The 72089-nt window shown below is 41.2% G+C and overlaps 2 protein-coding genes across 2 annotated transcripts; one reads left to right on the top strand and one right to left on the bottom strand.

Annotated features, from left to right (window-relative positions):
- Window positions 1-2096: 2096 nt before the first annotated feature.
- Window positions 2097-10468, bottom strand: LOC147632252 (exosome complex component RRP41 homolog). The gene is made up of 8 exons (XM_086807839.1): window positions 10447-10468; window positions 9246-9306; window positions 8793-8831; window positions 8621-8688; window positions 8411-8489; window positions 8271-8297; window positions 6747-6829; window positions 2097-2262 (listed from the first exon to the last, which is right to left on the bottom strand). The coding sequence occupies exons 2-8, from the start codon at window positions 9297-9299 to the stop codon at window positions 2097-2099; spliced, it is 516 nt and encodes a 171-aa protein (XP_086663965.1). The 5' UTR covers window positions 9300-9306; window positions 10447-10468.
- Window positions 10469-16178: 5710 nt separating this feature from the next.
- Window positions 16179-55495, top strand: LOC147632251 (pyruvate dehydrogenase E1 component subunit alpha-1, mitochondrial-like). The gene is made up of 8 exons (XM_086807060.1): window positions 16179-16582; window positions 16665-16820; window positions 16900-17112; window positions 23589-23663; window positions 23770-23850; window positions 24274-24345; window positions 54778-54924; window positions 55075-55495. The coding sequence occupies exons 1-8, from the start codon at window positions 16310-16312 to the stop codon at window positions 55267-55269; spliced, it is 1212 nt and encodes a 403-aa protein (XP_086663186.1). The 5' UTR covers window positions 16179-16309; the 3' UTR covers window positions 55270-55495.
- Window positions 55496-72089: the final 16594 nt, after the last annotated feature.

The following is a 72089-nucleotide window of genomic DNA, read 5'->3' as shown; positions in this document are numbered from 1 at the left end:
TTGTACCTGCTGCCCCAACCATTGTACCTGCTGTACCAACCATTGTACTTGTTGTACCGGCTGAATAGAGAGTTGTACTTGCTGTACTAGCTCTATTGCATGAAGACCCGTGGTTTTTGGGGAAGAAATAGTACCCACACAGAGGTATATGGTTTATATTTTTGGCTCAGCATTTCTACAACCATGTAACAGCTGAATTTTATGGTTGCCTTGTGTTGGGCTGTGTTATGGCATTTTTATATGGATAATCCCGCACTTGTACATGATAATATTTGGGTAATAAAATACTCAAGGGGGCGGTCGGCCCATTCCGGCCTCTATGCGGTGTCACATGTGCAAGCTCCATTTTCAGCATTTGTGGATGTTTTGTCCAGCTTTTATGTTTTATGCAAAGTGATAATGGATGTGTTAACGTTGTGGCCATGTTTTAATGTTTTAATATGCATTGATGGTATCAACAAGTGTGTCAAAGGCCCTAGTCCCCAGGGCACCACGAGTTTCACTCAAGTACATCCCAAGCCCTCTTTGAGACCTGATATGCAGAATAATACATCTCTTGACTGCAAAGCACCACACTGGCAAACAAAATGCTCCTCTGTCTCTACCCCCGTCTGGCATAATCTGCAAAGGCGCTCTGCTCGAGGGATGCGTGCTACTCTCCCAGTCTCGATCTCTAGTTGGTGTGATGAGACCCTTAGTCGTCCAATGGCTACTCTGGCTCCATGTGATAAGTGGACCTCCAAGTATCGTGGTCGTTGGATGAAGCCGTCTGTGGAGGTGCTCAAGAAGTGGTCTCTGTAGTAGAGCATCTTCGTCGGGAGTGGCTGACTGGGGGAGAGAGCCAAGTCTCCTGTATGTGGCCCTGCAAATGTCATGTCTCATGACTCTGTTCCTCTCTGTTTGAGAGAGGCATCTATGTGGTGCAGTTAGGTCATACTGTAAGGGTGGTAATCTGTCAATATCAATCCTGTGTGATGATATCCACTGTACCACCTGGGAGTACCATGACCAGGTATGTCCCTCCTCAGCAAGCTGTCTGGATGCCTCAAAAGCAGCCCGAGATACCCGATTTAGTGGGAGCTCCCGCATCGTGTGTATAAAAGATATAGTCTGGAACATGGCCTCTACTAACATAGGTGGTACAACAAACTCCGCTCGAAGGATATCATGTGGTACTGAAGGTTTGCTGCGGATCATCCGTGAGAGCATCAAAATCTGAGGGCGCTCTATCTGTGTCCATGAGGATGTAGCCAAACCTGGTGCCCATACTGCTGCTGCATACATCAATGCTGGAGTAACTAGTGTATCAAATAGCCACCCCTTAGTACGGGGCTCCTGGAAGTGTGCCTGGTGACACTGGCGTTCCAAAATTGCTAGTGCTGCATACCCTCGTGTCACTCTGTCTATGGCTGCCTGTGCCATAGAGAATCTCCCTGATGAGCTGGTAAATGTGACCCCAAGGTATACATATGAGCCCACCACCTCTACCTGTCCCCGGGCTAGTGTAAGGATAGTCTGGCATCTGATTGCTGCTGATGTATGAAAGACCATAACCTTGGTTTTCCCAAGGTTCACTGTGAGTCCTCGCTCCGCACATAAAGTATCCAAGGCCTGTAGATGCCTTTGTAGCCCTGTCCGAGTATTCGACACAAGAATGATATCATCAGCATATAATAGAATGTGTACAGTCGTACCTGAGATGTCAATCCCAGAGCCTCCTCCGTGTATGATGTAGTCTGCTACCTCGTCGATGTATAAGCCAAAGAGTGTCGGGGAGGGAGGGCAGCCTGCTTCACACCAATGGTGTTGGCAATCATATTTGATAGTCCCCCTGGGCATCTAACTCGTCCAAACACTTGCTCATATAATCTGTAAATCCCCCACATCATGGGGGTATGCCCAGTGTCTGTAGGCGGTGGAAGAGGTGCTCTCTCGGGACTGTGTCGAAGGCTTTGCGGAAGTCCACAAAACAGCAATAGAGTCTCTGTCTCCGTGCCCGAGTTTGGTCAATCAGGTATCTCAGGGTGAAAATGTGATCAATAGTAGAGAAGGCTCGCCAAAAACCTGCCTGACCAGGGGCACGAAGCCCCTCCCTCTCAGCGTGTGTTCAATTCTGCCTCCAGGATAGCCCCATAGAGTTTGGCCAAGGTATGACCAATCATGATAGTCTTGTAATTACCGGGGTCCAACATGTCCCCAGCTTTGTGGATCGGTACAATAGTGTGCATCGTCCACTCAGCCGGGAAACCTTCTACCAGAGCCCTGTTAAAGAGGTAAGTAATAAAAGGAGAGAGTGTGTCAGGAGAGAGTATGTCAGCCCTTCTCCCCTTTTGCAAAACGTTCTTGTGTTAAGGACATCTCATAATTCCCCCCCCCCCCCCCCCCTCCATTTGCGTGGACTTTAGTAAGAGGTTTTTGCCTTAAGAGAGGGTTCATGCGCTGTAGTCTTTTGCTCATACGGTGAGCAAACGATCTCAGAATTGAGATCCGACTAGAGCGTTTCGACCGCAACAGCAAGCCCTACAAGACGACATCCAAGATGGCCCCTTCCCAGAAACGTCAAAATATTGCCTCGGGAGGAGCGCGCAACAACGAGATTAGAGAAGATGCTCCCAATGCGGCTCCAACCCTCCCTTTACAAGCTCCTCAAGGAAATGGTAGCCAGGTTAGCTTGGTTATCTTTTAAAGAAGCGTTTTTTTTAAAATATTAGTGTTAATAAATGTGTATCTTTTCCTTTTAAAATAATGACATAAAATTGTATGAAGCTATGAATTGAGTGATGTTGTATTCAATGAATTGTATTGAAATTGTTATCTTTAAAGAGTACAAGTTTTTCCTGGCTTTGACGCTAACTCCATTCCGTGCTTGTGTAGCTGGGCGTCGTCGTTAGCAAAGCCCGGGAATGGCCCAAGGTATCCCTCATACCATTGGGAGAATAAGGTTCGCCGATTGAGGCAAGAGATTATGATGTTGTCTAGTTCTGAGGGCCCATGCTAGTGTGGTGAATAAGCCCACCCTAGTGTGCAGACATTCGTCTGAGGGGCGGGAGGATCGAGTGATGGAGCCTGAGAGGGCGACAGGCCGGCTTGAGTCCTCGCCAGCGGCCGACGATGAGGTGTACGATCCCGTAGGGTTTTGCCTAGCATGTAGAGGCTGGAAGGCCGAATTCTAGATCATTGACAATATAAAGGAAAAGAATAAGAGAGCTGGTTTGGCTTGTATGAAATTGATTCATGTATAAACTTTTTTATAAATCTTGTCTTTGGCATTATTGTACTATGGAAAAAGGCTGTTTTGACAAACCTTGTGAAAAAGGGCCTTAATTAAGGAACATGTTTATTTATGTCAAACAGTGTGGTAGGATTAATTAGAAAACAAATTGACGCGTGAGTAGGGCGGAGAGTGGGAGGATGGAATGCCCCGACGGCACCATTCTACGGACGGGTGGACTCGATTAGTCAAGTAGCTTTCCAACAGATTAAGTGAAAGCCCTACGCTAGATAAATAGGTTCTTGGGCAACTCTATTCTAGAAGACTAGGCTTGCGGCTGTGCCTTGCATGGATGAGGAAAAAAGCGTTGCCTCTAGAAATCAAGTCTAGTAGTTGCCCAATTTATGATCAATTACCCTATTCTAGAAGACTAGGCTTGCGGCTATGCCTTGCATGGATGAGGAAAAAAACGTTGCCTCTAGAAATCAAGTCTAGTAGTTGCCCAATTTATAATCAATTACTCTATGGGTGATTTGATTTTTAGAAGATCACGCTCCCTCTGCGGGATAGGACTAGGTCTTACCTATGAATCGTATCCTTGAATCTCTACATGGTCAAGGTGTCAATAAATATTGCACGGTTTCGCCTCATCGGAGATGCTAAACTCTGGTGGAAACAGTGGTGCCGTGACAAGGGAGTCACCGAGCATTCTCAAACGTGAGAAGACATCAAGCAGGCCGTGAAGGAAAGATATCTTTCCCCATCCCATGAATCCATAAAGATGAATGAGTTTTTTAGTCTTAGGCAGTGCAGCTTAACTCTTGAGGACTACTTCCCAGCAAGTGGCTCGTTTCTGCCAAGGGTTAAATGAACCCTTAGATTCCCGCCTTGAAGCAATGAGGCCAAGCACATTACAGGATGCTCTCATACGAGCAAAGCCCCTTGTGAAAGAAATGAGGACTGACAAACCTAAGCATCAAAAGAGATCTTACCCCGAGGCAAATCCTAAAGATCAACCCTACAAGAAACCCCAACAGAATTTTCCCTACTACAACAGAGGGCGACAAGGCAACTCTTTTGTCCCCCGCTCGTATGCTGCTTCTTCCAGAGAAGGCCCTCTGTGTTTTGAGTGCAATGAGCCGGGACACTTTAGGGCCAATTGTCCTAAGATGGCAACATCATTTCCCCAAGGTGACAGAGGAAATCAAGGCCGTGGAATCCCTATCCACCAAGGTGCAAGAGGCGGTGGACGTGGCAGAGGCCGCGGAGGAGCAGTTGCTAGGACCGCCTGTATTATAAGTGAAGAACCGACCTTGGAAATGGCTGAAGAAGAGCGTGCCACCGTCCATGCGGCAGTAGAACACCAAGGTCCGAATAAACAATTTGGTGTAGTCTAAACCCCAACCACTCATCACGGTAAGCCATTTCAGCTTTTGATTGATTGTGGCAGTACCCATTCATTTCTTTCTCCTAGGTGTTTGCAAAAATTAAACTTGGGTCAAAAAACAGCTAGAAGAATGACTGTAGAGTTAGCCAGTGGGAAAGAAGTAATATCTCGCCACTCTATAGGAAACCTTGATTTTGAGCTGGGTAATGAGCGAACTCATGGCCACTTTAGAGTCTTGCCATTAGGAATTTATGATGGAATCCTTGGGATGGATTGGTTAATTGCAAACAAAGCTAGCATTCATTGTAACCAAGAGAGTATCACTTTTAAAAATGAGCATGGCCAAGTAATATCCGTTCAGGGGATAATAGAAAAACCTAAATCTAGGGTAGTCAAGGCAAAACATCTTCTCAAGGGAACACGTAAGGGTCAGCAAGTTTTCTTAGTCAAGCTCAACAAAACCATTGGACCTAGTAAGGAGACAGAACCCTCTTGGCTCCAAGAATTCTCTGACATCTTCCCTGACGCGCTTACAGGGCTATCGCCTCCTGGAGAAGTCGATCATGAAATCGAGGTGATCCCTGGGACTCAACCCGTCTCAAAAACGCCCTATAAAATGTCCCTTCCTGAAGCCATTGAACTTAAAGAGCAACTTTCCCAACTCATTGAGCAAGGATTCGTACGCCCCAGTAGCTCTCCTTGGGGGGCACCTGTTCTTTTCCAAAAAAAGAAGGACGGAACTCTCCGTCTTTGCATAGATTATCGAGGGCTGAATCAAGTCACTATCAAGAATAAGTATCCTATCCCTCGCATCGACGAACTTCTTGACAGGCTTAAACTCATATTAGCTGGAGTAGAAAGTAATGGAATGGTGGAGAAATTTGGCATGGTGCTTGCTGGACCTCCGTAATACCTAACAGGTCAAGTCTTATATCAGTCGTATGGAGCACCAACGCATGAGGAAGGGGCTAAAAGAACCGGTCAATGACTTGACGTGGGCTTTAGACTTTTGTGGTCAGTTACAAGCTGGAATTTGCCCCCCAAGAGATAATGTCTCCATAATTTGAGGCAATGAACAACTGCTAAGAGCTCCAAATCATGGGTGGCATAATTTGCTTCATATTGCTTCAGCTTGCGGGAAGTATAAGCGACTGGTCTTCCTTCTTGGCCTAAGACACCACCAAGTGCTAGACTACTGGCATCAGTAACCACTTCATTTCTTTCTCCTAGGTGTTTGCAAAAATTAAACATGGGTCAAAAAACAGCTAGAAGAATGACTGTAGAGTTAGCCAGTGGGAAAGAAGTAATATCTCGCCACTCTATAGGAAACCTTGATTTTGAGCTGGGTAATGAGCGAACTCATGGCCACTTTAGAGTCTTGCCATTAGGAATTTATGATGAAATTAGTAGAAGAAGGGAAATTCAGAGAAAGAGAAGAATCTAATCAAGGGATACTCCACTCATGAAGGAAGCCTCTACTTCAATCTCACAGGCTATGTATTCCTAAGGATCTTGCTTTAAAGAAACTAATCCTCCATGAAGCTCATGATAGTCTTGCCGCAAGACACCCACGCTATGCAAACACATTAAATGCCGTAAGAAGGAGCTTTCATTGGGCAGGCTTGAAAAATGATGTCCTTTAGTACTTGAAGCAATGTCTCTCATGCCAAAGGATCAAAGCTGAAAGGGTCAAGATGTCTGGGAAACTTCAAGCCTTGGATATTCCCCAAATGAAGTGGGAGTGCATTAGTATGGATTTTGTCACAAGTCTCCCCACTGTTCAAGGAGGATATGACTCCATTCTGGTAGTAGTGGACTTACTTACCAAAGTAGCTCACCTTATACCAGCAAAGAAGACCTTCCAAAAGACCGAACTCGGCCTATGAGACAAATCGGTGTACCTGTATGGGATATCCTCTGTCATCCCAACAAAATGAAATGAAAAAGAACTAAAAAGCTGAATCTAGGTGTGCAATAAGTACAGTGAGTGTAGGGGAGGGGATGGAGCTCTACTACTAGGAGAATGCAAAGCTATATGCATGGAGTATACAATCATGATATGCAACCTAGCTAGCTCCATCCTGTACCATACTGGGGGTATAAAATGGTATACATCAATGAAGGGGAGAACTTAGCCTCCTACTGTACCTGCTGTACCTTGACTGTGTACCAGCTGTACTGATGTAGCCACCTACTGTATCTATGAGTACATGCAAAAACCCTAATGGTACCTGCAAGTACAGGCTGAAACCCTAACTGTACCTGCAAGTACCTGCTGAATATCTACAGTACCAAATGTACCTGCTCTGAACCGGCACCAAATTTACCTATTTGAGTACCTGCTATTGACACCGCATACCAGTACCTATTCATGTACTCGTAGCTGTTCACATACCTGTACCTATTTGTGTACTCGTACCAGGGAAGCTTGAGCCACGGTCTCTGCCATTGTGTGAGCCAGGCTCTAGTACGAGAGCGCCTGTTTGTGCATGGTCTTGAAACAACAGTTTCGTGTTCACTTCCCTCCAAGTGTATGAGACTGGTGGCCAGGCTATTTAGACTCATTCGACGAGTCTAGCATCGACAAACTACTCCGACACACTTTTGTTTGGGTAACTTGTCTTCATACTTGCACTGCATTGCATTATCTGGCTGGCAAGCCCTTGGAACTTTGTACAAATTTAAATATTCCAATAATATGCTTCAGTATTGAAGAGGGGGGGGGAGGAGTCAGCCCATTCACGGCCCCACTGGTGGTGTACTGTGCAGTGCTTGTCTCTTTTGCAAATTATCTTGTGCAATGATGTATCATTCAATTGTTGTGTGCAATGCGACTTTTACATATTAAGTGTGACATGTGTATTGTTCACAAGACAATGCCCAAGAACGTGTAGTTACAGGAAGCTTATCCCCCTGCTTAAACCACCAATGCCCTTAATATTTTTAGAACTGGAGTTTTGTTTGGAATGCAGGCAGACTCAAAGTTGCATCGGAAGCATGCACCCTGCCCAGGGATTCAGAACTCAACTTTCAAATCCCACAGTGGGACAGTTGACTAGCAAGCAACTGAATCCTTCGACACCAACTATCCACTCCTTGACCTATCTAGCTCCTCAGAAATGTCCCTAACCTTGCCAACACTAGGAACAATTTCCTCCTTTTTTGCCATCCTCCAATTCTGGCCACATGTCTCTGACCATTAGAAAGCTTTCAATGGGCTACGCAAATAACTTTTCAATGCATGGCCTTTGAACACAGGAGCATTACAAAACCAGCCAATCTAGTTTTGAAATTCCTTCTCTGCTAACTATATGAATCACCAAAAAAATTTACTGTGAACATAAGAAAGGCCTCAGGAATATCGAGGCAGAGAGATGGTATACCCTAACAGAAAACATACAAGAAAATCTCATCTTTATGGCCTTTCCAAGATGCCGTCTGGAATATATTTAAGCTTGAGCCTTGGACCCATCCCAGCTGCTGTCACCCCCTCTCAACACTCTCCACAGCTCTCTGAATCAAAGTTGAACATAGTGCCTATTTTATTAACGTTCAAATATTGACAGCAAAGCTTTGGCCAGAATATAGACAATGGTAATCAATTAGACACATGTAACCCAAGCAGAAAACATAATTGGCATAATATCTTTTGAAGAGTAAGAAACATGTTACCTCCAGTACGTGCACAAAAATATCTATCTGTATTAGACCCAAAAAACAACATCAGGTTTTTCTTCTTTCAACAAACAAGATATTAATCAAATGTAAATGTGTTTTGTTGATTACTATGCATCGGTGAAAGAGAAGTTTACCTGAGTATGAGGCATGAGATTTGTCAGGATAGCAGCCTCCATACTTTGCCGTATTACGAGTGAGATCTCTACTGAGCGTCTACAAGACATACAGTCAATTAGAACTTCACAAACATTGGTAAGTTCCTCTGTTGCTGAACATCTTCCAAAAGCTATTTCCAGTATGGTTAAGCAAGAAAGAAGTCCTGCACACATGACCTGCTGCAGTACCTGTCACCTTTTTGCTTCCTTCTACGGTCACCTGTGCTGAAGTTTGCCATGCTATATTCACATCTCACCTGTACATGATTCAGGAATCAATCAATTAGTTCTTCATGAAAAGAGGATTACACCTTTGATAAAAGAAACCAATGAGAAGGAGATTTTGAAAAAGATGCAATACCAAAGCTTGATCATGAAGCTGCTGACTCCGAATTTGTACCTATTCAAATTCAAAACCTATAGGGTTGGAATTGGGGTCTTAAAATCAATTCTTTTTGTACTCTCTCGAATTTAAGTCGTCTACTCTTGCATTTGTGTTCCCCTCTAGCCTATGTACAACATGAGCAAACAGAAAATGCGATACTGTAACTGTGCCTTACAGACATACGGGCTTTAGAGAGAGAAACCCCCCATTGTGTGTTAAAGTTGTAAACTCATTCTCACAAGTCTTTGCTGCACAACCCTAGTGCAAACAATATAAGCAAGCATTTCTTTCTTGTTTCAGATTTTGAAGGTATGTGAGCAAAAGCTTAATAAACAAAAAGAAGACGACCATGGGTATCAACTCAATATAACCATTCATCCATGGCCATAAATGCAAAAATGTCATTCAGCAAAACACAGTAAATCATACCTCATGAGGTCCATAAACTGCTGCTATCACTTTCGTATTGCCCATCTCAAACATGGCAGACCTATTGTCAAATTCACTTCTTGTTACTTCAAATGGACAACTATCGAAGATTAATAGTAAATTGTTCTCGTTATATCTAAATTTCTAATGCATGAATAATTCCTTGATCGTTGTTACAAATGATAGCATATAGAAGCAATGCAGTCAACAAGTCCCTCAACACTCCACAAATTCCCACTACTTGCTTCCTATTTTGATGATAGGTTCGACAAAACCATCAGGCAGAATATGAATATATGTCAAAAAGCGCATGAGCTTTAAGTCATATATGATATGTGGTATTCACACACTCAAATGCAAGAAGCAAATAATCAAGACAAATGGGCTTTCTATGTGGATGACGCCACCTCCCAAATGAGAACATGAAAGCATCAACGTGTGTCAAAATGGACATGTGACGGCACAATTGGTCAGCAAGAGCAGTTTCCCCTTAAACATACCTTAGATATATGGGTGGAGGGGGTGTGATCTTTTTAACAAAGGCACAGCAATGTCCAAACAAGGCTTGTAAGAGTTACACTAGGGAGTTCATATCCTAAATTATTCTTGAGCTTCACTCTTCAATAATTGACTGAAAGAAAGGGAAAGGCACATGGGATGGGTTGGGGGAGGGGGGATGGGGGGACTTGGGACTTGGCTTGTCTACGTGGCATCCACGTGCGGGATGCCGCGTAGACATGGCTCTTGTGTCACTTGTAACTTCTCTTATCTATACTTTGTTTTTTAGCAATTAATGTTTTCTATTAGATTCGATGTTAAGCTTTTTATCAGTAAGAATGTTCTTGTTCGTTAGCTCAATCCCCCCACCTTTTGTTATATCTGTCCCATGTTCTAAAAACAAAGTACCGCAAATTCGTTGTCAACAACGGTCATCAACTCTTCAATGGGGTTTATTCACAGCTTCTAATGTAAAGAGCTAGCACAAGATTGGAAATCATGCAAGCATTGCAGAAACTCTAAGTAGTAAATGTGGTTACTCTTTTCCTTCAAACAGATGTTAAAATCAACACAGGATAAACCTCTAGTACAACTCAATGGCATACAAATTCACAAGATCATTGATGCACACAAAGTAAACAGAGAAAGAGCACACAAAGTAAATAGAGAAAGAGCACACAAAGTAAACACAGAAAGAGCACACCCGTCTGCTTTGTCTACCACACCCAATTCGGCACGTAGTTGTCGCATATGTGAACAAGATCCAGAACATCAAAAAAAGTAAACAAACAATACAACCCCCTCCTTTGAAGTCAGTTATTTCTAAACCATGTCTTAAATACTGAGGCAAACTTAACACACTTTACCTCTCTCTCTCTCTCTCTCTCTCCTAGAGGATCGAGATATGCCATGACAGCTGAAGAGAGTAGTAGAGGGGAGGAGGAGGACACAGGGCCATTGGGAGAGTCACCATATGTAGCCCTTTCAGATGAGATCATACACTACGAGAGTCACCATATGCAGCCCTTTCAGATGAGATCATACACTACTCCAACCTGGGGGAAGTCCTCCTTATGGGGGACTTCAATGCACGGACACAAAGGTGACATTTATGATTTCGAGCATCCCGAGGTGATGCACACACTAGAGGTGGAGGACACGGGAGCTTGCAGGGTGTCAGAGGACATGGGGCTGGATAACATGGTCATCACTTACTTAAGCTAGGAGAGCGACACCATCTCATTATTTATAATGGGATGAGACAACGCGAGGATTCAGGAGCACTGACATGCTCTCCACGATCAGGGGGGTAGCACAGTGGACTACATCATGGGGTCCATAGAGACCACACAGGCAGTGACATCTTTCACCATCCCCCCTGTCCTATTGGTGCAGATCACACGTACCTCTTCCTGTCACTGACGAGCTCCACACGAGCACCCACATAGCCCACACAGGCATCGCATACAACTTTCTACCTCACCCATGACTTGGCAGACATATATGAGCATCATGTATACGCTAGACAGGCGAGCCGACAGATGAGGACCCTCACACGCCGTAAGAGGCGTGCATATGAGGAGGCACAATATTGGGATATATACCACCTACTCATCATGAGCAAAGATGCAGCCACACTGCATGGCGCAGGATGAGAGAGCCTTGCCCTCGTACCCCGATTGAGGATCCCCACACATGGCACACATATGCAAAGAGCCTCTACCATATCCCTCAACAGCCGCCCATACCACAGCCACAAGAGTCCCGCCCTACCACCTCTACTTTCTTTACTGCCTCAATGGTAGAGAGAACTATCCGCCGGTTACAGCATGGGAGATCGGCTGACCACACAGGTATACAAAGTGAGCATCTTATTTATGCAGTTGACACACTGGGACCCTTTGTTGCTCACCTCTTTAATAGGGCACTAATGGAGGGCCTACCAACTGAGTGGAGTATGCACACCATCGTGCCTCTCCACAAAGCGGGAGACATGCTAGACCCCAGCAACTACAGAACTATCATGATTGGTCATACATTGGCCAAACTTTATGGCGTAGTGCTCGAGGCAGAGTTGAGCTCATATGCAGAGAAGGAGGGACTGCGATCGAGCACCAAGGCAATATTATTTAAATTTTTAAACATACTATTTTTGAACCTTATAATTTACAAGCTTAAAATAATTATTCTAAGGATTCAAAAGTTTATTTAATTAATAAGCATTCAAAAAAATGTTTTCGGTGCTTATGAATGACACTTTAAAAATATAAGGCACCAAAATGTTTTTATGCATTAATTAATTAAAGCATCTTGCATTTGTTTTATAATTTGAAGTTTTTAACCTTTGAAAATTATACCTTTAAAAAATGCAAGAAAAGGCAATTGTGGATTATGTATATTTGTGTTTCGCATGCGTTTTTATACCTTTTTAAAAAATGCAAGAAAAGGCAATTGTGGATTATGGAGATTTCTCATGCCTCCTGTCCCACATGTCGGCTTTCTCTCTCTCCCCCTCAACAACTCTCTCTCTCTCTCTCTCTCTCTCTCTCTCTCTCTCTCTCTCTCCCTACAAGAGGGGCTTGCATTTAGGGCATGCAAATTCTATTTCTTTTCTCTCTCTCTCTCTCTCTCTCTCTCTCTCTCTCTGTGCTTCGCGCCAGAGCAAATAAGGCTAAGACATCCTTCTGATTCCAAAGGCTAGATGTTTATCAGAATCACAATGAGAGAGAGAGAGAGAGAGAGAGAGAGAGAGAGAGAGATGTTGGATAAATGTAATCCCAACTCCTTAGTCCAAATTAATATGTGGTTGATAGGCTAGTGGTCAGTGGTGGTTGGTGTGTAAAGCCTACAAATGGTTGGTGCATGTTGTTCATGCAACTCATGCAACTAAAAATAGGGTAGAGGAGTCTCGTCTCTAAATAAGGTACAAGTCGTGATCAAGTGATTATATGTAAGTTTGGTTCATGTCTAATCACAACAATTAGTGTCTTCTTGTGTTAATCTCATATCAATTTTCTGCATATGCCAATTTTTGTCCCTCATATTCATGATGTCTTGTACAATCTTTGATCCACCTTGAGTACGTTTTGATCAATCTTCATAGCTTAGTTATCATATCCAACATTGAGTATGTTTTGTACAATCTTTGATCCACCTTGAGTATGTTTTGATCAATCTTCATAGCTTAGTTATCATATCCAACATTGAGTATGTTTTGTACAATCTTTGATCCACCTTGAGTATGTTTTGATCAATCTTCATAGCTTAGTTATCATATCCAACATTGAGTATGTCTTGTACAATCTTTGATCCACCTTGAGTATATTTTGATCAATCTTCATAGCTTAGTTATCATATCCAACATTTGGTATCAGAGCTTGACTCAATTAGGTTTAGTTGATTAGCAAAAACCCTAATTAATTTCTTAATCACCATAGCCAGTTTTTCTCAGTATTAACCATATGCTGTAGTTTGATTCCATGTGTGCACTTGAGTTGATCATACCCCAAGATTTTGATATAGGCTCTTAGCTTAGCTCCTACGCATGCTACAACTCCAAGCTCATGGCCTAATTTTGACGGAGCTAGACGAATTTGTAATCGCTACCAGTGCAGGCCGATTTCTGTTCAGCGCAGCCATTCGTCGCCGTCCGTACGAATTGCGCCAATTCCTCTGAGGTGTTGCAAGTCTATCAAGTGAAGATTGAGCATATCAAATCTTGTGATATTTGGTGCACTGTAGCTGCTGTACGAAGCTAATTTCCAGTCGCCCCTTTTCTGCAATTTTTGCTCCTCCATGGTGATACCAATTTGATTTATATTGATGATATTTTTACTATTTGGGCTTAAATCATCTATGTGAGCAAGTATCAACATTAACCATCATATTTCATCATCATGAGTTCTAAATTTCCCGACAAATTTAACGGAATTGGGTTCCATACCTGGCAAATCAAGGTGAAGGGCTACCTCATGAAGAAAAATCTGTGGAGTATGGTCAAGCCACTTACTGAAGATGAAGCTAGTATTTCTGCTGCAGCTACAAGAGCTACAACGGCTGCACTTCAAGCAAAAGATGAACAAGCACTTGGTATTATCATTACTGCTTTAGAAGATAATTTTATTCATTATATTGATGATGTTGAGTCAGCTATGGAAGCTTGGGAATTATTAGAATGTACTTTTGGTGCAAAGGCAAAGCATTCCAAGATCAGTTTGAAGATGCACCTCTTTGATCTAACCATGGAGAGTAATGAAAATTTAGAAGCTTTGATTAACAGGTTAAAGAGCTTAATGACACAGTTGGTTTATGTTAAATCTCCTGTTCCTGAAGAAGATGCTATTGCTATCCTGCTTAAAAGCTTACCTTCAAGCTTTAGACAAATTGTGACGGTACTTAAAGAGAAGGAGCCAGTCCCTTCTTTGGAAAGTATCATAAATTCTTTGCAGGAAGAAGACAAGAAGATTACAAAGGATGTGATAGATCCTTATGCATATACTATTACTCTACGACATCGACAAAGAAGAAGTGTACTATTTGTGGTCGTACAAATCATCTTACTAAGGATTGTTTCTCCAAACATCCTTGTGAGTATTGTGGAAAGACGAATCATCCATCCTCAAAGTGCTACCAAAAAGATCAAAAGCAAGCAAAGGCACATGTGGTTGAAGAAGTCAACCAACAGGAAGAAACAAATCTTTGTTCTAGTCTTAGTATAAAAGATGTAGATGAGGAGTATGCTTTTTAGATTATGTCATGTATGTGGTTGAGTCAAGACTTATGTTGTTCCAACTTGATGAGTTGTAGAGGAGAGTACACTACCCTATGTTGTTGTTAAGGGGGGACTCTTACTCATTGTGTCAAGGAGGTTTGTTAGACTTGATTCATGTTTTGTAAGAAGTTGGTCTTAAGGGGGGATTGTTGGATAAATGTAATCCCAACTCCTTAGTCCAAATTAATATGTGGTTGATAGGCTAGTGGTCAGTGGTTGGTGTGTAAAGCCTACAAATGGTTGGTGCATGTTGTTCATGCAACTCATGCAACTAAAAATAGGGTAGAGGAGTCTCTAAATAAGGTACAAGTCGTGATCAAGTGATTATGTAAGTTTGGTTCATGTCTAATCACAGTTAGTGTCTTCTTGTGTTAATCTCATATCAATTTTCTGCATATACCAAATTTTGTCCCTCATATTCATGATGTCTTGTACAATCTTTGATCCACCTTGAGTATGTTTTGATCAATCTTCATAGCTTAGTTATCATATCCAACAAGAGAGAGAGAGAGAGAGAGAGAGAGAGAGAGAGAGAGAGAGAGAGAGAGAGAGCATGCGACTAGGTTGGACTGGTCACTCAAGAGGACTCAGTAGGGAAGCGACAGGAGAAAATCGGGTTAGGACTCATCAGTGGTGGAGGTGGAGGAGGAGGAGGAGGAGGAGGAGGAGAACGAGGAAGATGGGTGGTGATCGTATTAGGCTAGAGGCAGGCATTAGGGGATCTCAGTGGTGGAGGGGGTGAGAAGCCACGTGTAAAGGTGGGCTTCAAAACTATAGGGTTCTGCCCTCGTTATCAATAATTTAATAAATAGATATTTTAGTAAATTATTGATAACTAAATTGATAATTACTACTTACTTTCAACTTATTGTTGAACCTTATCAATAATTTTAGTAAATTATTGATAACTAAATTGATAATTACTACTTACTTTCAACTTATTGTTGAACCTTATCATAGATTTTAAAGTTGATTAAAGTTTAAACGATGTTCATTGTTGAAGTAAAAAGTTGATTAAAGTTTAAACGATACTCAATTGCCATCTTCAAAGAGTGAGGCATCCAAACTAATTGTTGATTGAGAAAAACCCTATCAATCTTGGAGGATGAACCAAAATATTGCAGGCTAAAGTAGGTGTGACCAAGATCAGACCCCCAATCCTCCATGGTCCGCCCATCCCTCAATCAATCCCATTTTTTCTCTCAATTCTTCCCATCTCCTTTTCTCTTGACCCATCAAAATGGTGCTCCCCCCAACAATATTGAAGTCCCCCAAGAGGACACAATGGCCCTGAATGTTCAAGTTGGCAATCCATTCCCACATTCCACTTCTAACCTTGTGATTGAGAGCTCCATAAACATTTACTACCCACATCCTTTCCCCATTAACTTGAATCTCAACCACTAAAATCCTGCCATTTGGATGGTTAGCAACTATATTAGGGTTTAGATTTTTCTTCATAATAGTCATCAAATTTTTTCTACCTTCATTGTGAAAGGCCATTTATAAAATAATACCTTACATCTCCATAGCAGGTCAAATTGTATACGGAAGGGCTTGAAACCTTAAAAAATAAACACACACGTGCCATTTTTTGGCCAAATCAAAACGCTCCCAGGCTGCCACGTTGCCGCCAACAAGTGTCACCACTCACCAGCTTGTAGCTCTAAAGAGCGGGCTGCAGTGTTGCATGCAAATCTGTGTTACAAGGGACGCAGGCTTTGCGGACGTGTTGCGTGAGCGGGGAGACAGATAGCGAGGAGGAGGAGGATTGATTCTTGTTCTTCTCGGAACCATGAGCTGGAAGCCTTCCACGGTTAGGCTATTGCAGCTGCAGAGAGCAGGCCTACTGCGCCGGGCGTCTCAACAGAGCGTGAGGGTATTCGCATCATCATCAGCTCAGAAAAGACGCGAACACGATGGTGCCTCTGTGCAGATACAAGTGCCCTTCTCGCTGCACCAGCTTTCGGAGGGCCCCCCTTCGCAATCGGTAACAAATAAGGAAGAGTTGCTGCACATGTACACCGACATGGTCACCATCCGACGAATGGAGATCAGCGCAGATCTGGTGTGTGCCCCTCCTTTCCCCCAACTGTGCACGAAGCGAGAGAGCTTTCCTTTCTGATGTTTTTTAGCTTTGATTTGCGCAGTTGTTTAAGTCCCAGCAGGTCAGGGGATTTTGCCACTTGTACGATGGACAAGAGGCAGTGGCAGTAGGGTTGAAGGCTGCCCTCTCTACGGAAGATGCAGTGATAACAGCTTACAGAGATCATGGGATATTTCTGGCGAGAGGAGGCACTGTCTTTGTATGTCTTTCCCAACGAGTTCACCATTTTGATCACATCATATCCAATATCTTGTTATATATGTGTTAGTAATTTGCAGGAGGTGTTTTCTGAACTTATGGGCAAGGCCACCGGTTGTGCCGGTGGAAAAGGCGGCTCCATGCACCTTTACAAAAAGGAGAACAATTTCTTTGGTGGCTGGGGCATTGTAGGTACAACACCACCTCTCGGGGCAGGACTTGCTTTAGCTCTGAAATACGCCAAAAAGGAAAGTGTGGCCGTTGCAATCTATGGAGACGGGGCAGATAATCAGGCAAGTCAGTCTTCTCTGATGTGCTGTGATGAAGTGTACGACTTCTTTACAGGATTTTTGATATAATGACCCCTCGAGCGAGAGCTATGACTCCTACTTTGGAATTAATTAATACTTAGTTTACCACGTCTTGGCTTAGCATGATGTCAGAGTCTCATAATTATCTGCATGGACCACAGCTTTGAGTTAGTCCATCCTTACCTCCAAAAAGGAAGTGTGAAGCATAGTCATAGGAAACAGTTGTTTCAGTCCCTAGAAACGTGTTTCTCCGTTTCAGGACCCCATCTGTTTCCATGTACATTTGTCGTTTCCCAAGTGATATTGTCACAGGAAACGGCCATTTCCACCCCTAAAAACTCATTTCCCTGTTTCGATTCCTCGAACGTTTCCGTTCCTGTTTCTGGTCTCTAGTGACTATGGTGTGAAGGGCTCCAGATTTGTAGACCTCCATTCCCGCATAGACGTGGAACTTTCTTAAAGCACTCCTACTAGCCATGTAGGGTGTGGCTGAGGCTGTGCCAAATGGCATGAACAGACTGTGCTAGAGGAGTGGATTCCCCTCTATGGTCTCTTAGCAACAAGTAACATCAAATTTGCCAAGCTTTAGGGCTAGTGTCATCTTCCAACATGAGTCTTGTGGAGTAGATATTAATCATATAACCCCCCCTTTCCCTCTCTCTACATCCCCTCTCCCATGCGTGAGCCCCACTGCACCTTGCCATCCCCTTTGTAACCTCCCCTCATCTCCACGTTGCCTTGTCTACCTTCCGCTCCTCAGGCTTCTTTTTTGCCCCAGCCCCCTGCTCCATGTTGCTTCTACTGCCCATACTAGCGCTGCCAGTGAGCTTCTCGTCCTCTGTTGCTCTGCCCGTAAAAAAGAAACACCCCCTCCCCCGGAAAATCTGACAATGTAAACCTTACCTCTCTCCCACTACGGTGAAAAGCCAGGGCTAGTCCTCAGTTATGGAGAGGTACCATGATAATGCGAATGTGCAACATTATCCTCAAGGGTGCAATCATCCTGTAACTGTAATGCAGCATCCTCCTGTGAGGGATCCAGATCATGTGCTTGCAAGGCCTCATCCTCCAAAGAAGGATCAACATCTTGTGAGGCAAGAGTTGCATAGGGGTTAGGGTCCTCCACAGGGGGTGTGGGTGAAGGGGCAGGTACGGGGGTCCGAGGGTGCCTGCCATCCCTAACCACAACCCAACGCTGTGTGGTCTGCTGTGGCAAAGGAGCAGCTGGAGTCTCGGCATGTGCAGAAGGCCTTTGATGGGCAGGACCACGCCGCTTCCTAGCATGGCCCCTCGACCTGGGACAATCTCTAGCAATGTGACCCTGTCGACGACAAATCCGACACTGGTCAGGTCTGCCTTGATGGATTTGTGAATCTGCCAAGCCATGTATAAGGAATGATAAAGCCTTGCTATTTGTGGTTTCCCACTTAGCAACTCCCGCATGGATCCTTGCCACCATTGGGCTTTCTCATTGTACCACTGACGACTCCCCATGTCTATATCTATTAGTGACGTTTGCATTTTTATAGACCATGTGTGGTACGTTATCGAATTTATTATGTTCATCAAATTATCCACCACTTAATGCCATCAGAAAAAATAGAATCAAAATAAGGGAAATCCTTTATATGACAGGATTTTACAAATAGCTTTTGATCACACACTAGCTCAAATCTTTGCTCAAACTTAAATTTTTTTTTACATGTCTATTCCAAAGCATCCCTCACCATAGAGATGCATATTGAATAAAAGAAACTTACTTAGATCCATTGCCCTTGCATAGTGGTAGTAGTAAGGTTTGGTTTTCTTCTTCTTGACGATCTTCTTCCTAAGCATTTTTGGAATATAAGGTTTTTCCGGGATGTATAAGGTATTTGATGATTCTTGTGTGCTTTCCGAGTTAAGCATGATGCCTTATTTGCAACACACTACACCACAAAACCTTAATTAGAGCACCCAAAAGTTAGCTTAGGAAATAACCTGCACAATAACTTTATAACCTTAGCTGAGGGATAGTTTAGGAATAGGATTCCAATAGTCATAGGTGTCATTCTAATTCTCAAAGCCTATTAGGGGCTCTCTTGTTCTGCGCAGGTGAAGCGTGTGATATTTATGCGGGAGTGGGACCATGGCAGCTTCTTTTCCTCTAGTACCATAGGTCTTACATGGCATCATGATGCTCCTTAGTGGTTGAAATCACCTTGGGGTGATCCTATTCTTTTCCGGCTTATAGCTGTGATTGTTGTATGTTTTTCTCATACTTAATAGAAGTCTCTTTCTGAAAAAAGAAAATGAGAGAGAGGGGAAAGAGCAGATAGACTTATGGGCTTTATAGGCAAGAGAGGCCTCACTGGACTACCTTTGAAGTGGCCACACCTCTCACATAAGTGGGGAGGGCACACACTTGTGTCCATGCCCACATTCATTAAAAAGGGGTACCTGAATTCTCACCTCACAGATTGGAGTTCCAAACTCTCTAATGAACTGCCCACACACAGTTTAATAAAGTGTGAATCAAAGAGACTTATAACTTGTCCACTCACACTTTAATGAAGTGTGAACTTGCAAAACAGAAATATAAGCCATAACTATTGTATGCGTAAACATAGAGTTTAGAGGTTCACTAACCACCTCTATCTACAGCCCACAAGCAAGGTCAAAATACACAGATTCATGTGCACAATTCACGGGTCCCCAGTACCATCTTGTAGATAATAATGAAAATAGTTTTCTAGGCACGCACATGTATGCAATGCACCATTACCATGCACAAATCCGTGCATAAATCTAGTAAAATCCGCGTGTACAGACAAAGGTCACGTAGGCCCACTAGAAGACTCCGCCATCCAAGATCTAGGCAAGGGCCCTTGTGTATGGCTGGTATGAGCTAATGTCGATGCGGCAATATTGGCATGGGTGACTGCTGTTGTGGATGCTTGTGCCGTGAATACATCAGTGATGGATATTTGGGCAACGTCTTGTATGGACTGGCCATGTCTCTCAGCATGTCCTCTCAATACTCTGTCCCTATGTCATCTAGGCTCTATTAGGTACATCCCGAAACATCTCTTCTCCTCATACTGAATCACTCGTGCCAGTGGCCCAAACCCTTACCATATGAGGCTCTCATGGGGTGTTCTTTGGTCTCCCTCTCAAGCAACAGTCACATCATTCAGTCATGTTATTCACTCTCTCTCTCTCTCTCTCTCTCTCACACACACACACACACACACACACACACACACACACACCTGTGCGCTCGCCTGTTGAGATGACTTGTGCGCTCGCTGAGAAGTGCGCCTGCTGGGATGACCTGTGCGCCTCTGCTCTATGCGCACCCACCTGCATGCCTTTGCCCGCCTCTGTGCGCACCTCTGTAGGCTGCCTCGCTGCCCTGTGCATAGGCCACCTCCGTGCTCTGCTCTGCACGCCTCTGCGCGCCTCTGTAGGGCCCTTTTCCCATCGCTGTCCTTTTCCCACCTACCCTTGCTCAGGCTCCCAAGGCAGCAACTAGTAGGGGAGAACATGTCTCAACCCCTGGAGGGGAACATGATGGTGAGACAACCTTTCACACCCCCACAAAGGCACCAAATGCCTACGGTAGAAGACTGAGGTAAGGAATCATGTCCCCTAACTCACGAAGGATTACGAAGATGGCCCGACGAGATGAGGCCCTTTATGAGGAGATACAGCTTCACATAAGGATAGAGATGAACACCATGCGACAGGAGCTTGAAAAGGAATGGACCGAGCAGATGCATGCCCAAAGGAAAGTGATATACGAAACGCTGAAGGAAGAGATATATGTCCAATTGAAGGGAGAAATGCAAGCCCAAGTACGGGTTGAGATGGAATTAGCCCAAGCCTTGATGCTTACGGAAATGAAAAAAGAGATGCAGAAATGGAAGGATGACATGCTCTGAGAGATTGGCACAACAGCTGCATTGTACGAAGGCACTTTGAAGACATGTATGGCTGACCGTGAAAAAGACATCACAGAAATGCTGCTACTTTCCCCCAGCCCACTCTAGGTTTGCACCATCAGGAGAGTCGCCCCATATACCACTATATGATGATATCATGAGGTTTTCCAGCAAGGGAGACATATTACTATTGGGAGACTTTAATGCACGTACAGGCACAGAGCAGACAGAGCTATATGATACTCAAGAGGCTATGTACCGGGAGAACACGGCAGAGGATGTAGGGTTGCAGAGATCAGCACAGGATGAGGGGGAGATTACAGATTATGGTAGGCATTTTCTCACACTCGGGAGTGCACATGGGTTGGTCATATACAATGGCTTATCGAGATGGCAAGGACCAGATGCTCTCACACACTGGAACTCTAAAGGGGGAGCGAGCACAACGGACTACTTGATGGGATCTCCTTCATTGATACCTGATGTGCGAGGTTTCACAATTTCCAGTAGGCCCATTGGCATAGCAGCCGATCATGCATACCTGAGTTTCACACTAGTAGGTAGATCCCCGAGAGATTGGCCAGCCACTCATCTACCTAGGTACCCGAGATATCAGTTTACACGTGAGATAGTTGGGGTTTACCGAGATGCAGTATCTAATGGCTTGTTCGCTTTAGACCCGCATAGCCCTCTGGACGAGATCACGAGAGGATTGGCAAGTGTACTACATGCATCCGCCTCATATGCATTTCCCTGCATTATGATCCCTTCCACCCACCCCCGCAGCACTGCTCCACAGAACAGTTGGTATGATGATGAGTGTCGTGAGACACGAGCACAGCTATAGCGTGAGATTGCCATTGGGTCTCACATGCATAGACAGGCCAGGATGCTCTTTCGGCGCCTTGTGCGGAGGACGAAACGAGCCTATCTGGCTAAGCTAGAGGAGGAGATCTACCAACTCTTTCTGGGGAAGGACAGCAAGAGGGCATGGAAGATGTTTTAGGAGAGATAGCCTGGTACTCTGATTACTGCACATGAGGCATGGCATACTTATACTAGAGAGCTATATGATGCATCAGGATAGCCCCCCACCCCCGCTCCACTGGGAGCTAGACCGGCTAGCAGCACCTTTTTTACTATGCGGATGGTGCTAGATGCAATAGACAGGTTATAGAATGGAAAGGCACAGGATCATGATAGGCTAGTTGGAGAGCACTTCTCATATGCACGAGACACTTTGGCTCCGCTCATCGTACATGTGTTTAAATGTGCCATTTGTGAGGATTTCTCGACAAGCTGGACAGAGCATATCATTGTACCACTCTTTAAGAGTGGGGACCCCATGGTACCAGGCAACTAGGTACTCCCGATTGGCATTGACCTCATCCATACAGTTGGCAGAGGATGGAGATACTCATTGCTGGTATGCTCAGATGGGATCATGGTTTGACCTACATGGTTTGCGGATAGAGGCACTAAGTCCATTTTTGGACCTCACCCGCTCACAGCAAAACCGCGTGATCAGGATGGATATCATCAGAGTGGACACAGAGAGCACATGGACTAGCCCCCTTGAGCCCTTAGGCACGAAAATGGCTCATTACAAGAGCCATTTTCTGCACCTCTCACCGGATGATTTTATCACCCGCCCAGCGTACATGGATTTACACCTATCACATGGGATACGTTGTGCCATTGGATAGATCCGGACCTCATCACACCAGCTGTGGATTGGGACAGGGCGATATGTGCATCAAATCTTGGATGACCGCATTTGTCAGCTATGCTACCAGGAGGTAGAGATAGAGGAACACTACATTTACCGATGTACAGTCTATTATGGGATCCGAGGGAGATATCACCGCCTCTTCCGAGAGGGTTTTGGGCTGTTACGCAGGGTCATGGCGTTTGAGGATCAGAGATTCCTGGGATTGTTTCTACTTGAGCTCAGGAGACGCAGAGAGACCCTCTTGGCAGACAGGAGGCCGAGCCATGATGTACCTAGACAGAGGACCTTAACAGATTTCTTCGGCACCAGCACCAGCACCAGCACCAGCACCCCAGCCCACACACCTCCTGATACCTCCTCCATTGGGCCATCAGGGCACCGACCATGCTCCCAGGGAGTCACCACAGATAGAGCAGTTATCTTATGTCGTGCTCGTCGGCCACGCCCACCAGGATCCCGACCACGGCATCCTCACCATCGCCAGATCAGAGCCATTATTGCTCGGCATCGGGCCAAAACTGAGAGTACATCTGAAGTTGGTGTCTCATCAAAGAGAACAACTAAATGAGACTAAAAAGTACAATAAACTGATTGTCTTACAGTTATAAAAACAGAATTGTAAGACTCCGAGATGATATTGAGTAGAAAATACTGGAAAATGTATATCAGGTAGATCCATGTATGCTGATCAGTTGAAGTGTTGCCCTCTGGTTGAGGTACTTCATGCAAGATGTCAACTTGTTGTGCTTTAGCTCTTTGATCAGTTTTTAAAAAAATAATCTGGATGTCATGTGTGGTGGCAGGGTCAAGTATATGAGGCAAAGAATATGGCAGCCTTGTGGGATCTTCCATTGATCCTGTTGATAGAGAACAATCATGTATTTGCCTTTATTTCTTCTACCTTTCCCAGCTTCCTTCAATCATGAAAAAAGGAAGAGCTTATTTTTTTCATCTCAAATCTACCATTTATATTTGGATTGACAGTTTGGGATGGGAACAGCAGAATGGAGAGCATCAAAAAAGACGAGTTACTTTGACAGAGTATCTTACCTTCCAGGCGTGAAGGTATTTCTGATTTACAATGTTTATTTGCAATGTGTACTGAAACATGGATATACAGAGTGATGGAACTGGGTAGAGAGGGTTGCAGCTGTAGGTTATATTTTGCCGTGCAGCAGCAAAGATCCTTCCTCGCTAAATAGATGATGGGGAGCATGCTATGCTATCTTTTCTCTTTCTCTAGGTAGAGATCCTGCTAATTAGATGACAATGCTACTCCTATACAAGCTCAACCCACCAGGAGCAGAGAAAGGCCATGGTTCGCCCGGAGGTGACAGAGGACCTTGGTCTCCATCGACTGAGGGGGGATTTAAACCTGAGACCCCCTCTCAAGAGTTTAAATACTAACAAATCGCCTACGAAGCTGCGGACCACACTATACTATCTTTGCAACTGATTGATTGGATTTTTTTGGTGTGTTGTGCACAGGCTGATGGCATGGATGTCTTTGCGGTGAAGGAGGGTTTGCTCTTTTGCAAGGAACACTGTCTATCAGGAAAGGTAGGCTACATATAAACTTCCAGACAGGATGATTCTTTGAATATAAATACAATGTTATTGCAACTTTAAAGGTTTGAGAATATATATTGCATTTGATTGTCTCTGTGTAGCACCGTTGAGTAATGTTAATGTTGGCTTTCAAGAGATTGCTTCTCTTTAAAGTAAAAAAATAAAGTTTTCTACTGTTAGCATGTTTGTGATTGTATTCGTAGATAAATACAGTTATGTACTCTCACTCTATTCAATTGTTAATCTTGTTGCCTGATAAGTTTGGACCTTTAAAATGGAAGCTTTTTGGATTTGGACATGGTAGTTCCCAGGCTTTAGGTCCAGGAGCATATTTATACTATAGAAATGTATAAGTGGGGTGTACACATGATACTTTGTACATACAGGATCTTTCACACTCAGAACCAAAGCAAAAATTGGTGCGCACACACCAATTCGAGCTGCAAGCTCCCCTGCTAGCATGAGCACCTCTCGTGTCCGTGTCATGCTATCCCCCACCCTCGTATGCACACTAGCAGAATTCCCCGCTTATGCACGTCTGCTGCCTGCGGATGCTTTGTGCTGCTTCACCCCCCACTTCCTCCCCCATAGCCTTTTCCCCCCTGATCACAGTATCCTTTCGAGGCAAGAGTTTCCATTTTATGAAATTTGGCATGTGCCTCGGTTTGTGGTGGAGGAGATCCTGCTAGGATGCTTCCCAAGCAGCCGCTTTGCTCACTGTGTGATTGTACTTCTCTTGAAAATCAGTGAGAGCTTTGGTGACCTCACGTGTTGTGGTGAGGGCGGCGTTACACTCCTTTGCAAATTGGTTATCCGCACGGACCGCTTGGCCTCTCTGGCGTTAGCATGCTTGAGCTCATCTAGGAGTTGGTCTCATTGGGCTTCATGTGCTTGGGCTGCCGCAACCTTGGTGGTCTTTAGGGCTTAGTATTGAAGGCGGAGGGCATCCATGTCCTTGTGAGTGTGGGCTAGCTCCTCCTGGGAGGCTTCGGCTGCACACCCACGGTACACTGGGAGCGTCCCCGTCTAGTGTACTGGCACGTCATAGCAGACAAACACATGAAAACAAGTCATTCGAAAACAATTTTATGCATGCAAACATAAATGTATGTGCACATGTAATGGACGAAATCTCCCTTTCATGAAACTTGTACAAGGATTTCTTGTCGGGCACAAAACTGGCGCGACAAAAATGTGAAGTCCTGGTTTTCCTATGGAGTGACAGTCCCATAGGCAAAACACACATCCTGGCACGGGCCTTCCTATGGAGTGACAATACCATAGACAAGGTCAGCACAAATATTAGTCCTACCATGGAGTGACAATCCCATGGATAAGACGCAATCCTGGTCATACACGAGTGGCAGCAAATGGGCTCCTTTCCATATGGCACAATACTAGTTACACACGGGTGGCACAAAACTGGTTCCCGTCCATGTGAACATGGTACAAATCTAGCTGCTCTATGGAGTGATAGTCCCATAGAAGTGGCTCCAATAATGGAGATGGACCAAATGGTGACATCCCCCTCGGCTTCTAAACAGTTGACCTCAACTGAAAAGCCTCAAGATATGCCTGCAAAAGCTACGAGTGATCAGTAAAATAATCATCTACCCACTTTGCATCAATGGGTAAGTAGTTCTTAAATTTCACAAGGTATATCTTGGAAAGCTTCCCATGTGGTAGCTTTCTCTCCTTGTGAATTACAATCTCCTCTGGCTGGAGGATCTCCTCAAGCTCATCAATCTCGAGCGGATCTTATGTGATAGGCTCTTTCGGATTTGGCCCCACATACTTCCGCAAAAGATTCACAAGAAAAGCATTGTGAATCTTCCAATGGCTGGGTAAAGCAAGCCTGTAGGACACTTCATTGACCTTTTCAATCACTGTGAAGGGTCCATAATATCGAGTAGAAAGCTTTGGATATGATCCCTCTCATCCTGGCCTCTTCCGAAGCCTAGCTTTCTCAAATTTTAGCAATACCCAATCACCTTCCTTGACTTGCATGTCCCTTCTATGCTTGTCGGCAGCCCTCTTATGCTTGTCTTGTGACCTTGCAATGGCTGTCCGCATCTGAGCAAAGGCTACATCCAAGTCACATACATACTCATCGGCTGTAAAAATCTCATCCTTTGTACGAAGGATGGGTGGCAAGACCACTCTGCCATAAATAATCTCAAACGGGGCCTTTCCCGTAGAGGCATGTAATGTGTTATTGTAGGCGAACTCTACAAGTGGAAGATACTTCTCCCAGGCACTCTTTTGATCTACCACATAACAAATTCAACACAGCAGAATTTGCAACCTCACTTTGACCATCTGTTTGGGGGTGATAAGTAGATGAGAATTCAAGCTTAGTGCCCATGTTATCAAATAAAGCCCTCCAAAAGAGGCTTGTAGTCCTGGGATCTCTATCCCTAACAATGGACTTAGGCATACCATGATGCTTGAATATGTGAGCAAGGAAAAGCTTCACCATATGATCAACTTTAATGGTTTTCTTGATGAGCAAAAAGTGAGCTTGCTTGCCAAACCTATCAACTATGGTCCAAATAGCATCATTCCCATGCTGGGATCTAGGTAATTTCATAGTAATGCTTTCCCATGGCTGCGAGACGGAATAGGAAAAAGCTGAAGCAAACCTGGAGGCTTGTGCCTATCAAATTTCACCTTTTGGCAAGTAATACATGTGCGTACTGTACTTGATTGAACACAATGCTAATCAATACCCGTAAATACACTAAGATTTGATGGACGCATGCTCAATACAAGAAGTAATTTGCTGAATTGACAAGAGACACACAATGAGCTGGAACGGCCGGCCCCTCCCTCAAATAAAGTATATTGATCTTGAGAGAATCAAGTACAAGTACATAGTGTCATGGGCATTTCTGACCATATTTCCATACCAATGCATATGAATACAGTATTGCAAACAAGTGGTTGTCGATGTAGACTTGCAACTCACACTACCCTCTTAAGTGCCCATGTTCCCTACCATCTGCTCTCTATTGTTCCACCAACACATGGTAGCAACAATCCGCAAGAGAGTACATAGGACAAGAGAACACTACACAGGGTATGTGATCTTGTAATCCGGTTCCTCCCTCCTGCTACTTGCTTCCATATTTAACCAATTGCAAGTAGAGTCGATGACATCGGAAGTCTTTGCGATGAAGTCCTTGGAGTGATGAGATCTTCGATTTGTCGCATTTCTTCACGACAAAGTCTTCAAGAGGATGAAGGAAACGCTGGGAAAGCTTCCCCTATGGTTCAACTTGAGAAAGGAGGGCTGAAATTAGGGTTTTCAGCAAAAAGACCAGAAATTACAGGAGTAAAGAGTTGTTTTGCTGAATTTCAGTCATTGGGAGCGTGTAGGAGAGTGATTAGCACCTGGAAACACTCTTAGAAGCTTGGGAAACACCTTAGCAAGCTTGGATATGGAATTGGGAAGGAGAAAGTGCAGAAAATACAGCCCAAATGCCCTCATGAAGGAGGCGCCTATCTCTAGAGAGAGGAGTGAGGTGGTGAGTTGTCCAGTGTAGGTGGTAGGCAGGTGCTTTGTGGAGCAAGCTAGAGTGGACACATGGCTGGTTACTCCCTTTGTACAAAGGGGATAAGGTCTGGGCGGTGGACATTGGGTTTTGTCCACCTCGAGACATCAGTGTGTGTGAACACTGGGCTGGTCATAATTTATAAGTGAGTTTTGGTTGCCCAAAACTTAATGAAGTGTGTACACACTCATTTATAAATTAGTGTTAACTCCTAAGGCTAGGTTTATGACCAATACTTACCACCTGTCACATGCCACATAACCATGTTAGTAAACAGTTCACACGCACGGTTCGCGGGCGGGCGTCTTCTTACCCGAAACTACACATTGGTCGAGCAAGCATGAAAACAGCATGCAATTTCAATTGCAAACAAGCACATAAAGATGCTATGCAATGTAGCATTGGTATGGACAATCCCCGTTCACGAGACTATACCAAAATAGATGTGCTCCAGGCAAGTACAAGAAGTACCAGACCCAATGGAACACCAATCCACCAGGCATTTCCGAGCATGTACACAGAGGCACAAGTCCCAACAGAAACCCAAGTCCACAGTATCACATGAGTGGCATCAATCCCCGGCATATACAATTGGGTGGCCAAATGGTGACATCTCCCCTCCCTCTTCCGGCTTCTAAACAGTTGTTCGCAACTAAAAAGCATCGAAATATGTCTGAAGCACATGCGGGCAATCTCTGAAGAACCCTTTATCTACCCATTTAGCATCAATGGGAAGATAGTTCTTAAACTTCACAAGGTAATGCTCGACAACTGTGCCTGCAGGCAAGCTTGCGTTCCTTGTGATAAACAATCTACTCTGGCTGCAAGATCTCCTAAAGCTCATCCACTTCTCTGGTGGATCCTCAATGACCGTTTCATTGGGTTCCGGCCCTACATACTTGCGAAGGAGCCTCACATGAAAACCATTGTGTATGTGCCAATGACTAGGTAATGCCAATCTGAAAGCCACTTCATTGATCTTCTCGATCACTCGAAAAGGCCCATAGTACCTGGTTGCAAGCTTAGGATATGCACTCTCTTTGCAAAGCCTCTTTGCAAGTCTTGCTTTCTCAAGTTTCAACAAATAACCAATCATTCTCTTTAACATCCAATTGCCTTCTATGCTTGTCGGCATCCTTTTTATGCTTGTCTTGTGACCTTGCAATGGCTATCCGCACCTGAGCAAAAGCAATATCCAAGTTTCTTACATACTCATCAGCTGCAAATACCTCATCCTTTGTGCGAAGGCTGGGTGGCAAAACCACCTTACCATAAACAATCTCAAACGGGGCGTTTCCTGTAGATGCATGCATTGTGTTGTTGTATGCAAATTCCACAAGCGGTGTGAGATCCCTGCCCTCTCTACGCATTGAAATGTTGGGTACTGGCAGCGGAAGTAGCAACCTCGCGCGTAGGGCAGAGCCTCCCACTCGGGGCCTCGTCCACAAATGTCCGGACAAGAGACTAATCCCTCGGTTCTTCAAAAACCGAACCTGGAAAAAACTTCTCTCGCCCAGAAAGCATAGGCGATTCCTCCTTTGTATTCTGATCGAATCCGTGGGTCACATGGCCGGATCAAAGGAGGAACTTGCACTTGATTCATAGAGACCAATGCTTTTTTCCCCATCAAAAGAGGCACAGCCGTTGATTCTTTTACCATAGAACAAGGATTACCCTGTGACTTACTTCAACTATCGTAACTTGAATAGAATTGAATTTTATTATAGGAATCCATCGATCTAGCCTAATCCCATCCAATCCCATGGGTTAGCCAACCGCCTAACCACTGTATTGATAAGATCCATTATAAAAAATTGGTTATGTTTTGTCCCGGGTACCAGGGAAAAGAGTTCCCAGCCCCCTACCTGGCTCTCATGCAAAATTTAAATAGACACACCACTTACACACCCAATAGGAAATTGTCTTTTCTCTGATTCAACTATTTCCAAAACAACATTGCAATAAAACCACAGTGTTTCCATCATAATTCTCAGTATTCTATTTCCAAGTCCCATTTCCAACTTTTCTACTTTCTAACCATAAAATCCAAATTTCAGTCATTCCTTCCTCAGCGTACCTATGGCATCATCGGCAACCAGAACGCTCACCACCTGCTCACTCAGGGGCCTTTTCAATAGTTCCTAGCCCATAGTACCTAGGAGTATAATCACATAAAATCCATATGGACTCTCCGTTGAAGATCAGCCAAATCAATCAATAAGATCCATGTAAAAGAGCCGTGAACTCATCCGTTGAAGACCAGCAAGGCCAATAACCCAGATCCATGCCCGTGTTCAGAAAACAACTCCAACTCATTTTTCTTTCTCGTCGCACGTGTGGGTATCCTGGGTGACCTAGAGTCCGAGCACCGTATGGTCAACACCCTCTAGGCTCCTTTGTTGCAGGTCACCTAGCGCTTCACTCATAGGCCGCTTCCTTGGTCCCTCATTCACCGTACCGGAAGCTCACCATTTTAATTGAACCGAGTTTGGTTAAGACCTTGGCCGATCTTGCCACACGAGACGTCCTTTGACTCTCTGTCAGCTGTTGCAACATTTTCCACGTAGGTCCCCACAACCTCATTCCATAAGATAGTCAAAATGCTTCTCCCAGTATTCTTGACATAAAACAATCCTTAAAAAATAGGTTTCACATACAAATACAGTTTCCAAACAAAATTCCTATCTTTCCATATCATTTCATATCATTACTTCACATCATTGCTCATCATTTTCATCATCACTTATTCTTCGACATTATTCCACATTCATTCACATCATCCCACATCGTTCCCACATTCATTCACATCATCCCACATCGTTCCTACATTCATTCACATCATTCCACATTATTTCTACATTTCATCATCCCACATCATTCCTACATTCATTCACATCGTCCCACATTATTCCCACATTCATTCACATTATCCCACATCGTTCCCACATTCATTCACATCGTTCCACATCATCCCACATCGTTCCCACATTCATTCACATCGTCCCACATCGTTCCCACATTCATTCACATCATTCCACATCGTTTCGACATTCATTCACATCATCCCACATCTTTCCCACATTCATTCATATCATCCCACATCATTTCTACATTCATTCACATCATCCCACATCGTTCCCACATTCATTCACATCTTTCCACACATCATTCCCACACATCACCCATATCATTCCACACATCAATTAGATTTCTACAAACAAGATGGTCTCTTTTTGCTTTAAGCGAATTAGGTTTGATTATTAACTTTCCTTGATCTAGTTATCAGAATCTTTGCTACACCATCAACCAGGTTAAAAGTACAGTTACTCTACTTTTCATACTGACAGAACTTTCTAAGTTTCGGCCATTACTTGGTTCAGTTAAATGCAACTTTTTCTCGACTCAATTCCATTAAATCTAAGTTTCTGTTCACTTTTGGATCCTTGATCCTTTCAAGTATTCCAGATTCCTTTTTCAGGGAATCTAGGAATAATTCTGTCACAAGTAATTACATTCATTCACTAAGCATGTTTCTGATCTTTTTCTGATTAAAAATTATCCATGTTTTCTCTCGATGCATTCTTATGAATATTTTCACATTCTTTCTCAAATTTCTCAAAATAAAATATGCTCAATATTCTTCTTTTTGAATAAAAGATTTACGCATACGATCTCATGGGATTTACAAAATCAATTATATCCATATTTTCTCTTTCAGCATAAACACGAATTCATTTTTCTCTAAATGAATCATTTTCATAATTCTCATAAATTGAATGAATCTAGAAAATTTGTGCATAACCTTCTTTATTTTTCTGACAAATGAATAATGCTCAAAACTCCGTTAGTATAAAATCTATTTTGCACAAATTCATTCTCTAATGATATAATTTTTTCCATAGCTTTCTCACATTTTCTATGAAATGATAATGCTCAAAATTTCACTTTTAATATAAAAATTATTTATGCATAAATTTTATTTTCTAATGATAAAAATTTTACTATAACTTAACTATATTTTCTATGAAATGAGAATGCTTAAAATTTCACTTTTAGCATAAAAATTAATTATGCATAAAATTCATTTTCTAATACTCAAATTTTTGCCATAGTTTCCTCGCATTTTCTATGAAATAAGAATTCCCAAAATTCTACTTTTAATATATAAATTAGTTTATGCATAACCTTCATTTTCTAATGATAACATTTTGCCATAGTTTCTCCGCATTTTCCATGAAATGAGAATGCTTAAAATTACACTTTTAGAATAAAATTTATTATGTAAAAACCTTCATTTTCTATAGATAAAATTTTGCCATTACTTTCTCGCATTTTCTATGAATTGAAAATGTTTAAAGTCTCACTTTTAACATAAGAATTAGTTTATGCATAAACCTAAGCTTAAACATAAACATTAATTAATCATGAATCAAGAAAAACATGGTTTTAAGAGGAAACCCATAAAATAAAATGCTTCCTAAGCATGAGGGAGGTTGGGAAGAAGATTACCATTCAAGAAGAGAGAAAAACACCATTGTTTTAGGCTTACCCTTGGTTTTTGGCTTGATTCTTTAGGGAGATGTGAAGCTCTCAAAGAAGAAGCTTGGTCACCAAGAAGAAGAGGGTAATCTCCAAGAGAAGAAGAGGATTAGTGAAGCTCCAAAGCTTCACAATGGAGAGGCAAGATAGAGAGATAATGGAAATACACTATTTATAGGTGAGGGAGGCCACCAACCAAGTCCAACTGGGATCTAGAGGCTTCTAGCTTCAGTTTGATCCAATTTGGACAAGTTTTGGACTAGTTAAACTCATTTTTTGATCCAGTTTGATGAGAGAGAAAATATCCAGCTACTTTACGATTTTTTTGAATAAAAAAATGTCCCTTTGATGTGATTTCTAGGCGCCTCCTTCATGAGTTCCACTCTCCCCTCCTGAGGTGTCAAAAATTCATTTTTTAACTAATAAATTTTTATTTTTTTACTATTAAGTCCTGTACTAGTCAACTCTTCGTCTTATGTGAGAATTTACTCCTTTTTGGGAGATTTTCTTTTATTCTTGCATTTTTCTTATTCCAACACTTGGATTAACTCTATTGGCCCTTTAGAACACTCTTTGGACCTTAATCCATAATTTTCTGAAAATGTGGGGATGGTTGGTGTAAGAATCCCACGTATACATCTCTAAATATTTGAAACAAATTGTTCCATCTATGCCTATACTCTTTCAGGGGAATTCATCTTAAATAAAAGAGATAACTTTATATCTAAATATATCTCAAAACTGTATTATCTCTCTCTAGAATATTTTCTCTCTCTAGGCCTTTGCCCCCCTCTTCTGCACCCGCCTCTCTATCAGCAGCAATTTTACGTGGATTCAAGTCGGCCGCCCATTTTTTTTTTTGATTGGCTTTATGGCTTCTTTTGTCCATAGCCAATCTTTCATCACCCCCATTGGCCGGAAGAATCATCAATTTTTCACAAGACGAGCTCACCTCTCTTCAGCACGACATTGACCTTGAGGTCCAGACTACCCTTGTTGCGAGAGTTTATGGTTTCCACCCTTCTCGTTCACAGGCCCGTGAATGGCTTCTAGCAGCTCTCCCTTCGGAGCTAATTGTGCACTTTCAGTACTCGTTTACTTGGTCGAGGCTTCTTCCAGGTAGACTTTCATTCTTCAGAAGCTACTTCTCAGGCTTTGGCTAGCAGCCCCTTTTCTCTTGGTCCTAGAAAGATTTTCTTCTTTCAATACCAGGTGGGCTTTGATCCAGTGGTGGAGGATCAGCGCCTTACCCCGGTCTCATTATGGTTCCCTGCTCTTCCTCGGTCCTATTGGAAGCTTTTAGCTTCCATAGGGGCATCCTTTGGCCAAGTTTTAGAGGTACCAATTCTCCCGAGCTCTCCTGCCTCAGCTTCCGCGGCCGTTACCGCCACTCTTGATGGTGTACCCCGGGTCCTTGTGCTTGTTCCTGATCCATCGATTACTGATGATCATGTTATGCTTCAGAGACCTGACGGATCTCATTTCCGCCAGAGGATGGAGATTGCAGGCAGACCTGACCAGTGTTGGATTTGTCGTCGACAGGGTCACATCGCTAGAGATTGTCCCAGATCGAGGGGCCATGCTAGGAGGCGGCGTGTTCCTGCCCATCAGAGGCCTTCTGCAAATGCCGAGACTCCAGCTGCTCCTTTGCCACAGCAGACCACACAGTGTTGGGTTGTGGTTAGGGATGGCAGGCACCCTCGGACCCCCGTACGTGCCCCTTCACCCACACTCCTTGTGGAGCACTCTAACCCCTATGCAGCTCTTGCCTCATAGGATGTTGATCCTTTTTTGGAGGATGAGGCCTTGCAGGCACATGATCTGGATCCCTCATAGGAGGATGCTGCATTACAGTTACAGGATGATTGCACCCTTGAGGATAATGTTGCACATTCGCATTGTCATGGTACCTCTCCAGTTCTGAGGACTAGCCTTGGCTTTTCCCCGGAGTGGGAGAGAGAGGTAAGGTTTACATTGTCAGATTTTCCCTCCCTTACCTATGCGAGACGTACTTCCGCATCTAAAGGGGGTCCTTCGTCTACCACGAGATCTGGTCGTTCCTACTCTGAGTCTTTATGAGGATTGTCTCTTGGAACATTCAGGGTCTTGGGGGTTTTTTTCTGCGTCGACGGGAAAAAACTGTAAAAACCCAGCTTCATTGTGCAGTCCTCACAGGTGGACCTATGGATATATTGCTCTTGCAAGAGCATAAACTGGATGCAAGTTAGTGTGGGAGATCAGGCAAGCTTCTCTTAGGACACACCTTTTGGTCACCGGCTGTTGCTACCAAGGGTGGTGTTTGTATCTCTGTTTCAGCTTTGATCTTGCCTTGCATCATTGGACATGGTGTCATTTTGCCTGCGAGAGCGCAGTGGATCCTTCTTATGCAGGGTACTACACGCATTGGTATTCTCAACCTCTATGCTCCTAACCATAGAGGTGAGAGGATTGCCTTTTGGAAATCTCTCACTACATTGATGCCTCTTGCTGACCATTATGGGATTTTAACATGGTTGAGATGCCAACGGATAAAAGAGGTGGACATGAGGGCTTGGTGCATCCTCTTGAAAGAGCGTCTTGGGAGAGGTTTATACTCTCCATTCATGGTAGAGATTGTTGGCATGAGGATGACTTTTTGAGGAGTCCATCCACTCTTCTTTATTCATGGTCTAACAGGAGAAGAGATGTAGGATGTATCTATGCACGGTTAGACAGATTTTATGTGGATGATTGGGTGCTTGACAGAGGTGGACATACTTTGATTGCTACAGGCACCTCCAAATCGGATCATTGCTGCCCAGTGGTTTTATGTATTAGAGATCCGAATTGCCATGGATCAGCACCCCATGTACGCATCCCTGATCATTTGTTTTCAGATGCAGAACTATCGCGTCGTATGCTTGATATTTGGAGATCTCATGACTTCTTACAGGCCTCTTAAAGCTTGGCCTCTGCTCTCTGTGATATTAGTGACTTTTATCACACATGTGCCCTGTCTAAGAGGAAAGAGGCCTTGGACTTAGAAAGGGCTATTAGACGTAGATTGGCTGCCTTGCAGAAAGAGCACGAGAAACATCCTCATGCTCAATGGGTTGTAGATTCTTTATGTACTATTAGAGCAGAACTTCATCACTCTCTTGAGCAGCGTGCGAAGTATCGTTTCCATGCCGAAGTCCATTGTGGGGGATAGAGATCCCAGGACTACAAGTCTCTTTTGGCGGGCCTTATTTGATAATATGGGCACCAAATTGGACTTCTCATCAGCTTATCACCCTCAAACGGATGGGCAAAGTGAGGCTGCAAATTCAGCCGTGTTGGATCTCTTGAAATGTTATGTGGCGGATCAGAAGTCTTCTTGGGAGAAGTACTTACCGCTTGTGGAATTTGCATACAACAACACGGTGCATGCATCTACGGGAAAGGCCCCGTTTGAGATTGTTTATGGTAAGGTGGTTTTGCCACCCATCCTTCGCACAAAGGATGAGATATTTGCAGCTGATGAGTATGTAAGAGACTTGGATATTGCTTTTGCTCAGGTGCGGACAGCCATTGCAAGGTCACAAGACAAGCATAAAAAGGCTGCCGACAAGCATAGAAGGCAATTGGATGTTAAAGAGAATGATTGGGTATTGCTGAAATTTGAGAAAGCAAGACTTGCAAAGAGGCCTGGCAAAGAGGGTGCATATCCTAAGCTTGCAACCAGGTACTATGGACCTTTTGAGAAGATCAATGAAGTGGCTTTCAGATTGGCATTACCTAGTCATTGGCACATACACAATGCTTTTCATGTGAGTCTCCTTCGCAAGTATGTAGGGCCGGAGCCCAGTGAAATGGTCATTGAGGATCCACCAGAAGTGGATGAGCTTGAGGAGATCTTGCAGCCAGAGCAGATTGTGTATCACAAGGAACGCAAGCTTGCTGCAGGCAAAGTTGTGAGGCGTTACCTTGTGAAGTTTAAGAACTATCTTTCCATTGATGCTAAATGGGTAGATGAAGAGTTCTTCAAAGATTGCCCGCATGTGCTTCAGACATATTTGGATGCATTTCAGTTGCGGACAACTGTTTAGAAGCGGGGGGGAATGTCACCATTTGGCCACCCAAATGGTTCACTCTTGCTTTCACACTATGTACATATTGAATTGGTGTCCATGGTTTATGGAATATGCCTATGCAGGTGATTGACACGTGTCATGCTGTATAGTTGGATATGATATTCCGCTGGGACTTGATGTTATCATGCCCGGAATATCTGGAGGACTTGGCTTTCTGCTGGGACTTGTGCCTTTGTGTACATGCCCGGAAACGCCTGGAGGACTTGGCTTTCCGCTGGGACTTGTGCCTTTGTGTACATGCCCGGAAACGCCCGGAGGATTGGCTTTCCACTGGGTCTGGTATTGCGTATACTTGCCTGGAAACGCCTGGTCTTATATGGTTTCATGAACGGAAATTGCTCATGCCAATGCTGCATTGCATAGCATCTTTATGTGCTTGCCTGCAAATGAAATTGCATGCTGTTTTCATGCCTGCATGACCTATGTGTAGTTCTGGGTAAGGGGACGCCCGCCCGTGAACCGTGCGTGTGAAACTGTCTGCTGACATGGTTGTGTGGCATGTGAACAGGTGGTAAGTATTACCCAATTTAGGCTCAAATAGCCCTTAGGACTTAGCCAATATTTATAAGTGAGTGCGTTCCCACTTCATTAAAGTTTGGGCGCCCAAAAGTCACTTATAAATTATGACCTCTTCCAAGTTCACACTCACTGAAGTCCCGAGGCGGACAAGACTCAATGTCCAGGACCTGATCCTCCCCTTTTACTCATAAATGGGCATCTCCCCATGTCCCTTCACCTGATTGGACCCCAATTCACTTACTTATTAAGAGAAATTCGTGTTTTCTCTTCATGAGGATTTTTGGAGGCTAAAAACTCTGTTTTTCCACCATTTCTCTCCATTTCCAAGCTCTCCATAGCCATACCCAACTTGCTAGGGTGTTTTCCAAGCTTCCAAGAGTGTTTCCAAGTGCTAATCACTCTCCTACTCACTCCCAATGACTGAAATTCAGCAAAACAGCTCTCATTTTTGCTGTAATTTCTGGTCTTTTTGCTGAAAACCCTAATTTCAGCCTTCCTTTCTCAAGTTGAACCATAGGGGAAGCTTTTCCAAGGTTCCCTTCATCCTCTTGAAGACTTTTGTCGCGAAGGATTGCGGCAAATCGAAGATATCAACACTTCTAAAGCTTCCAACGCGAAGGCTTCCGCTTGCAACAACTTCTATGAAGACTGGTAAGGTAATTGGACAATGTATTGTCATTACTTACTCAGTAGAAGGGCAGGACTCCTTGTTTAGCCGCCCTGTGTAGTATTTCTCTTGTCCTATGTGCTCTTGAAGATGTTGCTACCTTGCTTGGTAGAACATAGAGCCAATGGTAGAGAATATGGGCACTGAAGTCGGGCCGGGCATCAAGACAGCTCCTTGGTGATCTACATCGACATACCATTGTTTTCTAAATGCTGAATTTCATATGCATTGGCTTGGAGGATTTGGCAATGGATGCCCGTGAAACTATGTATTGAATTTCTCCAATAGTAATACAATTTACTCAAGGGAGGGGTCGGCCGTTCCGGCTCATTGTGTGCCTCTTGTCAAATTCAGCAATTTACTTCTTGTATTTGAGCAAGTGTCCTTCAAATCTTAGTGTATTTAAGTGTATTGATTAGCATTGTATTCAACCAAGTTACATTGGTATCAGAGCATACGGTTCTCTTTCACTTCTATCGTGAGAGACGATCACCATGAACACTAGCTATCTCTACACTTAGAACATTATGGACAGCCATACAATGAATGTTGGAGATGCTAATACAAGTGGCAGGGACAATGAAATGCATGCCTCCAATGCTTTACAGGATGAGCAAACTCATGTGGTGCACAATAGGGAACATGAATATGTGGGACAGCCGTCTCGTGGCAAAGAGAAGATGCAAGAAGAAGAGTCCATAGTCTTGAGAGCTGAACTTACTCGTATGCAGGCTCTTCTCCATGCACAACAAGAAGAATTGAATCTCTATCGCCGCGAGGATCCATTGGTACATGATCGTTTGAAGACCAAGAAAGCTGAATCTTATATGGATCATGCAATGGCAATGATTGCTCAAGAGTTGCACATGCAACCGAGGGATGCAGCACGTGCATACTTGGCTCGTACCGAGGATGCCTATGCAGAAAAGGCAACCATCCCACATGTCTTGGAATCCCCACAAGTGCCCGAACAAGAAGTTATGTCTAAGAGGATGAATCTCCATGCTATGGTTAAGGAACAATCAGTGACTTCACGCCATGCAGGAATACCTCATGTAACCTGTGAAGGATACAATGTTTATGGCAGTGGTCAAAATGTATGTCAAATGCCATTGCCGGCTGAAAATGTACATGCACAACACATGCAACATGGGCTGCAATTTTCTATTGGTGCAGGTATTCCGCGTATCTCTCATGCCACTCATGCCTTCGAGTGTGCTCGTGAGGGAGAAGCTATGGCTGAAAATGTATCAATGCATGTTGAGGGGCCAGCCATGCCTCATGCTTACAGGGCACATGTATCTATGCCTTTTGCATCACCTTTTGGTCCAAAAATGATGCCAATTACAGGGACTGTCCCAATGGACAAACATGGGGGAAAACATGTTGAGATGCACACACATGCATCAAAGTCTCGTGACTTCAAAGCCGGAGACAAATCTGTGAAGTTTGACACATATCATGGAGAATATGATGGATCAAAGGCACTTGCTTTTATTGCCCAGTTTGATATTGCTTTCAGTGATGAGGATTTCACTCAGAAATCCATGATCCGGCATGTAAGCATGTTCATGAAAGGCACTGCTGCCCATTGGTGGCTCACGGAAAAGCTCTCACCGAATCCCGTTAGATCATGGGAAGAGTTCAAGGAGAGGTTTTATGCTCAATTCTTGCCTCCCAATGCATTGAATGAGATAACAATGAAGTGGGATTGGGTAAAGCAAAATGAGGGCGAATCGGTAAATGCATATGTACAAAAGTTTTGGAAAGTGCTCTTGGAGGTGTCTCCATTTATGCATGTCACCGAGGCGGAAAGGAAGAGAAGGTTTCAATCGGGATTGCAACCCGTGTACAAAGCAGGATTACAAATGTATCCTGGTCATACCTTACACCAATTAATCGCAGCCGCCACCGCCACCGAGCAATTGGAACTCAAATTGAGTCGATCCAACCCTCATTTCAAGGCAAAGAGAGGGCTGTCCAAAACCTGCAAAATGATGGACAGCCACCTAAAAGGGACCAAAACCAAGCCAAATCAGGTCCAAAAGCTGAAAATAAGTTTGCTAACAAGCGCCCTTATAAGCCTGCAAACTTTGGTCTTAGTGCTGAGAAGAAGGAGCAATATATGCGTGAAGGCAAATGCTTTACTTGTGGCAGCACTGAGCACATGGCAAGAGCATGCCCAAATAAGAAGAACAAAGCTGAAAATGCTAATGTACCGAAGTCTAATGTGCATATGGTTCCGGATGTGCAGGGCAACACTTCACATGATAGCAAAGATAGGGTTGTATGTAAAGCTTGGGGACAGCTCAAAGATCAACCCGCTTTGTTCATGTTTGATGATTGTGCATCGGAGAATTTCATATCCACTCAGATGGCAGCTGCTTTGGGTATTGAAGTGGAGGACATGGGTCCTCAAATTGAAGCAGGGGCTGCCTTTGTTGGTAGAGAAGTGCAGGTCATGCCTATTTTTAGCAAGTTGCGCATACACATTCAAGGCTATGTGGATCATGAGGATTTTCTTGTGGCGCCTTTGAATGGCTGTGATGTATTGCTTGGAAAGCCTTGGCATACACGTATTGATCCGTGCAAGGCTTACAAGACTAACAGGATCACCTTCATACATAAAGGCCGAGAACATGTAATTGATGCTGGTGAAGAGGGTGATACCATTCCCCTTGTATCTCATGTACAAATTAAGAAAGTAATGAAAAAGAGTATTTTTGCGTACTTGATTTTTGTACGAGATCCTATTGAGAAAACTAATGTACATGTAAACACTCTTTGTAATGATAGGCTGAAATTTTTGCAAGAGCACAATGATTGTTTTGCTGATGAGTTACCAAATGAGTTACCACCTGTACGACCGGAAGATCATCGCATTGATCTTGTGCCGGGTAGCTCACCACCTAATAGGCCAGCCTATCGTGTAAGTGCATCCCAAAAAGAGGAGATCATGAAGCAAGTGAATGAGCTTCTTGAGAAGGGTTTGGTTCAGCCAAGCTCTTCTCCATATTGTTCACCCGTCCTCTTGGTTCAAAAGAAGGATGGATCCTTTCGTATGTGTGTGGATTATAGAGCTTTGAATAAGCTTACCATCAAGAATCGGTTTCCGATTCCACGCATAGACGACATCCTTGACAAGTTGGATGGATCGGCATGCTTTAGCCGAATTGATCTCAAGAGTGGATATCATCAAGTGCGTGTAGTGCCTCAGGATGTACACAAAACTGCTTTCAGGACAGCATTTGGGCTTTATGAGTATCTTGTTATGCCTTTTGGTCTTACAAATGCCCCGGCTACATTCAATAGAATGATGGATCGCATATTCCGTGGGTACAGGAAATTTACAGGTGTCTTCTTTGATGACATCCTAGTCTTCTCGAAGACCGAAGAAGAGCATAAAGCTCATTTGGCTATTGTTTTTGAAGAGCTCCATAAGCATAAACTCTTCATAAATGCAAAGAAGAGTGAGTTCTTCTTGTCAGAGATACATTATCTTGGGCATATTGTGTCCAAAGATGGAGTGCGGATGGATCCTGCAAAGATTGATGCAATTCGGAATTGGCCCGAATTGAGTTCGGTGCATGAGATCCGTAGTTTTCTTGGATTATGCTCTTACTACCGCAGGTTCATTCGGCACTTTGCATGGATTGCTTCTCCTTTGCATGATTTGACAAAGAAGAAGGCCGTGTTCAAATGGACTAATGTAGAGAGAGATGCATTCCTCAAATTGAAAGATGCAACTACTCATGGTCCAGTGTTGATCGTTCCGGATTTGCAAAAGCCTTTTTGTGTGGAATGTGATGCATCTGGAAATTGCATAGGGGCTGTTCTTAATCAAGAGGGACATGCCGTGGCTTATGAGAGTCGTAGATTGCATGATGCAAAGCTATCTCTTGGCATTTATGAGAAAGAGCTCTTAGCTGTAATTCATGCACTTACTATATGGAAACATTACCTTCTTGGGGCTGATTTCACTGTGAAGACAGATCACCAAAGTTTGAGGTATTTTCTTACTCAAACTAAGTTGTCAGAGAAGCATATGAGGATGGCCAATTTCCTCTCTATGTTTCATTTTCAGATCTTGCACACCCCAGGAAAGAAGAATGTAGTGGCCGATGCATTGTCACGAAAGCCGTATGTAGCAGCTATCTCGGTTGCCTCTCATGGGGACTTGTCTACCATGCGTGATTTGTATCATACGGATGCTGATTTTGCCATTATTTGGGCTGATTTGATGGCTGGTCATGCACATGCCTCATATGTGATCAAAGAGGGTTATCTCATGAAAGATAATTGCCTATGTGTGGTGTCTGACATGAGGCAAAAGGTTTTGGATGAGTGCCATGCTCCTCCATATGCTGGTCATAGAGGCATAATGCCTACTACGCACATGATTGAGCGGTATTTCTTTTGGCCAGGTATGCGGAAGGACATAGAGGCACATGTACGTGCATGTATCACCTGTCAAAAGGTCAAATTTGATAGGCAAAAGGCACCAGGTTTGCTTCAGCCATTGCCTATTCCCACGCAGCCATGGGAAAGTATTACAATGGATTTCATTATGGACTTGCCACGTACCCAACATGGTAATGATGCAATTTGGACAATTGTGGACAGGTTTAGCAAGCAAGCTCATTTCTTGCCGGTCAAAAAGACCATCAAAGCTGAGCATATGGTTAAAATATATCTTGCACAAGTGTTCAAACATCATGGAATGCCGAAGTCCATTGTGGGGGATAGAGATCCCAGGACTACAAGTCTCTTTTGGCGGGCCTTATTTGATAATATGGGCACCAAATTGGACTTCTCATCAGCTTATCACCCTCAAATGGATGGGCAAAGTGAGGCTGCAAATTCAGCCGTGTTGGATCTCTTGAAATGTTATGTGGCGGATCAGAAGTCTTCTTGGGAGAAGTACTTACCGCTTGTGGAATTTGCATACAACAACACGGTGCATGCATCTACGGGAAAGGCCCCGTTTGAGATTGTTTATGGTAAGGTGGTTTTGCCACCCATCCTTCGCACAAAGGATGAGATATTTGCAGCTGATGAGTATGTAAGAGACTTGGATATTGCTTTTGCTCAGGTGCGGACAGCCATTGCAAGGTCACAAGACAAGCATAAAAAGGCTGCCGACAAGCATAGAAGGCAATTGGATGTTAAAGAGAATGATTGGGTATTGCTGAAATTTGAGAAAGCAAGACTTGCAAAGAGGCCTGGCAAAGAGGGTGCATATCCTAAGCTTGCAACCAGGTACTATGGACCTTTTGAGAAGATCAATGAAGTGGCTTTCAGATTGGCATTACCTAGTCATTGGCACATACACAATGCTTTTCATGTGAGTCTCCTTCGCAAGTATGTAGGGCCGGAGCCCAGTGAAATGGTCATTGAGGATCCACCAGAAGTGGATGAGCTTGAGGAGATCTTGCAGCCAGAGCAGATTGTGTATCACAAGGAACGCAAGCTTGCTGCAGGCAAAGTTGTGAGGCGTTACCTTGTGAAGTTTAAGAACTATCTTCCCATTGATGCTAAATGGGTAGATGAAGAGTTCTTCAAAGATTGCCCGCATGTGCTTCAGACATATTTGGATGCATTTCAGTTGCGGACAACTGTTTAGAAGCGGGGGGGAATGTCACCATTTGGCCACCCAAATGGTTCACTCTTGCTTTCACACTATGTACATATTGAATTGGTGTCCATGGTTTATGGAATATGCCTATGCAGGTGATTGACACGTGTCATGCTGTATAGTTGGATATGATATTCCGCTGGGACTTGATGTTATCATGCCCGGAATATCTGGAGGACTTGGCTTTCCGCTGGGACTTGTGCCTTTGTGTACATGCCCGGAAACGCCTGGAGGACTTGGCTTTCCGCTGGGACTTGTGCCTTTGTGTACATGCCCGGAAACGCCCGGAGGATTGGCTTTCCACTGGGTCTGGTATTGCGTATACTTGCCTGGAAACGCCTGGTCTTATATGGTTTCATGAACGGAAATTGCTCATGCCAATGCTGCATTGCATAGCATCTTTATGTGCTTGCCTGCAAATGAAATTGCATGCTGTTTTCATGCCTGCATGACCTATGTGTAGTTCTGGGTAAGGGGACGCCCGCCCGTGAACTGTGCGTGTGAAACTGTCTGCTGACATGGTTGTGTGGCATGTGAACAGGTGGTAAGTATTACCCAATTTAGGCTCAAATAGCCCTTAGGACTTAGCCAATATTTATAAGTGAGTGCGTTCCCACTTCATTAAAGTTTGGGCGCCCAAAAGTCACTTATAAATTATGACCTCTTCCAAGTTCACACTCACTGAAGTCCCGAGGCGGACAAGACTCAATGTCCAGGACCTGATCCTCCCCTTTTACTCATAAATGGGCATCTCCCCATGTCCCTTCACCTGATTGGACCCCAATTCACTTACTTATTAAGAGAAATTCGTGTTTTCTCTTCATGAGGATTTTTGGAGGCTAAAAACTCTGTTTTTCCACCATTTCTCTCCATTTCCAAGCTCTCCATAGCCATACCCAACTTGCTAGGGTGTTTTCCAAGCTTCCAAGAGTGTTTCCAAGTGCTAATCACTCTCCTACTCACTCCCAATGACTGAAATTCAGCAAAACAGCTCTCATTTTTGCTGTAATTTCTGGTCTTTTTGCTGAAAACCCTAATTTCAGCCTTCCTTTCTCAAGTTGAACCATAGGGGAAGCTTTTCCAAGGTTCCCTTCATCCTCTTGAAGACTTTTGTCGCGAAGGATTGCGGCAAATCGAAGATATTAACACTTCTAAAGCTTCCAACGCGAAGGCTTCCGCTTGCAACAACTTCTATGAAGACTGGTAAGGTAATTGGACAATGTATTGTCATTACTTACTCAGTAGAAGGGCAGGACTCCTTGTTTAGCCGCCCTGTGTAGTATTTCTCTTGTCCTATGTGCTCTTGAAGATGTTGCTACCTTGCTTGGTAGAACATAGAGCCAATGGTAGAGAATATGGGCACTGAAGTCGGGCCGGGCATCAAGACAGCTCCTTGGTGATCTACATCGACATACCATTGTTTTCTAAATGCTGAATTTCATATGCATTGGCATGGAGGATTTGGCAATGGATGCCCGTGAAACTATGTATTGAATTTCTCCAATAGTAATACAATTTACTCAAGGGAGGGGTCGGCCGTTCCGGCTCATTGTGTGCCTCTTGTCAAATTCAGCAATTTACTTCTTGTATTTGAGCAAGTGTCCTTCAAATCTTAGTGTATTTAAGTGTATTGATTAGCATTGTGTTCAACCAAGTTACAATTGGAGCTCCAGGAGATTAGATTTAGCCTCCAGAGCTGTGGTGGCTAATCAGGTTTTGCTTGCCTCAGCTTGGTTTATTGCCTCTTGTTGGTGCTTCTCTCGTGCGTGCATTGGCCAATTGCGGAGATTGATCCGCAATTTTCTCTAGTCGGGCTTGGATGGCACCTCAGACACTCGTGCCAGGGTTGCTTGGCTTACAGTTATTCAGCCCAAAAGAGAGGGGGGCTTGAATATTATCGATCCGGATGTTCAATGCAGGGCGTTGCTTTGCAAACTTGTGGTCGGAGGTTTCCTACCAGGCACTGAGCCTTGGAAGGATTTTTTCTTGTCTTAGATTTCCAGATGTACACCCAGGGTCGAGACAGATTGGATGCCCAACACACGTTTTTTGTTCACAGAGGCTGATATTAGGGCACTATCTTCCCCTCTTATTGCAGCCATTGTCAGAGCATGGAGAAGCATGAGATATTTTTTGCGACAAAGGCTTCCTAGGTCTTTGGACGAGGCTGACCGACAACCTATTATCTGGAACAAGTTCATTAGGGATGAGGCTGGTCGGCCACTTGGTGCATCTCGTTATATGCAATTGTCAGGATGGGAGTGATGCGCATACACAGTTCTTGCTTGGAAGACCTTTAAGAGTCTTCCGGAGGATCGGAGAGTTGCATCCACTCAGCATCTTAGGGGCTCTCGCATTCGTATTGATCAGATTGATGCAGCTATTCCGCATGAGTGGCTTTTTGGGACCTTTCACGGAGACTATCGTCCGAGTTGGCTAAGAGTTTTTTCGAGGATAGGCATACCTCTGCAGGTCATTGCTCTGCCAGGCCAGGAGGATACAGATTTCCTCATGTATTCTATCATGCCTGGTGGGAGATTGAGGAGATGTAGTATGGAGGAGATCATACCAAACACTAGGCTTAGTCCAGTGAGGATTGTTGGTCGCTCGGGGAAGCACTGGTTCATTGACCCTTCTCCTCAGATAGTGACTCATGGCTCTTGGTGTTTGTGGCTATATGGTGGCAGTCCTATCAGATATCTTCAGTGGGATCCAGGAGAGTGGGAGTGTGTTGATGCCTTCGATCCTTTGAAAAGCCTTCCTTTTTTCAGTTTCACTGTTCGGAGTGCCAGGCTTCTCCTCACTCGACAGATGCATAGGATCCCTACTCTCAGGCCTCATTGGGAGAGCTATGATATTTCTCCAGTAATACAGCGCAGATATTGGCATAGACTTTGGCACTCATACAGAAGGAGCCAGATCTCTCATTTCTTTTGGTTATTCTTACATGGTGGTCTCCCCACCAATCAGTGGAGATCAGTTTTCGGTGTAGCACCTTCTTGTCCTAGATGTGCGGCAGATTCTGAGTCCGTACAACATTGTCTATGGGGGTGCAGCATTGCACAGCAGATTTGGGGTCCTGTAGTCCAACTTATGGGCAAATTGAGTGGCCGAGCCATGCATGTGACTTGGGGAGCAGTTGCTTGGCTCTCCCAGTCCGGTCCGTAACTTTTTTATGAGGGCAGTGGTACAGATTCTTTTTTTTTCATTCGTAGAGGTATTGCCCAGCATGGTTTATTGTAGGATGTTCCTCACTCTGATTATACGCCCCCTAGACAGAGGATTGACACCAGTTGGGAGATTATTGCCAGTATTAAAGCATGGCAGATCTGGAGAGCTAGATGCACGGAGGCTATTGAGGGTGTCCAGATTTTTGGGTCTCAGTGCATTAGTACTATATGGGGTGATATCATCCACACTCTTATGGCTACTTGGGCTTGCATTCAGGGGCCCTCTCGTTCTGCGCAGGCAAAGCGTGTGATATTTATGCGGGAATGGGACCATGGCATCTTCTTTTTCTCTAGTACCACAGGTCTTACATTGCATCATGATGCTCCTCAGTGGTTGAAATCACCTAACATATTGGGGTGATTCTATTCTCTTCCGGCTTATAGCTGTGATTGTTGTATGTTTTTCTCATACTTAATAGAAGTCTCTTTTTGAAAAAAAAAAAACAATGTTTTCTTGCATTTTGAAATAGGGGATGATTACAGGGGACTGAGAGGAGAACTTATACATCTTTTAGGGGCTGAGGAGGAGCCTTACAAGCGGTTAGGACTTCTCCCAAGAAGACTTCTGATCCGTAACATAACATTTCAAGAGATCCAACACGGCTAAATTTGCAGCCTCACTTTGCCCATCCGTTTGAGGGTAAAAAGCTGATGAGAAGTCCAATTTGGTGCCCATGTTATCAAATAAGGCCCGCCAAAAGAGACTCGTTGTCTTGGGATCTCTATCTCCCACAATGGACTTCGGCATCCCATGATGCTTGAACACTTGTGCAAGATATATTTCAACCATATGCTCAGCTTTGATGGTCTTTTTGACCGGAAAGAAGTGAGCTTGCTTGCTAAACCTGTCCACATTTGTCCAAATTGCATCATTACCCTATTGGGTCCGTGGCAAGTCCATAATGAAATCCATTGTAATACTTTCCCATGGCTGCGTGGGAATAGGCAATGACTGTAGGAAACCTAGTGCCTTTTGTCTATCAAATTCAACCTTTTGATAGGTGATGTATACACGTACATGTGCCTCTATGTCCTTCCGCATACCTGGCCAAAAGAAATACCGCTCAATCATGTGCGTAGTAGGCATTATGCCTCTATGACCAACATATGGAGAAGCATGGCACTCATTCTAAACCTTTTGCCTCATGTCAGACACCACACATAGGCAATTATCTTTCATGAGATAACCCTCTTTAATCACATATGAGGCATTGGCATGACTAGCCATCAAATCAGCCCAAATAGTGGCAAAATCAGCATCCGTATGATACAAATCACGCATGGAAGACAAGTCCCCATGAGAGGCAACCAAGATAGCTGCTACATACAGCTTTCGTGACAATGCATTTGCCACTACATTCTTCTTTCCTGGGGTGTGCAAGATCTGAAAATGAAACATAGAGAGGAAATTGACCATTCTCATATGCTTCTCTGACAATTTAGTTTGGGTAAGAAAATACCTCAAACTCCGGTGATCTGTTTTCACAGTGAAATCAGCCCCAAGAAGGTAATATTTCCATGTAGTAAGTACATGAATTACAACCAAGAGCTCTTTCTCATAAATGCCAAGAGATAGCTCTGCATTATGTAATCTACGGTTCTTATAAGCCATGGCATGTTCCTCTTGATTTAGGACAGCTCCTATGCAATTTCCATATGCATCACATTCCACACTAAAAGGCTTTTGCAAATCGGGAATGATCAACACTGGACCATGAGAAGTTGCAGCTTTCAATTTGAGGAATGCATCTCTCTCTACAGTAGTCCATTTGAATGCGGCCTTTTTCTTTGTCAAATCATGCAAAGGAGAAGCAATCCATGTAAAGTGCTGAATGAACTTGCGGTAGTAAGAGCATAATCCAAGAAAACTACGAAACTCAATTCGGGCCAATTCCGAATTGCATCAATCTTTGCAGGATCCATCCGCACTCCATCTTTGGACACAATATGCCCAAGATAATGTATCTCAGACAACAAGAACTCACTCTTCTTTGCATTTATGAAGAGTTTATAATTACGGAGTTCTTCAAAAACAATGGCCAAATGAGCTCTATGCTCTTCTTCGGTCTTTGAGAAGACTAGGATGTCATCAAAAAAGACACTTGTAAATTTCCTGTACCTACGGAATATGCGATCCATTATTCTATTGAATGTAGCCGGGGCATTCGTAAGACCAAAAGGCATAACAAGATACTCATAAAGCCCAAATGTTGTCTTGAAAGCAGTTTTGTGTACATCCTCAGGCACTACACGCACTTGATGATACCCACTCTTGAGATCAATTCGGCTAAAGCATGTTGATCCATCCAACTTGTCAAGGATGTCATCTATGCGTGGAGTTGAAAATCGATTCTTGATGGTAAGCTTATTCAAAGCTCTATAATCCACAGACATACGAAAGGATCCATCCTTCTTTGAAACCAAGAGGACGGGTGAACAATATGGGGAAGAGCTTGGCTGAACCAAACCCTTCTCAAGAAGCTCATTCACCTGCTTGATGATCTCCTCTTTTTGGGATGCACTTACACGATAGGCTGGCCTATTAGGTGGTGAGCTATCCGGCACAAGATCAATGCGATGATCTTCCAGTCGTAGGAGTGGCAACTCATTTGGTAACTCATCAGTAAGACAATCATTGTACTCTTGCAAGAATTTCAGCCTATCATTACTAAGAGTCTTTACATGTACATTATTTTCCTCAACATGATCCCGTACAAAAATCAAGTACGCAAAAACACTCTTATTCATTACTTTCTTAATTTGTACATGAGATACAAGGGGAATGGTATCACCCTCTTCACTAGCATTAATTACATGCTCTCGGCATTTATGCATGAAGGTGATCATGTTGGTCTTGTAAGCCTTACGGATCAATACGTGTATGCCAAGGCTTTCCAAGCAATACATCACAGCCATTCAAAGGTGCCATAAGAAAATCATCATGATCCACATAGCCTTGAATGTGTATGCGCAACTTGCTAATAATAGGCATGACCTGCACTTCTCTACCAACAAAGGCAGCCCTTGCTTCAATTTGAGGATCCATGTCCTCCACTTCAATACCCAAAGCAGTTGCCATCTGTGTAGATATGAGGTTCTCACTTGGACAATCATCAAATATGAACAAAGCAGGCTCATCCTTAAGCTGTTCCCAAGCTTTACATACAACCTTGTCTTTGCTATCATGTGAAGTGTTGCCCTGCACATCTGGAACCATATGCACATTAGGCTTTGATGCATTTGCATTATCACGCCTCTTCTTGTTTGGGCATGCCTTTGCAATTATGCTCGGTGCTACCACAAGTAAAGCATATCCCCTCACTCATATATTGCTTTTTCTACTTCGAGTGAGATCATAGTCTCTCACTTTGAAGGGACGCTTCTTGGTAGTGTTATTTTGTCACGTGCATCCCGCACTTGGATGCCACGTAGACATATCTGTACAGAAGGTGAAGGACCTGGGATGGTGAACTGGTCCCATGTGAGCCCAACCAGTCCGGGACGAGTCAGCCAGGGATCCATCTCAGTCATCCGAGGTCAGGTGTGCATTGTCCTGCACAGGAGTCTAAGGTCAGGTGTGCACTGTCCTGCACAAACAGTGCCAGTCCGCCCTGTAAGTCTCCCTCTGGAATGATGTCAGTGATTCTGTGTATCCGGTATGGTACCGGATACCAGATCACTGAGTAGTTAGGGTTTGCTTTTAGAACAAGGGGCTAGCCCATAGGGCTACCCCGGGTCTTTGTGTGGGTATGGGGATAGTGTGAAACCACCCCCATGAGGGCCAGGAAGGCCCTGGCTGAACCCACCAGCCATGGAGGGGCTGTAGGACAGCCCTAGGGGCAGTCTAAAGGCAGACATTCAGGAGATGCAGCCTTTGTATGGCTGTAGGGCAGGTATGGGGCAGCCCATACAGGCTTCCCGGCCCTCAGATTGTTTGCAAAAGCATTGTCCAGCCATGTAAAAGCATGCGCATAATGCCCAGCCAACAAGGGAAAGAAGCGCTGGAATTTATGTGATTTTTTTAGCATTAAATGCTGAAGTACTCAGTCGTGGGACATTTAATGCTGGCCGCCTGGACTTCAGCTGGCCGACTGCTCTAGGTGGAGTAGTATAAATAGGAGAGCCCACAATCCCATTAGATCATCTCTTTTCTCACCAAGAGCACAAGCATAAAGGGGCTAGACAAGCCAAGAAGGTGCTAAGCAAAGGGGTGAAGGACTGAAGGTCAAGGGCAGGGAATTCCCAGCCAAGAAAGGTCAAGGATTTCTGTATTTTCTTTCAGATTCACATCATTCTAATAAAGCAAATACACCATCTGTGGTGGGGGCCCTACAGAGGGTATTTGGGACCCAATACTGTGTCCTCTCTCTCTCTCTCTCTCTCTCTATTTTCTGCACATCTTCATTCAGATTTTGTGCGTTAATTCCGTCGTGAAAAGAGTGTTGATTTCTGAGCATTTAAGTTACCGAGCTTCTCCGAAGCTTCCGCATGTTACATATTTTCAGCCTTTAGACTATTTTTATCTTGATTTTGGTCCTTTTTAGGGGGCTGTCCATTATTTTGCAGGTTTTGGACAGTCTTCTCTTTGCCTTGAAATGAGGATTTAGCCTTATTGGATTGACTCAATTTGAGTTCCAATTGCTCGGTGGCAGTGGCGGCTGCGATTAGTTGGTGCAAGGTGTTACTAGGATACATTTGTAGTCCCGCTTTGTACACAGGTTGCAATCCCGATTGAAACCTTCTCTTCCTTTTCGCCTCGGTGACATGCATAAATGGAGACACCTCCAAAAGCACTTTCCAAAACTTTTGTACATATGCATTTATTGTTTCCCTCTCATTTTGCTTTACCCAATCCCACTTCATTGTTATCTCACTCAATGCATTGGGGGGCAAGAATGTGCTTGCATCTCAACATGTTTTCCCCCATGTTTGTCCATTGGGATAGCCCATGTGACTGGCATCATTTTAGGAGCAAAAGGTGATGCATAAGGCATAGATACATGTGTCCTCCGCCATGGAGTAGAGGATGCAGAATTTTAGCAACCGTTCAAAGAATTAAAGAGTGAAGAGAGTAAAAAGATGATTGTTATTAGTGGGTAGATCACTTAAGCTTCAGCTTACAGAGGTCGACTATCAGCCCACGCATTAAGCATGCAGGCTTTTATGAGCAAGTACCCCAAAGAAGCAAGCTAACACCCAAAATAACAAGGCACCCTGCTTTTAGCTTTCCTTTCCCTTTTTTAAAGCATAAAAGTCACTTATGGCTAAAGATGCCCAAAATAACTCATGCACATGCTTTTTTAAATGAAAAGCAGTGTGTCCCTATAGTAGTGTGCTTATGTTCACTGCCATGTGTCAGCCCCGCTGCCCATCTCACTTGTGCACGTGGGTGTCTGCTATTGTATGGCCAACTGCATGGCCCGTTACACAGACATCTACCCACCGTTGTGTAAAAACAGCACTGACAGCAGGGTCAGAACAAGCCCAGCACGCTACATTCCACCACCTCTGTCCTCCTTCCATGCGCCTATTTCTTAACAGATGTCACCCTATATGCATTAGGGTTACCCTTCTCACAGTTGCTTCCTTGTCTTCAGATGGAGGTACTACTGTTCACAACCATATACAGAAAAAGCATGCAATAGAGTCCCAAAAAGCATAAACTCCCACGCACAACCAAAAGCGCATAGGATTCAGCTTTTTGCAGAACTCGACCAGCCCTTTGTATGATGCAACAAATCAGTTCAAAATCCTCCTATGCATGAAAACGACCAAGACCCAAGATGTTACCCTAAACACAGGCACATTGGGTCTGTCAGAGCACAAGCAAACACACAGACATGACAAAAGCTCTTTCTTTTTCCATACATATGCAACGATTCCAAGAACCGTCTGAGCATGCAATATTCTCCCGCTCACCTTTGACTCTGCTCCGTCTACTGCCCTAAGTGTTCCACACCACTGAGCCTTGAAAGACAAAAGGCAGCCCACAGATTAGAACCCAAAAGATCCACGCGATCGATTTTCTCCTTTCCTTTCGGAGTGTTCTTAAGTTAATTTGCAAGCTTGGCTCTGATGCCAATGTAATGCCCCTAGGCCAACAGACCGTGCGATTAAGCATAAACATAAAGCATAAAGGAAACATGCATAGACACTGGCATCTAGCTCACGGTTCAAGCACAGAGCTGTTCAGGTTCACCCCCAAGCTCAGGGGGGATAGTAGCATCCGAGACATGGCTCCATGTGGAAAAGTTAATGGTGTCCCATACCATCAGTACACACCCATCGGATGTAAGCACATAGTAGTTTCAAGGCCTAGGTCTGAGGAGCTCTCTCTCAAGCTGGCTCATAAAATCACTTATATAGGCCTCCTATAAACGAGGAGCCACATATAGCACATGTCTTGTAAAAGCTACTAATCCCTACTTAAGATGCCAACCCCTAGGATATGGTTAACCTAACCTGAAGATCTTAACCCTGATTAGGCTAGGGACATAACAAATGACCCAGCCCATCACATATAAACAAGCTCACGCATAGCACCCATCCCTAAGAGGAATCTTCCATAGCTAGTCATGGGTGCAATATCGTTCGAGATCCATTGCATTCCCAACTCCTGTGGATGTATTTCAGAGAGGACACTTGATTCATATGAAAATAATACATCTGCACCTGTGCATCGGCTGTTTGGGCATTTAAGTCTCCACAATATTTGAGAAAAGGGAAGAGAGACACATGCATCCATCCCAACAGCTGTGGGTGAACATTCCAAATGGATAGATTTCAAGGTAGCTGGGGAAGCTTTTCTAAAGTAAGGGCTATCTACGCATCTCCTCCACGCTGGGAGTGCCAGAAGAGGTCTTTTCTAGGCATGTGCAGTTAGCTACTACCTTCAAATTTTCTTGGAAAGGAATTATTTGGACTGTAGAGAATAGCTGTGGCAAAGATCCATCTATATGTTGGCAGTCCAGAGACACCTCAAGTAACGTTACAGCCTGCAGTCCAGGCATCTAGAAAATTTTTCTGGAGGCTGTGGACAAAAGCTTGCTAAGTAAGGTGCTTCTTTGTATCTCAGGGTAAATAATGCTGAGGCTGTCTTGGTTCAAAGGCATCTGCTCTTAACACAGGATTGATTTGTTGTTCTGCTTTCCCTTCCTCCGGAGCTTCTTCTTCTTCATATACACTCTTGTCAGATCATCAAAGAATCTGTCTACCTCATTGTGCTTTACTTGAGGCCTTTTGACTTGTACGACTGCTTCCTTGGGTGTAGTTGGTGCGCACGAGGAACAGGAGTTGAACTTGCCATCATCGTGTGTTCATGCCATTATCGTGTGTATATTCTTTGGTTTGGGTGGAAAAAGCATGTTGAGGTATGCACACCAATCCAATTCAAGAGTTTTTTCTGTGGCACTATGCTCCCTTAACGGTCGTGGAATGAGTAGTCTGTACATAAGAGTTGGCACCAATGGCCTTCCTCTTCAGAAACAGAATGTCTTTGATGGATGGTATGATTTTTAGCAAGTCAACCTTGCTCGGTCATGAATGCAGCTTGAACTTCTGACTTTGCTATACACAAATCCTTAATCTCGCCTAACCTGGTGGGATGCGTCTTGAGAAAATCTTCATATGCTTCACCTCTGGTGTCCCCACTGTTGATATAGATTTCTTTGCAGAGGAGTCCCACGTATTTTACAAGCTCAGAGGTGGCCCTCTTTTCTTTTTGTGATCATGGTTTACATCCGCTCTTAAGACATATGTGACTGCTCACATGCCAAAGACCTTCAAGCTTAGGTCTCATTTTTATTTGTACACTTCCTAGTTTTCCAGAAGATGATCTGGTTCGTTTTGTGCAATCTCTCCATCCATCTCATTTCGCACATAAGGTCCCTAATCATACATTAGTGCTCTTATGTTTCTTGACTTGTCCAAGCATCCCATTCCTTTCTCCTTGCCCTTTAACCATGACATGATTCCTGTTTTGTTGATTGTTCACTATTCTATGCTTTTCTTCAATGGCCGTAGATTATAAGAATCACATTAGGATTGGATTTCAATAAAGAATCCTGCTTAAAGATAATGGCAATATCTTTATCAATGGTAGTTCTGAATATATGGAGTGGTCAAGCAGCTATGGTTTCTGATCACAATTCCGTTGATTCTTTGGCAGGGCCCCATTGTAATGGAATGTGATACATACCGTTATCATGGTCACAGTATGTCAGACCCTGGCAGCACTTATCGCACCCGTGATGAGATCAAGAAGATACGGCAAGCACGAGACCCTATCCAGCATCTGCGGCAGATTATTTTGAAGGTATTTTTCAATAACCTGCCCTATTGAAGCAAAAAAGTTTACCCTTAATATCAAAACAACTGCTCATTCACAAAAAAACAGATGCTGATTATTCTATGGAAAGGGTATGCACATGGTTCAGTGTTTTTTGGCTTGTCTTGATTATGTTAGGAGGAGGTTTCCACAGAGGCGGCATTGACAGCCATTGACAAACGAATAAAACAAGATGTGGAAGATACATTAGCAAAAGCCAGAGAGGCACCTCAACCTCGAGACGAAGAGTTGATAACAAATATCTACAAGCAAGATAAAGGTCTCGTAGTGTATGGCTGTGACAGAAAGCAAACAACTTCGAGGCTCGTGTAGAGTTTACAGTATATCTTGCTGTAAATATGCTTACATTCCCTCTCTTTGTTTTCGTTTATGGGACACACATTATCAGATACTCCAGATTTTAAAAATATAGCTTACTTTATTTTATTGGACAAACATTATCAGATACTCCAGATTTTAAAAATATAGCTTCCTTTGTTTTATGGGACAAACATTATCAGATACTCCAGATTTTAAAAATATAGCTTCCTTCGGTTTATGGATGCTTTGATATTCACAATGAAAATCCCTTTATAAATATTGACAATGGAAATCCCTTTTGATATCGACAACGACAATCCCTTAGTGTAATCTGTTATCTACAGTCTCATCAAAACAGCGCTTTATTGAAGTTTCTTTGAAGATAAGAGGTATTACCCACCTTATTCAAGATCAGTTCCTGACTTTTTTTAACTAATAACGTTTTTCTGAGAGCTAGGTCTTAACAGAGGTGGACCGTGGTACTTGACTTACTAAGGAGCTGTTCCTCTTTTCTCATTTTTTGTTGGCTTTATTGTGACTGCTGCTGCACTGTAGCTCCATTTTTAGAACATAGAGTTCATGCATATATACAATAGTGGGAGATTGAAAGGCTGAAAATGAAGGGCAACCCAAGCACTTCAAGGTTTCTAGAACCTAGAGTTTATGCAAGGTTTCTAGATCTCAACCAATCGGGGGCACTATGCTGCCATAAAAGCCACGTAGTAATGGAGGAAAGGAAACATGGTTCCAATCTCTCATAAATTTTTCTACGCAGCTCTAGAAGATCCCGATATGCAGGCCCAGGTGGCCAATGTCACTCTATATGCAACAAATACATTGGGTTTCATAAACGTGAATGCCCTCAAATGCCTCTGAGCATCTGGCCTTCAAATATGCCATGCCGTGATACTAGCAATTATCTCCCAGGTGGTGTCAATATAACAAGATTTGCTACCCCGTCCTCAAAAAGAAGCTATGGGCCATATTGAGTTAACCATGAAATAACACCCCAAGTAATATAGTTAGGATCACTCTCAATGTGCCCAAGAGCTAGGCTCTAGATATCCAGATCCTCTGTGCTCCTCTGCACTCCCATAAGCAAATGATGCACTGTCTCTGATGGAGTTGGGCATCTAGGACAAAAGGCGTCCATGCCAAAAATAGATCTCCATTTATTGGTGGGCAACCCACCGTGCTAGAAGAAGTAGGTTACATGGCTCCTCTTGTACGAGTGCTAGTCTCTTCCAGAATCTCCTTTGAATGGGAGCCTAAGAGTGGGAACTCTCTGGAACCTAGCATTACGCACAATGTAGCTGAAGAAAAGTATGGGGTTAGTCACATCAGTCCATTCCCATTCATGAGGGTCCCAATGTTGATATGTGATAGGGCATCCATCGTATAGCCATGGGTACCACAAAGCATGAGTAACCATCACTGGGGGAGGGTCAGTATACCAACACTTCCCCAAAGCGATCCTCTACTCACATTGGACACTTCCCAAAGCGACCCTTTACTCACATTGGACGGATCACAGAGCCAGGTGTGGCATCACATGTTTCCATCAGTATACCAACACTTCCCAAAGCGATCCTCTTCTCACATTGGACACTTCCCAAAGCGACCCTTAACTCACATTGGACGGATCATAGAGCCAGGTGTGACATCACATGTTTCCATCAGCCATCTGGACTGAATGGAATAGAACCCATTCTTTACCTTTCAAAAATTTGCTAGCCCTCAAGGAAGAGGCTGAGCCACCGGGTAATCTTCAAGAAAAGAAGAGGTTTAGTGAAGCACCAAAGCTTCACAATGGAGAGGGAATGAAGAGGGAATAAGAAAATACACGAAAATGAAAATTACACTAGCATGTGAATACTCTAAGATGAAAATACAAAGGAATGGGGCTCTTTTTATAGGTGAGGGAGGCCACCAACCAAGCCCAACTAGGACCTAGAGGCTTCCAGCTTCAGTTTGATCCAATTTGGATACGTTTGAGACTAGTTTTGTCCTCTTTTTGATCTAGTTTGGAAGAGGAGAGATGAGAGATGAAATTGAAAAGATGTAGGGGAGAAGAGAGCTTGAGCTCTTGCAAGCACAGACACACTCACAAAACCCTAAAAGAGAACACACAAGGTGAGAGGCTGAAAATCTTCTTCTTCACACAACACTCAACACACCATATACAAAGATAAGAGTATACACAATATGAAAAGGTACTCAACCAAATACATACTAGGGTTCTCTATAGTGTGAACGCAACTAAATGAGCTGGCGTTATAACTATGCCAGTCTCTAGAATGGCTGTCACACAGCTTGTCATCCCACTGGCCGTATATCACCCATGATCTCACCAACCATGCCAGTGGTGTAAGTGGGGCCTATCCCCCGGGCGGGTCATCAGTGTCCACCGCCTCACTAGATGAGCTCGATATCTCAACACTCCCTCTCGAGCTCAACTCCATCTCATGTACACCAAACGAAGCCCTGAATCTGTGGAGCTTCTCTGTACCCAATGCTTTGGTAAAGATGTCAGCGACCTGATCCTGTGCGCTGACATAAACAAGGTCAACGTCTCCTGCCAAAACCTTCTCTCTGACAAAATGGTAGTGGACCTCTATATGCTTCATGCGAGCATGAAAAACTGGGTTCCTGGCCAAGGTTGATGCCGTACGTACGTACGGCACAACCAGTAGCCTCAATGTGCATACATACACCCAATGGCAACTGTTTGACCTCCTGGATGTATAAGTAGTGTGACTAGTTTTAAGTTTGCATGAATATCTGGCTAGGGGACCTGGGAACTCTTTTCCCTGGTACCCGGGACAAAACCTAACCAAATTCTTAAATGGATCCCATCACTACAGTAGACTCAATTCTGTTATGGTACGATAGATGAAGTAAATCCCGGATAAAAATTATTCTATGAAAAAGAATCAATGGTTGTGCCTCTCAATGAGGAAAAAAGCGTTGGTCTCTATGATCCAAGTGCAATCTTTTCTTTGATCTAACTATGGGACTTACGGGTTCGGTCAAATCAGTTCAGATAGTTAAGACTTTTGACTACGTTAGAGTAAAATTATCATGGAGGAATCGCCCGTGCTTTTCGGGCGACGAGGAAAGTTTTTTCGGGTTCGGTTTTGGAAGAACCGAGGGGTTAGTCTCTTGTTCGGATATCCATGGACGAGGCCCTGAGTGAGAGACCCTTCCTCGCGCAAGTGCTACTTTTGCTGCTAGCACCCCTGAATTCGTTGCGCGGTGGGGACAGGGATCTTTCAAGTAGTATCAGAGCAAATTGGCTAATGTGAATCAACCGAGAAACCAAAAATGTCAAAAATTTATGAAGTAGTTGTAAAAGGTTATAATTGTGTGATGAAATTCATACAAATTGATATTCAAACTGAAATTCATAAATTAGTAATTGGGTCTTCAGATGGAAGTACTGTTTACCCTATTTTGGCCTGGAGAGAGTTTTCAGAAATTTTTGGATTATGGTCCAATAAAGGTTTCTATGGACCAATAAGATTAATCCAAATGTAAGGAGGAGATAAATTGAACAATAAAAGAAAAACCTCCAAAAATGAGTAAATGCTCACATAAGATGAAGAGTTGACTGAGTACAAGGTTTATTAGTTAAAAATTAAGAGATTTAAAGGAAATGATTCATTTTTGACACCTCAGTGTGGAGATCTCCCCTCATGAAGGAGGCGTCTATTTCACATGTGTGGAGGAGTTTTAAACTAAAAAATAATGAGATATTTTCATCTCTCCTATTTCAAAACTAGATGTAAAAAGTAAGCTGAACTGACCCAAAAATGATAAAAAATTGACCAAACTGATCTGAAAAATTCTAGAATCAGTTTGCTTGATTAGAGACTCACTTTTTCCTATAAATAGAAGCCTCCCCCTTTGTAAAAGCTTAATGGTGTTTATGCACTGTTACTCTGCTCCTGTCCTAAATATTGAATTTTTTAATAATTCAATTGTTTTTAGCCTAATCCTCTCCAAAGTGAATTAGTGGCCACTCTTGCTTCAAACAAGAGTAGAACCCTCAATCTCTCAAGTCAAAGGAGAGCTTATAAGCTCTATGTAAGTTAATTTTCTTACTTGTTTAATTTTAATTCTATGATTTTCTTGATTTTTTATGTTTTGTAGTAAATTGAATTAAATTCAAATGCTATGCCTTGATGAAAAGGCCACCCTCTTTTCTTCTTTACATTCCAGCCTTTCTTAATCCTAAAAAGATTAACTAAAGGATTAATTAAACTCTTCTTATTGTTTACTCTCTTGAACTTAGGAAATTGTGTAGATTAGACTTCTATGAATCTAATTTGGGTTAATTTAAGTCGATAAAAGAATGATAAAAATGAAAAATGGTCAGCCATACAAAGGAGATTATGGTAAAATTTTTTAGAATTTTGTGAAAAAGAAAGTTTATTTTTATGTTATTCCAAAAGAGTAATTCCCACCATTTTTGCATCTAAAAGAAATATTCTAATTACTCCATGTACATATTCTTTTATGAATATGCATGGATATCACTAATATTAATCATTAAAATTAATTTTTATGTATAGAAAGATGCATAAAGGAATTATTCTCATTTCAAAAGTGTTATTCTCATTAAAATTGATTTTTATGCATAGAAAGAAAGATGCATAAAAGAATTATTTTTATTTCAAAAGTGTTATTCTCATTAAAATTAATTTTTATGCATAGAAAGATGGATAAAGGAATTATTTTTATTTCAAAAGTGTTATTCTCATTAAAATTAATTTTTTTGCATAGAAAGATACATAAAGGAATTATTTTTATTTCAAAAGTGTTCTTCTCATTAAAATTGATTTTTATGCATAGAAAGATGCATAAAGAAATTATTTTTCTTTCAAAAGTGTTATTGTCATTAAAATTGATTTTTATGTATAGAAAGATATATAAAGAAATTATTTTTATTTCAAAAGTGTTATTCTCATGAAAAATTAATTTTTATGTATAGAAAGATGAATAGAGGTGATGAGATGTGATGTGAATAGAGGTGATGAGATGTGAGGTGAATATATGTGATGCGAATCAAATGGATGTGAATGAATGGATGGATGGATATGATGTGAATAGAGGTGATGAGATGTGAGGTGAATAGAGGTGATGAGATGTGAGGTGAATAGATGTGAGATGTGATGTGAATCAGATAGATGTGAATGAATGGATGAGATGTGATGTCATGTGAATCAGGATGTAAATGAATGATATGGGATGTGAGTGGATGTATGTGAAGAATGGATGTGAATGAGTATGTGAAAGAATGGATGTGAATGAGTATGGATATGAATGTGTATGTGAAGAATGGATGTGAATGAGTGTGAAAGAATGGATGTGAATGTGTGTGAAGAATGGATGTGAATGCATATGTAAAAGAATGGATGTGGATGTACGTGAAAGAATGGATATAGATGTGTATGTGAAAGAATGTGATGTGATATAAAGAGATGTGATGTGACATGAATATATGCATAGAAAGATGCATAAAGGAATTATTTTTATTTCATAAGTGTAATTCTCATTAAAATTTATTTTTATGCATAGAAAGATGCATAAAGGAATTATTTTTATTTCAAAAGTGTTATTCTCATTAAAATTTATTTTTTATGCATAGAAAGATGAATAAAAGAATTATTTTTATTTCAAAAGTGTTTTTCTCATTAAAATTAATTTTTATGTATAGAAAGATGCATAAAGGAATTATTTTTATTTCAAAATTGTTATTCTCAATAAAATTGATTTTTATGTATAGAAAGATGCATAAAGGAATTATTTTTATTTTAAAAGTGTTTTTCTCAGTACATAAAAATTAATTTTTATGCATAGAAAGATGCATAAAGAAATTATTTTTATTTCTAAAGTGTTATTCTCATTAAAATTAATTTTTATGCATAGAAAGATGCATAAAAGAATTATTTTTATTTCAAAAGTGTTATTCTTATTAAAAATTGATTTTTATGCATAGAAAGATGCAAAAAGGAACTATTTTTATTTCAAAAGTGTTATTCTCATTAAAATTGATTTTTATGCATAGAAAGATGCATAAAGGAACTATTTTTATTTCAAAAGTAATATTCTCATTAAAATTGATTTTTATGCATAAAGAAATTATTTTTATTTTAAAATGATTATTCTCATAAAAATTGATTTTTATGGATAAATAGATGCATAAAGAATTTTCAATAAAAGAATGATAAAAATAAAAAATGGTCAAGGTTATGGTAAAATTTTCTAGAATTTTGTAAAAAAGAAAGTTTATTTTTATGTTATTCCAAAAGAGTAATTTTTACCATTTTTGCATCTAAAAGAAATATTCTAATTACTCCATGTATATATTCTTTTATGAATATGCATGGATATCACTGATATTAATCATTAAAATTGATTTTTATGTATAGAAAGATGCATAAAGGAATTTTTCTTATTTCAAAAGTGTTATTCTCATTAAAATTACTTTTTATGCATAGAAAGATGCATAAAGGAATTATTTTTATTTCAAAAGTGTTATTCTCATTAAAATTGATTTTTATGCGTAGAAAGATGCATAAAGGAATTATTTTTATTTCAAAAGTGTTATTCTCATTAAAATTAATTTTTATGCATAGAAAGATGCATTAAAAAATTATTTTTCTTTCAAAAGTGTTATTCTCATTAAAATTGATTTTTATGCATAGAAAGATGCATAAAGGATTTTTTTAAAAGTGTTATTCTCATAAAAATTAAATTTTATGCATAGAAAGATGAATAAAGGAATTATTTTTATTTCAAAAGTGTTATTCTCATTAAAATTAATTTTTATTCATAGAAAGATGCATAAAAGAATTATTTTTATTTCAAAAGTGTTATTCTCATTAAAATTGATTTTTATGCACAGAAAGATGCATAAAGGAATTATTTTTATTTCAAAAGTGTTGTTCTCATTAAAAATTAATTTTTATGCATAGAAAGATGTCTAAAAGAATTATTTGTATTTCAAAAGTATTGTTCTCATAAAAATTGATTTTTATGCATAGAAAGATGCATAGAGGAATTATTTTTATTTCAAAAGTGTTCTTCTCATTAAAATTGATTTTTATGCATATAGAAAATGCATAAAGGAATTATTTTTATTTCAAAAGTGTTATTCCCATTAAAATTGATTTTTATTTCAAAATTTTGATTCTCATTAAAATTAATTTTTATGCATAAATAGATTCATAAAGAATTTTTATATCAAAATTAGGATTCTCTTAAATGCTATGTTTAAATTCTATGAATAGATGTGATGTGAATCAGATAAATGTGAATGAATGGATGGATGTGATGTGAATAGAGGTCATGAGATGTGAGGTGAATAGATGTGATGTGAACCAGATAGATGTGAATGAATGGATGGATGGATGTGAGGTGAATAGAGGTGATGAGATGTGAGGTGAATAGATGTGATGCGAATCAAATGGATGTGAATGAATGGATGGATGGATGTGATGTGAATAGAGATGATGAGATGTGAGGTGAATAGATGTGAGATGTGATGTGAATCAGATAGATGTGAATGAATGGATGAGATATGATGTCATGTGAATCAGGATGTAAATGAATGATATGGGATGTGAGTGGATGTATGTGAATGTGTATGTGAAGAATGGATGTGAATGAGTATGTGACGAAAGGATGTGAATGAGTATGTGAAAGAATGGATGTGAATGTATGTGGATATGAATGCGTATGTGAAGAATGGATGTGAATGAGTATGTGAAAGAATGGATGTGAATGTGTATGGGATGTGATGTGAATCAGATAGATGTGAGATGTGATGTGAATCAGATAGATGTGAATGAATGGATGAGATGTGATGTCATGTGTGAATCAGGATGATGTAAATGAATGATATGGGATGTGAGTGGATATATATGAAAGAATGGATGTGAATGTGTATGTGAAGAATGGATGTGAATGAGTATGTGAAAGAATGGATGTGAATGTATGTGGATATGAATGTGTATGTGAAGAATGGATGTGAATGAGTATGTGAAAGAATGGATGTGAATGCGTATGTGAAGAATGGATGTGAATGAGTATGTGAAAGAATGGATGTGGATGTACGTGAAATAATGGATATAGATGTGTATGTGAAAGAATGTGATGTGATGTAAACAGATGTGATGTGACATGAATATATACATAGAAAGATGCATAAAGGATTTTTTTTTTCATAAGTGTTATTCTCATTAAAATTTATTTTTATGCATAGAAAGATGCATAAAGGAATTATTTTTATTTCAAAAGTGTTATTCTCATTAAAATTTAATTTTTATGCATAGAAAGATGAATAAAGGAATTATGCATAGAAAGATGAATAAAGGAATTATTTTTATTTCAAAAGTGTTATTCTCATTAAAATTTAATTTTTATGCATAGAAAGATGAATAAAGGAATTATTTTTATTTCAAAAGTGTTTTTCTCATTAAAATTGATTTTTATACATAGAAAGATGCATAAAGAAATTATTTTTATTTTAAAACTGTTATTCTCATTAAAATTATTTTTTATGCATAGAAAGATGCATAAAGGAATTATTTTTATTTTAAAAGTGTTATTCTCATTACATAAAAGTTGATTTTTATGCATAGAAAGATGCATAAAGGAATTATTTTTATTTCAAAAGTGTTATTGTCATTAAAATTGATTTTTATGCATAGAAAGATGCATAAAGGAATTATTTTTATTTCAAAAGTGTTATTCTTATTAAAAATTTATTTTTATGCATAGAAAGATGCATAAAGAAACTATTTTTATTTCAAAAGTGTTATTCTCATTAAAATTCATTTTTATGCATAGAAAGATGCATAAAGGAACTATTTTTATTTTAAAAGTGTTATTCTCATTAAAATTGATTTTTATGCATAGAAATATGCATAAAGAAATTATTTTTATTTCAAAATTATTATTCTCATTAAAATTGATTTTTACGCATAAATAGATACATCAAGAATTTTTATATCAAAATTAGAATTCTCTTAAATTCTATGTTTAAATTCTATGAATAGATGTGATGAGATGAGATGTGATGTGAATCATATAGATGTGAATGAATGGATGCATGGATGTGATGTGAATAGATGTGATGAGATGTAAGGTGAATAGATGTGATGAGATGTGATGTGAACCAGATAGATGTGAATGAATGGATGGATGGATGTGATATGAATAGAGGTGATGAGATGTGAGGTGAATAGATGTGATGTCAATCAGATGGATGTGAATGAATGGATGGATGGATGTGATATGATCAGAGGTGATGAGATGTGAGGTGAATAGATGTGACTCATAAACCGCTTCCTCGGTTCGATTTAAATGGTGAGCTTCCGGTACGGTGGATAAGGGACCAAGGAAGCGGCCTATGAGTGAGGCGCTAGGTGACTTGCAAAGGATCCTAGAGGGTGCTGACCATACGGTGCTTGGGCTCTGGGTCACCGAAGATACCCACATGTGCGTCGGGGAAGATATTGGAACAAGGAGTGAGAGTTGTTTTCTGAATTCGGGCATGGATTTGGTTGATTAACCTTGCTCGTCCTCAACGAATGAGTCCATGGCTCTTTTATATGGATCTGTTGGGTTGATCTTGCTGATTTTCAATGGAGATTCTATTTTGATTTTTATAAGTGAAAATATTTCCGGTTACTACATGAGCTAGGAACTATCGAGCACGAAAAGGCCCCTGAGTGGACAGGTGGTGAGCATTCTGGTTGCCAATAATGCCATAGGTACACCAATGAAGGAAAAATTAGAAATTAGGATTCCATCGGATATTTTGGAGGATTATGATTAGTGACACTATGGTTTCATTAAATGATTATTTTAAAGACAGCTGATTCTGTGAAAAAGGCAATTTTATATTGGGTGTGTTAGTGGTGTGACTAGTTTTAAGTTTGCATGAATATCTGGCTAGGGACCTGGGAATTCTTTTCCCTCGTACCCGGGACAAAACCTAACCAAATTCTTAAATGGATCCCATTACTACGGTGGTTGGGTGGTTAGCTAACTCACGGGACTAGATGGGGTTAGGCTGGATTGATGGGTCCCTAAAATGAGACTCAATTATGTTATGGTACGATAGATGAAGTAAATCCCGAATAAAAATTGTTCTATGGAAAAGAATCAACGGCTGTGCCTCTCAATGAGGAAAAAAGCGTTGGTCTCTATGATCCAAGTGCAATCTTTTCTTTGATCTAACTATGGGACTTACGGGTTCGATCATATCAGTTCAGTTAGTTAAGGCTTTTGACTATGTTAGAGTAAAATTATCCTCGAGGAATCGCCCGTGCTTTCCGAGCGAGCGAAGATATCCGTGGACGAGGCCCCAAGTGAGGGATCCTGCCCTGCGCAAGAAGTGCTACTTCCAGTGTGCTACTTCCAGTGCAAGACCCCTGAATTCGTTGCACGATGGGGACAGGGATCTTTGAGCTGGTATCAAAGCAAATTGGCTAATGTGGATCAACCGACAAGCCAAAAATGTCAAAAATTTATGAAGTAGCAGTAAAAGGTTATATTTGTGTGATGAAATTCATACAAATTGATATTCAAACTGAAATTCATAAATTAGTAATTGGGTCTTCAGATGGAAGTATTGCAATTGCATGGAATCCCTGACTTGCTTGAGGCCTAGACATGATGGTATCTACCTTATAATTCCAAGGACTGTGAGTGACTACCCATATATACCGAGGGTATAACTGCAGCTCTTTACTGGCAGTATATACGAGTAAATCTAAGACTTGAAATTATAAGCAAAAATGCTATCCAGATGATGAATTCAAATGTGGTTGATATGATTTTAAAAACTCTGGTTGAGAACTCATGAGTTGATTTGGATTCTGTTTGAAAAATGATGATTCCTGAGTTTTGATTGAAAAGTGATAAGCTGAGCAAAACCACAATGAGAATGAATGGGACGAGTCCCTGTGATGATGTTCGTAAACTGGAATGACAATAATGACTTCAACAAATCACTATGAGATTATTGGATTGTGCTGGTGACAAATTGCTATTGTTAACACTTGACCCAGTGGATCAAGTTAAGGGATGTCAAATTAAAAATCTGTATAATTGAAAATTCCCATGAAGGACTGTTCAAATGAAAATTATGATCTGAAAGAATTGTTATCTGATGATGAGTTCTATATAAGGGATCTTTTTTCCAGGATTCTGTTGGGTTCACTAGACTATAAGGAACCCCAGAATCAGTTGGATCTTAAAGGGAAAGAGTTGTCCTCTAATTTGCGAGATGAGGACATCTCGCATTTTTTAAGTGGGGTAGGATGTAAGATTCCTCCCTCCAGCGTTTGAGGTGTGCAGGTGTAAGAACCTCCCCTTCTGATCTTCTAATTATTCCCGTCTCTAAAATAAAAGAAAGATCCTATTTTTTGGCCTAGAGAGAGAAAATGTCTAGAGGGAGGTAATTCAAAATTGAGATATTTTTTGATATAAAGATCCTCCTAGTATCTAAAATGGTTTCCCCTGAAACAGAAATTCAAAAAGATCTTTCCAATGTGCAATTGGAATTAATTGAAAATAGGTAAAAAGGACCTTAGCCTAAGGGTCCAGATTTTCAGAAATTTTTGGATTATGGTCCAATTAAGGTTTCTATGGACCAATAAGATTAATCCAAATGTAAGGAGGAGATAAATTGAGTAAATGCTCAATTTATGGACCAATAAGATTAATCCAAATGTAAAAAAGAATAAAATAAAAACCCCCAAAAATGAGTAAATGCTCACATAAGATGAAGAGTTGACTGAGTATAAGGTTTATTAGTTAAAAATTAAGAGATATTTAGAGGAAATGATGCATTTTTGACACCTCAGTGTGGGGATCTCTTCTCATGAAGGAGGCGTCTATTTCACATGTGTGGAGGAGTTTTAAACTAAAAAATAATGAGATATTTTCATCTCTCCTATTTCAACTAGATCCAAAAAGTAAGCTAAACTAACCCAAAAATGGTCAAAAATTGACCAAACTGATCTGGAAAATTCTAGAATCAGTTTGCTTGGTTAGAGGCTCACTTTTTCCTATAAATAGAAGCCTCTCCCTTTGTAAAAGCCTAATGGTGTTTATTCACTGCTACTCTGCTCCTATCCTGAAAGCCATTTACATGGAATTTTTTAGTAATTCAATTGTTTTTGCCTAATCCTCTCCAAAGTGAATTGGTGGCCACTCTTGCTTCAAACAAGAGTAGAATCCTCAATCCCTGAAGTCAAAGGAGAGCTTACAAGCTCTATGTAAGTTAGTTTTCTTACTTGTTTAATTTTAAATCTATGGTTTTCTTGATTTTTATGTTTTGCAGTAAATTGAATTCAATTCAAATGCTATGCCTTGATGAAAAGGCCACCCCCTTCTCTTCTTTACATTCTAGCCTTTCTTAATCCTAGAAAGATTAACTAAAGGACTAATTAAACTCTTCTTATTGTTTACTCTCTTGAATTTAGAAAATTGTGTAGATTAGAGTTCTATGAATCTAATTTGGGTTAATTTAAGTCAATTAAAGAATGATAAAAATGAGAAATGGTCAGCCATACAAAGGAGGTTATGGCAAAATTTTCCAAAATGTTGTGGAAAAACCACATCAATCCACATCACCTCACATCATTCCACACATCACTCCACATCATCCACACATCACCTATATTATTCCACACATCAGTACATATCACCCCACATCACTCTACATCATTCTAGAGCTCAATCCAATTTTCACAAACAAGATGGTATCTTTTTGCTTTGAGCAAATCAGGTTTTATTATCAACTTTCCTTAATCTAGTTATCAAAATTTTTGTTCCACAGTCAACTGAGTTAAGAGTATAGTTACTCTACTTTTTATACTAACAGAACTTTCTAAGTCTCGGCCAATTACTTGGCTTAGTTAAAGGCAACTTTGTCTCGACTCAATTCAATCAAGTCTAAATTTTCGTTCACTTTTGGATCCTCGATCCTTTCGAGAATTCCAGATTCCTTTTCGAGGGAATCTAGGAATAAGTCAGTCAACAAGTATTTACATTTCATCCAACTAAGCATGTTTCTGGTCTTCTCTCGAGAAATCCCTTTTCCTGTTCAGAGTGTACTTAAGATTCTATTTCTCGAGAATCTAGACGTATACTTCATAATTCCAAAAGCTAGATATGTTCGTGATTCCTCTTTCTGATTAAAAATTTATCCATGTTTTCTCGATGCATTCCTATGAATATTTTCACATTCTTCTCTGGATTTTTCCATGTTTTCTCGATGCATTCTTATGAATATTTTCACATTCTTCTCTGGATTTTTCCAAAATAAAATATCATGAAAATTTCTCTTTTAGCATAAAATATTTATGCACACATACTAATTCATTTTTTATCTAAATGAATTATATTCATAATCCTTTCCATAATTCTCTATAAAAATTATCCATAACCTTCTTCATTTTGTGGCAAATGAATAATGATTAAAACTTCACTTTTAGCATAAAAGTTATTATGCATAAATTCATTTCCTAATGATATAAATTTTACCATAGCTTCCCCATATTTTCTATGAAATGGTAATGCTCAAAATTTCACTTTTAATATAAAAATTAGTTATGCATAAATTTATTTTCTAATGATAAAAATTTTGCCATAGCTTCTCCACATTTTCTATGAAATGATAATACTCAAAGTTCCTCTTTTAGCATAAAATTTAATTTATGAATAAACCTTCATTTTCTAATGATAAAATTTTACCTCAGTTTTCCCGCATTTTCTATGAAATGAGAATGCTCAAATTTCTACTTCTAGAATAACATTTATTATGAATAAATTTAAATTCATTTTCTAAAAATTTGTCATAGCTTCCCCACATTTTCTATGAAATCAAAATTCTACTTTTAGAATAAAATTTATTATGCATAAATCTTCATTTTCTAAGGATAAAATTTTACTTAACTTCCCCGCATTTTCTATAAATTGGGAATACTCAAAAATTCACTTTTAATATAAAAATTAGTTTATGCATAAACATAAACATTATTTCATCTAAACCACAACATAAATAAAGAAGGGCATGCTTTTAAGAGGAAACCCATAAAATAAAATGCTTCCCAAGCATGAGGGATGTTAGGAAGAAGATTAACATCAAAAAAAGAGAGAATAAGCTTCATTGTTTAGGCTTATCCTTAGTTTGTCTGCTTGATTCTTTACCTTGCAAGAATTGTGTAGCCCTCAAGGAAGAGGCTTAGCCACCAAGAGAAGAGGGTAATCTACAAGAGAAGAAGAGGTTTAGTGAAGCACCAAAGCTTCATAATAATGGAGAGGCAATGAACAGGGAAGAAGAAAATACACTAGTGGGCACCCACCAATTCACTTTGGAGAGGATTAGGCCAAAAACAATTGAATTATTAAAAAATTCAATGTAAATGGCTCAAGAGACAGGAGCAGAGTAACAGTGCATAAACACCATTAAGCTTTTACAAATGGGGAGGCTTCTATTTATAAGAAAAAGTGAGCCTCTAACCAAGCAAACTCATTCTAGAAATTTTCAGATCAATTTGGTCAATTTTTGACCATTTTTGGGTCAGTTTAGCTTACTTTTTGGATCTAGTTGAAATAGGAGAGAAGAAAATATCTCATTATTTTTTAGTTTAAAACTCCTCCACACATGTGAAATAGGTGCCTCCCTTATGAGGGGAGATCCCCACACTGAGGTGTCAAAAATGCATCCTTTCCTCTAAATATCTCATATTTTTAACTAATAAACCTTGTACTCAGTCAACTCTTCATCTTATGTGAGCATTTACTCATTTTTGGGGGTTTTTCTTTTATTCTTCAATTTATCTTCTGCTTACATTTGGATTAATCTTATTGGTCCATAGACCATAATCTAATTTTTTTTGAAAATCTGGACGCTTAGGCTAAGGTTCTTTTTACCTATTTTCAATTAATTCCAATTGCACATTGGAAAGTTCTTTTTGAATTTTTGTTTCAAGGGAAACCATTTTAGACACTAGGAGGATTTTTATATCCAAAAATATCTCAATTTTGAATTACCTCCCTCTAGACATTTTCTCTCTCTAGGCCAAAATAGGGTAAAACAAGATCTTTCTTTTATTTCAGAGAGGGGAATAATTATAAGATCAGAAGGGGAGGTTCTTACACCTGCACACCTCAAAAGCTGGAGGGAGGAATCTTACATCCTACCCCACTTAAAAAGTGCGAGATGTCCTCATCTCACAAATTAGAGGACAACTATTTCCCTTAAGATCCAACTGATTCTAGGGTTCCTTATAGTCTAGTGAACCCAAAACAATCTTGGAAAAAAGATCCCTTATATAGAACTCATCATTAGATAACAATTCTTTTAGATCATATCATTCATATCTTTAACACAAAAATGGTCCATTAGACCGAAATTTCCATCTGAATAGTCCTCCATGGGAATTTTCAATTATACATATTTTAAATTTCACATCCCTTAACTTGATCCACTGTTTCAAGTGTTAACAGTAGCAATCTGTCAGCACAATCCACTAATCTCATAGTGATACATACATTCACATACTCATTCACATCCATTCTTCACATACACATTCACATCCATTCTTTCACATACATCTACTCACATCCCATATCATTTATTTACATCTTGATTCACATCACATCACATCTCATCCATTCATTCACATCTATCTGATTCACATCACATCTATTCACCTCACATCTCATCACCTCTATTCATATCACATCCATCCATCCATTTATTCACATCCATCTGATTCGCATCACATCTCATCATATCTATTCACCTCACATCTCGTCACCTCTATTCACATCACATCTGTCCATCCATTCATTCACATCTATCTGGTTCACATCACATCTATTCACCTCACATATCATCACCTCTATTCACATCACACCCATCCATCCATTCGTTCACATCTATCTGGTTCACATCACATCTCATCACATCTATTCATAGAATTTAAACATAGAATTTAAGAGAATTCTAATTTTGATATAAAAAGTCTTTATGTATCTATTTATGCATAAATATCAATTTAAATGAGAATAACACTTTTGCAATAAAAATAATTCCTTTATGCATCTTTCTATGCATAAAAATCAATCTTAATTAGAATAACACTTTTGAAATTAAAATGATTCCTTTATGCATCTTTCTATGCATAAAAATCAATTTTAATGAGAATAACACTTTTGAAATAAAAATAATTCCTTTATGCATATTTCTATGCATAAAAATCATTTTTTAATGAGAATAACACTTTTGAAATTAAAATAATTCCTTTATTCATCTTTCTATGCATAAAAATCAATTTTAATAAGAATAACACTTTTGAAATTAAAATAATTCCTTTATTCATCTTTCTATGCATAAAAAATCAAATTTTAATGAGAATAACACTTTTGAAATAAAAATAATTCCTGAATGCATCTTTCTATGCATAAAAATCAATTTTAATCACAATAACACTTTTGAAATAAAAATAATTCCTTTATGCATCTTTCTATGCATAAAAAATAATTTTAATGAGAATAACACTTTTGAAATAAAAATAATTTCTTTATGCATCTTTTTATGCATAAAAATCAATTTTAATGATTAATATCAGTGATATCCATGCATATTCATAGATGAATATGTACATGGAGTGATCAAAATATTTCTTTTAGATGCAAAAATGGTGGGAATTGCTCTTTTGGAATAACATAAAAACAAACTTTCTTTTTCACAAAATTCTGGAAAATTTTGCCATAACCTCCTTTGTTATGGTTGACCATTT

This window comes from Cibotium barometz, chromosome 13, assembly GCF_041138505.1.
Source record: "Cibotium barometz isolate CiBa-2024 chromosome 13, ASM4113850v1, whole genome shotgun sequence".
Classification (NCBI taxonomy): Eukaryota; Viridiplantae; Streptophyta; class Polypodiopsida; order Cyatheales; family Cibotiaceae; genus Cibotium; species Cibotium barometz.
Note: the sequence above shows the minus strand (reverse complement) of the source record. Positions and strands in the feature narration are given on the sequence as shown.

Excerpts from the sequence above, each read along its gene's own strand:
- LOC147632252 (XM_086807839.1), bottom strand. The coding sequence starts at position 9,299 with ATGTTTGAGATGGGCAATACGAAAGTGATAGCAGCAGTTTATGGACCT. Across the intron at positions 8,490-8,620 it reads AGGAAGCAAAAAGGTGACAG|ACGCTCAGTAGAGATCTCAC; the intron begins GTACTGCAGCAG and ends TATGTCTTGTAG. Across the intron at positions 2,263-6,746 it reads ACACAGTCAAGGTACAGCAG|GGCTCTGGTAGAAGGTTTCC; the intron begins GTACAGTAGGAG and ends CCTCTTTAACAG.
- LOC147632251 (XM_086807060.1), top strand. The coding sequence starts at position 16,310 with ATGAGCTGGAAGCCTTCCACGGTTAGGCTATTGCAGCTGCAGAGAGCA. Across the intron at positions 23,851-24,273 it reads CTTACCTTCCAGGCGTGAAG|GCTGATGGCATGGATGTCTT; the intron begins GTATTTCTGATT and ends TGTTGTGCACAG. Across the intron at positions 54,925-55,074 it reads TGCGGCAGATTATTTTGAAG|GAGGAGGTTTCCACAGAGGC; the intron begins GTATTTTTCAAT and ends TGATTATGTTAG.